The sequence below is a fragment of the Dermacentor silvarum genome, chromosome 4 (genome assembly GCF_013339745.2).
Source record: "Dermacentor silvarum isolate Dsil-2018 chromosome 4, BIME_Dsil_1.4, whole genome shotgun sequence".
NCBI classification, from domain to species: domain Eukaryota; kingdom Metazoa; phylum Arthropoda; class Arachnida; order Ixodida; family Ixodidae; genus Dermacentor; species Dermacentor silvarum.
In genome coordinates this window covers 84,265,365-84,337,453 of record NC_051157.2, presented here as the reverse complement: position 1 = coordinate 84,337,453, position 72,089 = coordinate 84,265,365, and the positions used below count along the sequence as shown (strand labels likewise).

The 72,089-nt window shown below is 45.6% G+C and overlaps 2 protein-coding genes and 1 pseudogene across 2 annotated transcripts in view; all 3 read left to right on the top strand.

Moving 5' to 3' along the window:
* LOC119448732 (uncharacterized) overlaps positions 1–21,238 on the top strand; it is an 82,963-nt gene extending 61,725 nt beyond the window's left edge. The window contains exons 16-22 of the mRNA XM_049666480.1: positions 11,112–11,286; positions 11,413–11,457; positions 11,603–11,721; positions 13,669–13,908; positions 15,052–15,181; positions 15,668–15,795; positions 20,170–21,238. Coding sequence (XP_049522437.1) covers positions 11,112–11,286; positions 11,413–11,457; positions 11,603–11,721; positions 13,669–13,908; positions 15,052–15,181; positions 15,668–15,795; positions 20,170–20,332 — 1,000 coding nt within the window. The 3' untranslated portion in view covers positions 20,333–21,238. The remainder of the gene's footprint in view (positions 1–11,111; positions 11,287–11,412; positions 11,458–11,602; positions 11,722–13,668; positions 13,909–15,051; positions 15,182–15,667; positions 15,796–20,169) is intronic.
* A 9,752-nt stretch (positions 21,239–30,990) lies between these two features.
* On the top strand, positions 30,991–70,783 carry LOC119450338 (putative fatty acyl-CoA reductase CG5065). Its single transcript, XM_037713768.2, has 13 exons — positions 30,991–31,554; positions 41,027–41,184; positions 41,986–42,102; positions 47,172–47,347; positions 47,777–47,849; positions 47,991–48,097; positions 52,333–52,507; positions 52,983–53,027; positions 56,698–56,816; positions 58,091–58,330; positions 60,208–60,337; positions 63,137–63,264; positions 70,491–70,783. Exons 1-13 carry the CDS (start codon positions 31,446–31,448, stop codon positions 70,612–70,614), a joined length of 1,701 nt encoding a protein of 566 aa, XP_037569696.1. The 5' UTR covers positions 30,991–31,445; the 3' UTR covers positions 70,615–70,783.
* On the top strand, positions 44,054–44,231 carry LOC119451140 (U2 spliceosomal RNA; annotated as a pseudogene).
* Positions 70,784–72,089: the final 1,306 nt, after the last annotated feature.

Genomic DNA, 72,089 nt, shown 5'->3' with positions numbered 1-72,089 from the left:
GGCAGGAAAATGTGCGTCATAACAGGCATTGCCAGAAACCATATTCCCTTATTAGGAAAATAAGACTAATTTATCTCAGGAGAATGAAACGACTCTTTACATCTAAAGCTGCATTCACCGAATGCAAGTCAGTCCTTCATATTTTTATATCCCATGAAAAATGTGCAAAAAGGGCGATATTTGTTTAATCTTTATCAAATCTGTTTGTGTCAATGCTTATATTCAGAGTAATCTAAGAACGTCTCAACTATCGTAATATTTGAGGATGTCAGGCATTACTTTACATTATTGTAGCCGTGAGTCATCAGCGATAAATAATTGTACTGCAAGCGTATTACGCTAAACTTTGAGGCGGCCGTTACTGCAGAGCTGGATTCTATGTTCGGTATTCAGGCAGTATTGTCAGAGTAAAGGTGATCGCAAATGAACCCTAAAGGGCGACTCCAAATCAAAAAGGATTTTAAAGAAAATGAAGGTATGTGTCTATCTTGTCAGTCTGCGGCGTACTACGGTAAACGCAGAGGGATCAATAATTATACCGAATACACCGATCGCGAAAGGCAAATTTTGCAACAAAACTATGAAAGACCACGAAAGCACAACCATGACGCAACTATTACCAGAGGAGGCTGTTTCTCCAGCTGGTTTCAAGCTATATAACGTTATCATAACAACATGATAACCCGGGTAATAATGTAGTCAGAATTTCGAAGATAAGCGTTGTGTAGAGCTGTAACATAGAGAGCGCAGGTGGTTCCCATGACTTTCTTGCGGTAAGCTTGAACAGGTGATCAATGCAAATAAGCTTCTTTTCAAGCGAAGCTTGTTATAAGGCACATATTTCGGTGGCGTGTACGCAAAAAACTACCATCATCATCAGCAATGGCTCGAGCGTCGTCATCTTCTTCCACAGTTGGCTCGTTGGCGCCCCTCGGCGCAACCACGCGAACGCGCTCGTGCCACTGCTCCCGCGCTCGTCGTCGTCGTCTCCTTCCACAGCTGGCTGCGTTGCCGCTAATCATTCCAGCGTAGAATTTCACTTTTCTTCGGTCGTCGTAATGGGGAGGCCGCATTTACGACGGTATGAGCCATTGCTTAATGGGGTATGAGCCATTCATTGTCTTACGTAACGGACAGAGTTAATTTTGAAGCAATTTAATTTACAAGAATCACAAGCGGCAATGGCGGCCGAATGCTATACTGACCACGCCGCCGAGTAAACACGACACATCGAACGCAAGCGACAACGGCGAACTGCGGGCATACCGTTAGTGACGTCATTCTCGCTGTTGCAGCCATCGAACCATGGTTAGTTTAGGTGCACCCAGGACACGCTTCGCTTACCCCATTTTCCGGTGGGGGAGGTTTCTTTTTTTTTTTCAGAGAAGTGACTCTCCAGGTCAAATCACGATCGACAATAACGCCCAGAATCTGTGACAGCTGACCACAGGCTAAAGAGACATCGACTTGCGTGTAATTGCTACTACTGTGCATTTTAAAGTGAACCTTTTTTTGCGAAACCTCCCTGCCATCATTGCCATGGGTGGGTGCTGCTGTTTTGCCGAGTAGCTCATAAGCAGGACAACACTACCATCTTAACTACCCTCACAGAGGTCCTGGCTGCTGGTCTTGTTTTCTCAGTGATTACTCAGTGATAAAACAAATTATACATAGCTATCCTCACTGCAACAAATATACGTCATCAAGAGCACAATTTCTTTAGTAAAGCAAACCTTGTATATGACTACTTTCCTGGAGCTCGGAGTTTTGGGGTCGGCCTGCTTGGTCGGTCTTTGGTTGGTCTTTAGCCGAGAAAAGTGCAGTTTAATCTTGCACTATCTCCAGGATCGGCCCGCCCTAGTCGGAGCGCCGATCCTGTTCCGACATGTGCTATGGGAAAGCGCTCCAGTCCCGGAGCCAGTATGATGTGCAGTCACGTGGGTAATGTGGGGGGGGGGTCTCCGAGTCTTGCATTCTTCACTGGCTGGCAGGTAGTCTCTGTGGAATCGCTTCTCAGATTCGAACATGTGGGTTGGATCTACATTATTTTTTTGCCTCTATAGGCATTCAAGCTTTCTCTGCGAATATATGCAGATGTCCACCTACTGAATTCTTGCGTGCGTTCTGGCCGCGTCATGCCGGAAGCTAAGATACACATATCGTTGACGCAGAGTAAGATTTCAGCGGCCTATGGTATTGTTTCGGTGAGTTCGACCTAAACCAGATCTAAAAACTCGAAACATGTTTAGTCAATGGGCATCTACACTAAAACACATTCTCTGGGAATGTGAGGCAAACACTAAAGTCATTAATCCCGATGTTCTCTCGGCGAGGTGGGCCGATGTCCTGCACAGCTCCAAGCTCGCCGACCAAATCTGGGCCGTCCAGCGGGCCCGCGAAGCGGGGACTAATGAAAGCCTGGACGTCCCGACGTGCTAGACCTGAGTCCGGGTCATCAATCTGCAGGACACTCAATAAAAGTTTTTACCCACCAACCAAATCTCCGATAAGCACGTAGCCCCCTAGTTCCACTGCGTGAAGTGCGTCAAAAAAGCTTTAATAGGCCATATTTTTGTACGTACCGTTTATGACTTTAAGAATCGTGCCACCGAAAGACCTTTCACAAATGTTTGCTGCTGTACGTAGGTCACAATATGAATTGCGTTGTCAATCTAGATTGGCTACATAGGAAGCCGGCCATGGCGTTGGTGTAGACATCGTTATGCTGAAGGTACCACTCGAGGCGTGTCATCTTTCCGTGACCTCACTGACGCGACTGGCAAGTGCAACAGCGCCCGTATACGATGCGAGGTCCCACTGAGTTTTTCCAAGCACTGGCACCAGGTACCCGCACTCCTGCTGCTCGGGAACTATGCTGTAAGATATTTCCCAATCAATTCGTCTTGACGTCCCTGCGGAGAGTGAACCATTGAGGACTCCTATAGTCAGATGTAAGGTCCCTTTCGCGAGTTACAACGTAAAAAGGTCATTCGACTTTGGAACTTAGACTCGGTGACGCAAAGCTCACGTCCAACTATTTGCTGTAGACCGTCTCTCTCTTTTTTTTTTTTTCATGGGATACCGCCTTAATACGTAGGCAGTGGCGCCATCCTTGGGCAGTCGGCATGATGACTTGTTCCTGCGCTCCATGTTGCATGCTATGTAGACGCCCGGAGCCGCTTCTGATTGTTTTCGCGTCGTGCGGTCTATGTCTTATGACGTGGCATCTTCTGCAGGACAAATGGTCCTGTGAGACGTACTGACACGATGTAAGTCAGCCTGGCCGAAGTTTCGGCTGCGTTGAGGCGGACAGAGAACCCACCGCGATGAGTGCGCGCGTGTTTGAGCCTACAATCAGCCTCAGCGATGAGTTGTGTATAGCTGAAAATTCGTTTCACTAATGTGACCTTACTGCAGCATTCTGACTGTAGTTCTAAGCTGTGGTTTAGAAGCAAATGAGAAATTACGAAACATATGACGATCCCAAAAGCGTGGGTGCCGTTCCGCTACCGAATACGTTGTGCTGTTTACTTCGACAAGCGTTCTAAATGTTATCTGAAGATGCATTGCGCGACTACCTCGTTTGTTGGGTGACGTTACCGCCCACGAATAAAATACTTTTGATTAGTAATAACAGCACACCGCACAGTGTGATTGCGTTGTAATTACATCAATCATTTGATGTAATTACACATCTGATTGGCACATTGATAGGCCACTGTACAAAAACAATGTAGTAAGAAATCTTGTCTAACGCCCGAGAAAAAAATTATTTGGTGAAGTAATAAAGACTTATTCAGATCGTCTGTTCCAAAGTTAGTAAAATTTTGAGAACGTTTGTACCGTTACAATGCGGTATCTGCAGGGTAATGTTCGCAGGCGCGCTTCCTGATATACAACATTAATCGCCACGAACCAAGGGAGCCCCAGGCTCATACGCAGAGCTTCAAATTCTAAAGGAACCAGAGACTTAGTTTTAAAAGCTTGCTTGGCGGAAAATAACACACCCGAATTCGAATACTCGACGCACATACATTGTGTATATCATTACCAGAGTGTCCCTACGTAACCCATATTGGCCGGTTGCTGAGTCTGCGGAGCAATCCTATGGCGCGCACCGCCTTAGACGTTGCGTGCTGAATGTGTGGACTCCACTTTCCATTATAAGTGACCCCCAGATATTCAAGAGATCCCGCCTGAGGAATGGGTTTTTGTTTGTAGCATACTGAAATGAAAAAGGATCTGCTAGTGGGAACACCAGGATTGCAGTTTTACTCACATTTACTGACATGCAAATCGTCTGAATCCATACCTAAAGCATACTCCTGTACCTCTGCAGTTTCTGATAAAGGTTGTAAATTTCCCTGGCAGATGCATAAAAAGCACTATCATCTGCGTTAACGTATACTTTTACGTCCTGGCAAATTGGGATGGAACTCAAAAATAGGTTGAATAAGTTGGGAGATATAACGGCGCCTTGAGAAACACCCCGAGTCGATTTGAATTTAGGCGATGAGCAACCAGCTTTAAAGCAATAAAATTATCTTGCTCTTCAAATTTCTGTCAACAACTCAATGATATATATTGTAAAATTGTGACAACGTAGATTATTCAATAAAATAGAAAGTTCAACGCTGTCGTATGCTATTGCTATGTTGAATGCCACTGGAGCAGCATATTGCGTGGGTTTTTTTTTTTTTGTTGTTGTTTTTTTTCGAGTGAATTGAATGCGGCTCTCTAGACCAGCATGCCACGTGCCAAAACCACGATCTGATTATGAGGCACGCCGTAGTGGGGGACTCCGGAAATTTGGACCACCTGGGGTTCTTTAACGTGCACCTAAATCTAAGTACACGGGTGTTTGCGCATTTCGCCCCCATCGAAATGCGGCCGCCGTGGCCGGGATTCGATCCCGCAACCTTGTGTTCTGCAGCCCAATGCCACTGATACCAATTTGGCTTCAACTTAATAATAGATAATAGGACATCGAGACAGTATAATTCTGCAATGCAAGACCTTCTCTTTGAACTTGACCATATTAGATCTGAAGAAATTTCTCTGATATTTTCTATGTTATAACCTGATCCTTGTTTTTTAGGTATCATAATCACTTTAGCTATCTTCCAATATAAGGTATACAGGCATTGTTCAGAGAATAGTTTATGGTGTTCAGAAAACCAAAAAGAGACAAGTTGAATAGCATTTTTATCATAATTACCGTAATTACATCAGAACCAGGAGATGACGAATTCAAATGTAGGACTACATGTGCTAGTTCTGGCATTTTACTTCTTTAAATTCTGTCGTTAGAGCTGGGTTTTGCAGGCTCTAAGACAATGACGATGTGAAGCTATACTCCATGTCCTTAACAACGCATTCTAGTGATTCTGACATTTAAGTTGATGACTGAATTACACAGTCAATATTTACTAGTGTAGGAAAGCTTTGCGAGATCTCATATATCTAAAGATCGCATTTTTTGTTCCCATGTTTCGACAGAAAAGTACAGCGTTGGGTACCACGATCGTATTTGGCTTTAGCAACTGCGCATTTGATTACCGCGGAGTGAAATTTAGAATACCGCGGAGCGAAATTTGCTCGCTGGTGATTTCAATGTCCTGTCAGTGGACTGGTCAACTGATTTCCCTGATGCCCTTTGCACGGCAGCAGTGCCTTTAACTGATATCGTTCTTTTCCGTGCTTTGACTCAACTAGTAAAACAACCGACTCGCGCACAAAACACATTAGATCTCTTTCTTGTAAACGACCAAGTCCTCAATCATAATCCGAGTGTCGACATATTCCAGGGAATTTCGGATCACAGATTGGTAGGTCTTACACTAGAGCAGAATTTCAGATTAAACCCCTCTAAAAGCCAGTACTCGATTCCTCAGTTCTCGGGCGCTAGCGATGTCGACATACTTGATGCCTTAGACAATAATTCTTCTGAATTTGTATCTCTTTCAGAATCTCACGATGCGTCCATTGATAGCTTATGGTGTTCCTTTAGAAAACTTGTTCACAACTGTATCGACACTTTTGTGCCCAAGAAACGGAAAGTTGAATGTGAAACGAATCCGTGGATGACAAGAGACCTCGTACGACTTGGGCGAAAACTAAAGCAAGTAAGAAAGCAACATAAAGCACGACCCTCAAAGGCTAACGCCGAAAAGCTAGCCAATCTGCGCCTACAGTTTAAAACTGCTATTTCGAAAGCTAAAGACTGTTATCAAAATGTTGCTTTAAAAACTTTCTTCTGTCACCCCCGGATAATTTCTGGCGATACTTATCACCGAAGAAAAACCCACGTGTCTGATATTTGTGTGGATGGTTTCATACTGACAGATAAACTGAAAATTGTAGATGCACTTGAGAGGTATTTTCGCTCTGCTTTCAAGAATGATGATGGATAGACACCGTGCCGTGCATAGTGGTTTTAAATTATATTCCACCCATCGGTGATCTCGACGTAAACGAAGCAGGCGTACTGCCCTTGCTTCTTGACCTTGATGTAAAGTAGTCGCCAGGCGTCGACGAAATACCCAATGTTTTTTTTTTTTTGTGTGTGTGAGATACACCGAAGGGTGTGCCAAATATATTTGCGTTACTTATAGTAAATCACTTACATATGTAGAAATTCCACGTGATTGGAAACATGCGAAAATTATTCCCATCTTTAAATCAGACGACCATTCACTGCTCTCCTCTTACCGTCCTATCTCCCTACTTTGTTCTTCATCAAAGCTGATAGAACAGACAATATTTAAGCACATCTCAGTCTCCATTGAAAGTAATGGCCTCTGCGACGCGCGACAACACGGCTTCCGTCGTGGTAAACCCACCGTAACGCAACTATTAGAAACAGTGCATGAAATTGCGGCAGCACTAGACGGTCGAGGCCAAATTGACATAGTATTCTTAGATTTTGAGAAAGCCTTTGACCACGTGCCCCACCAAAAGTTGTTATTAAAGTTTAAACTTATTCTCAAAAACCACCAACTATTCAACTACTTCACCGGATTGAGGCGTATCTTACGGTCAGGCGACAGACAGTCGTTGTTGATGATGCGAAATCAGTCTTATCCTATCTGCAATCTGGAATCCCACGGGGATCAGTCTTGGGCCCCCTATTCTTTCTAGTTTTTATCAACGATATAGTGAACAATATACCAGTTCAAATTTGCCTGTTTGCAAACGATTACATACCTTATCATGAAATTCACAGCGAGGCAGATCAGACTACACTAAATTCATCTTTATCAGCAATAACAACATGATGATTAGAGTGGCAAATGAGTATTAACCTAAGAAAAACAGTATCAATGATCATTACATGCAACAAGAAGCCGTTACCTTTTGTATACAGCATTAATGGTCATAATTTATCGTCTGTTACAGATATATTACCTTGGCTTAGTAATCACGTCGGACCTTAGGTGGAAGAGCCATGTAGTTCACATTAAAAAAGAACACCATGAAGAAGCTCGGATACCTGAGGAGGACTTTGGCTAAATCTACAAGTAATATAAAATTACTGGCATGCAAGACTTTCAACAGACCATTTTTAGAATACGCTACTCCTCTCTGGAACCCTTACAATCAATCAAGCATAAATATTATTGAAATGATATAGCGGAAACCAGTCAGGTTTATTTTTAATTCCTTGATTGATTCTGGGGTTTTACGTGCCAAAACCAGTTGTGATTATGAGGCACGCCGTAGTGGAGGGCTCCGAATTTATTTTGACCACCTGGGGTTCTTTAACGTGCACTACAACGCAAGCACACGGGCGTTTTTGCATTTCGCCTCCATCGAAATGCGGCCGCCGCGGCCGGGATTCAATCCCTATTTTTAATTCCTACCGCCGTCATACATCAGTTAGCACTCTTTTACGGGAAGTGAACCTGGAAACTCTAGAGGTCAGGTGATATCGAGAGAGGCTCAAAATGTTATATTTAATTCATCGGGAGCATGTACAACTAGAACCTTGTACAATGCGCCCAACGCGTTCATCACATTGATCCAGGTTAGACCAGTATCCAGACCATACCAATTTATTTAAGCAGTCGTTTTCCCCCCGAACCATTCATGATTGGAACGCCCTGCCTGAGAACGCTCTTCAAAGCTCAACTTTATCATCTTTTGTGCACGCTCTTGTCAATCTATGACCCGCAAACGTTTCCCAAGATCTCTGCCGCATTCCATAAAGTATGTGATATAGATCATATCATGTTAAGGACACTCTTATTTTTGTCTGTATAAGCCATTGTGTAAACATGTGCTGTATTACAGAATCCCTTCACATCTTCCTTTCCTTTTCCATTGTTATTTCTTCCTTTTCTTTTCTGCAATGTAATGAGATGACGCTTTGCTTGTTTCCAGGTGCATTACGATGACGCTTATGTCCAACGCGTTGTTTTTCTTTTCTGCTTACTGTTGTTATTAGGCCTCTGTTGTCACTATTTGCTTTTGTGATTTTTGTATTTCACAGTCAATACGTTTTCTTGCGGTGTCGGATGTCTTTTTTGGATAACATTATTTTTTTTTGTTTCACATGTTGTTAAACCTTTTATGTACATCCCACTCCTGCCTAGGGCATGTAAACATGCTGGCAGTACGAAAATAAATAAAAATAAAAATAATCAGACCCTTTTTCGGGGACTGGTTATACTGAAGCTGTTTCCAAGAGGCCTTACGTGGTCGGTACTCTCGCGCATAGTCATTATTCCGTCATGGATTGAAAAAAACGCTATTGCCAGAGTGAGCCGTAAAGTGAGCTCTTTTGAAAAAAAAAAGATTTTATTACTGCACAAAGTCACATAGCTTTGATATCTTCGTGCTTTTCAGAGTGAAAAGCCAAAAGTTATCTTCAGTCATTTTTATAGTTTATTAGAGTTTACAAATGCCCAGACCAGAGAGCACGAGGATGTCATCGGCTAATCAATCCCAAACATAATTAGGTGGTGGTCTTGTTAGTGGCACAGTCAAGGCAGACCAGGATGAATTGGGAAGTGACGAGCTCACAAAGCTCAAGTCTAAGGAGCGATCGAGTCTGATCGCGAACAAATGTAGGTGTTCTAGAATTTAGGCACGAAAGATTATTATCTAATACTCAATCTCACAAGCGTTTCCCGCATGAGTAAGTTCTAACTCCCCAGCACATACGATGGGAATTAGAGCCCCACCTAAAATTTCGTTTTTCCGCCATGAAGCGATAGCCGAGTTCAATCATCGGGTATGCAGTACACCCACAGGAAAAATATAAGTTTACGGACAAAAAAAAAGGCAAGCAACCTTTTACGCTTATATCTAAGGCAAAGATTTCACTGTTAGAGGACATATACTTATAAAAAATGTTCGCGTTGTGGATAATTTTTATCGATCGTAATAAAGAATGCTAGACCTCCGCAACCGGATGTATGTTTCAAGCGAAATATAGGTAGTTATTTAAATCAAACGATTGATGAGCTGAAAACCAGGTTTCTTATAATGCATTCATATCTGCAGATAATTGCGAAGATAGAGTAAATCTGTTGTTGCAGAGAATATCGACCGGCAGTTCCTATGAAGAACTTTGAGAGACCCTATTGTTGAGAAAGAATTGACTCTGCAACTGCCTTATTAAGATGCTTTCTTTCTGTAAGAAAATCCTTCTTTGAGAGGCTGTCTTTCATATACTTCTTAGTCTTTGACTGCATATGTGAGTAGTGTTCTTGGACAGAGGGAATCTGGATCGCTTAAGGGATCGGAGATCCATGTACATGTCATCCGAGTCTCGTGCGTTATCATGGAGACCTTCCGACTAAATCTTCTTATGCTCAAACGGAGGGTCCTGCAATCTGAACCTCTTGACGTCAACCGACGCTACTTATTCATTTAATGGGTGCGGACACTCAGCATTCTGGGAAATCAGTGTTATCGACGCCTCCTTTCTTTTTTCTATGGAAACACACGTGTTGATCGTCCATGCGATAGGACACTGTTGGGAGAATATGCGTGAGCTCCTTGCTTACACGTACACAGTGACATGAGTGCGTATAACGCAAGTTTAGCAAACAACTGATTCATAACCCAACTGTCGAATTTTCTTCGATAAATCTGGTTCGCAAATCATCCTCATGATGATGAGGAGGAGGAGGAGGAAGTTGTTCACAAAGACAAGGTGTCAAAAATCAGACATATCTGTTACTGAACACATATGGCGTTCCACAGGAGAGGGAATCAGACTCCAGTATTCCTGAAAAGGTAGCAGTAGCTGCGGGTGGAAAGCCATCATCAGCGTCGACTTAGGGGTTGGTGTGTCCCCATTAATACATTGTGTGCGGATAAAATGACCTCAGTGACGCAACGACCACTGCGTGCACTTGGGCTGCCTTTGCTGCGGGCGCCAAGTAGACTACATTCAAATAGCCAGAGAAACATTAAGGTTCAGAGAAGAGCTTCTGATGCTGCTTGCCCTGCACTGCGGTAGGTGCGCTTCTTTGTTAAAGTATCAACTGCCGCAAGCCCTACTTCGACGTCAGCCAAATGATTCGCCTAGCCAAGACTTGGTCGCAGGTTGTTCGAGGTAGCAGGGATGTTCTGCAGGGATGTTGCTGCTTGAGGTCCCTACCTCAGCAGGGACCTCAGCTCGTCGACATTACTCTCCTGTTTGCCTCTTTGTCGTCATGTTCTGGTTGTAGAACGTAACAGGACAACGTTCTTTTTAATTTTGTTACGATATTGTTGGCCGTAACGCATAGATCCATTCGATTGCACGAAACAATATACCATCAACATACGACATGTTGCACACAGCGTACTTTCATTTTCACTGCAAAACGGTGCTACAGCGTGGCACGCGCGGTTACTGCACTGTCTTGCTAGCCACAGAGGAACCGGTTTCGAACTGCATGGGCGCTGAAGGATTGTTTTTTTTTTCTTTTTTTTTTTACTTTTTGTGCTTTGCACTCATTAGGCTTTTCTCGAACAATTTGTGCACACCAGGTCATTCAGAGTCTCCCACCTACCCCAAAACACTGCAATGTTACGGATAGAAGCTAAGAACCTGAATTCATTTTATTTAGGCGGAAATGTCTGCTAGCCATACAGCAAAATGTATTCCTTCATAGGTCCGCTGGCACAGATGCGACAGGCACTAGGGAAGAATGCTTGTTTGGCCATCCGAACACGTACACTCTGACCAAGAGTTTAGCCGAAGCACTGCTGCTCGAAGAACGGGGAGACATTCCCGTCGCCATCGTACGGCCTTCCACCATCACGGCCTCGATGAAGGAGCCACTTCCGGTGAGTCATTCCACTCACCTCAACGTGAAATATGAGGAACATGCTCTCGATCCAATATCGCTTCGCCACTAAAATTTCCATCTCTTGATCTCCGAACCTAAATACTTCCGCTATATTTCTTTTAAGGGCTGGGTAGACAATTATAATGGCTGTACTGGCATCGCCGTGACGGTAAGTACTGATCAAAGGTTTGATTGTTTAATGAGGGTTGTATGTACATTCCTGCGATAGAGCAAAATATTGTGCCTTCCTGAAGGCCTGTGAATGCTTTAATGGCGCAGAACAATGAAACGCATTTGTTTCCGAACTTTAACAGTCAGGTTTGGGCCTGCTACCGTTGCTCCTTACGGAAAAGAAGAACCTAGCCGACATTGTTCCAGTAGACATTGTGGCAAATACTCTTATATGCGTCGCCTGGCACACTGCTAAAACAAGGTAAGCGTCATACACCTTCACGCGATCATTACGGGGACCAGTGCCGCTCGATTGTAGGTGATAGCTGAATGTGAGTGACGATAAAGAAGCAATTAAGAACGTTCGTCTGTATCCACTGCACTACTCTATCGCAAGACAAAGAGAGATGCCAAGTGGAAAACTAAATGAAGAGCAAATTCGGAAATAAATATTAAAACGTTCTGATATGTAAGGGCACGAAGATTGAACCAAGGATAGGCTAGACCGAGATTCTGTGTAATAAAAAAAAAGTGTGGGCAGTTTGCACTAGTGGTGCTAGGCTGGGTCACAGTGGAGCTAGTTCTGGCTTTTGGTAAGTGTTGCTAGGTTTTGCAAAGTTTTGCGAGGTTATACAAGGCTCGGCTAGGTTCATAGTAAGTATTGCTAGGTTTTGTTAAGTTTTGCAATGTTATGCATGGCTTCTTGCGAAGCTTCGCCGAACGGAATCGATTCCCGGTGGCGCCGAGCATTCAGTCGGCAGCGTTCGTTGTCTCTGACCCGAAACTCAGGATCCTCGGCTCGGCGACGGCGTTTATCATCGGCTACCTCGGCGCGATGGGCAGGATCAGCTCTCCTTCGTCGATCGTAGTCCCGCTGAGTCGCGCACCGAGCTTCCTTGTAGGAGGCTTCTTCCTCGGGTGTCTTGCCTTTCTTCGGTCGCCCCATGGTCGCTGTGCACGCTTGTTCACTAGACGAGAGAGACGACACATCTGTCGGAGCGCCGGCTGCTCAGAGCTTTCTAGCATATCAGTGACGTCATGGCTGAGCGAACACTTGCTTCTCCTCCGCTGGGGAGAGGGAAGGCGAAGCCGCGGCGAGACTCCGCCCTACGCACGTGTGTGATGCGAGGAGGTTGCGTGGCTCGGCGAGTCACAGCTGGGCCGAGTTTTTTGTCGGCAGGAAACGGACTTACGAAAGGCTTAACAGCTCCGCTGTAAATCTCACTTTTAGTGCCTTTCGGTAAATGTTTACGTTCTGTGACCCAAACTGGAGGGCGGCCACATATCTTATTTACTGCAGCAAAAATATATTACGCTGAAGATGCCACGATAACGATGTAACGTAAAGCTATTACAATCTCCTTACATCAAAATAACGTAACCGTCAATGCAAGCTTCGGCGGTTACGGCTTTTGCGTGCTTTCAAAGCGAATAGCATTGCCTGCTTTGACAGATTTTTAAAGCGAAGCCTTTATATGGCTAGGCGAAATCGCCTGTACACAGAAAACTATCATCACCAGCATTGGCTCGAGCGTCGTCGTCTTCTTACGCAGCTGGCTCGTTGGCTCGTGCTCGTGCTCGGCACGTGCTCGTGCCAGTGCTCCCGCGCTCGTCGTCATCATCTGCTTCCAGAGCTGGCTGCGTTGCCGCTAATCATTCCAGCGTATAATTTCACTTCCCTTCTGTCGTCGTAAAGGGGAGGCCGCGTTTACGGGGGTATGAGCCATTGCTTAAGGGGGTATTAGCCATTCATTTACTTTTGAAGCAATTTAATTTCGAAGAATCGCAAGCGGCAGTGGCGCGCGAATGTGGCTAACCACGCCACCGAGCAAACTCGAGACGTCGAACGAAAGTGACAACGGCGGACTGCGGGCATACCGTTAGTGACGTCGTTCTCTCCGCCGCAGCCGAACGTGTGTAACCTCATGATTGAGAAATATTTTAATGAACCCTCGAGATTAACCCAGTGATAAACACCGGGGCCGCACGTTTCAGCTCCCCTGGTTAACCATCTTCACGGATTGGAAGGACCGACGATTTTTTTTTTTCTTAGGAGAGAACAACGGTGCCGCGAACAAAAGTGTCGCTAGTTACAGCCCTCGCAATAATTTTCGTGTAACACCGCATCTGACAATGCTGCGCATAAACTGATTATTAACATTTCGCAAGTGAACTGTGTCACTTTAATGGGCAAGGTGTCACGTTGCAGGCCAACGTACATAAAAGTGTACCACTGCACGAGCGGCACCCTGCAGCAACACACGTGGGCTGAGCTGGTTGACGCGATGCAGAGAGCCATCTTGCGACACCCACTGCCAAATGCCATCAGCTATCCAAAAATTGTCGTGACCAACAGCCAGCTGTGGTACGACATCAACCTCTACTGCCTGCGTTATCTGCCCGCACTCGCCGCAGACATGGCTTTGCAGCTAACTAGAAGAGATGCAAGGTTGGTATCGCCTACCGTAATGGCTAGTGCGTTTTTGCTACACTATTAATTCTTGCAAATATGATCTGCCAGACCGATGTCATCCTCATAATTAGTTCCAAGTGTATGTGACTTGCTTAACTCACCTGCTACATTTCGTAAATTGCACTATGTGCTACTTAAGTAAATAGTGTCAAACTTAATTAGCGAAATATCAGTAATTCGTCAATTATGCTTTCAATTTTGGTGAAGATAAGTTCAGGTAATTTCAGTAATCTGGTTCAAGAAGGAAAACTGTGCTACATTGCATGGGCGATATTTTGAAAAAATTACCATAAAAAGAAACACCCTACATGTCCAAAGTCAAGAACTCGCCAAAACTTGTTTACACAGCCGAAGCAGCCACTGTAATTTGGCAAACAGTGAGTCAAATGATAGGAACAAGAAACGTTTAAGAGCCCAGCCGGCTTCCCTGACCACAGTCGGAGTGTCCACAGTTTAAACAAATGTTCAGAACATGTACGAGGACGAAGCCGTATTTGCTTCAGGACCTGTGTGTCTTGCGCCTTTTAACTTGTCATTGATCACAATTTTTAGAGCAAAGCTTTCCTGGCTTACCTGCATGCCTCCATTTGGCGGGAGCTGGCAGCAGAAGTCTTTCCAAGTATACAACTTTGGCCATTTGGTATGTGCAACAGGGCACATGGCGTTGCGTATGTGAACATTTTGTTCATTCACCAGAAAAGGTGGGTACGGCTGATTGAACTCGCTTGTAAATTGTACTGTTGATGAGAAATGTGTGCACTGAGAAGTACGACACCTATGTGAATACATTTAAGGTTTATATACCCATTGTTTCACAGTGGCGCATGCCCATTCTTAGGAATGAGACAAGAATGACCAGATATCCAGTGGGCCAAATTGTATGGTTCGGGAACGTACCACTGCCACCTGCCCAGAGGCACACGCAAAGTAGCCAAATTGTATACTAGACGAGGAAACGAAGAGGAAGTCCAAATCCCGGGCAAAAGACGAGGAAAGCTTCTCTTTAAGAACTTGGTACAAGTGCGACGCACGTACTTGCCAACATTTTTTACAGACAACAGTGGGCTCATTATTATAAGTTTTTTTTGTCTTTTGTCCTTTAACACTGTTACTCTGTAGATTCGTGAAGAGTTACAAGAAAGTTCGCAAAGGCATGGATGCTGCACAATACTTCGTGACCCACGGATGGCTTTTCAGAACGAACAATGTCGTGAGGCTTATGCATGACCTCTCTCCCGAGGATAAGCAGGCAAGTCAAACAAGAGAGAACATGTTCTTAGGGCCGAAGTACGACGCGTATAACGAACAGACCACAATATAGCCTCAGAGATGGGTGCCATAAATATCCTGTCGAATAGAGTTGGGTTACAGCCGCGTTCTCATTCAATTTCCTTGTTCCCATTAGCGAGCAAAGAGTTAGACACAATGGCAAGCAAACTGCTGTTTGCATGCTTGCAGCAACAAATTCCGGCATGCTTTCTTTCTTTTTTTTTAATTCAGCCGAATGTATTAAACTACCATGATTTATTAAAGTTATTATAGGTTCAATCAAGCTCACGACAAAAGCAGGTGGGAACGTTCATATTGAGCTCAATACCCGATGGCTTCGTTACATTGGAGTTTAGCTGCATCATAACATGACGGAAAGGCACAGCAGGTGCACATTGTTGCATGCAATTTCAGATGTCGAGGCAGCTACCGCTATTTTATCTGAGCCGAGGTTTTTGTTTTGCAGATGTTCAATGTTGATATGCGGAGCCTGGACTGGTATGCGTATTGGGAACAATACTTGCTGGGAATTCGCAAATATATATTCAAGGCCGAAGATTCCGAGCTTCCAAACGCACAGAGACATTTGACACGGTGCGCACATTTGTAAATACAAAATGTGGTCCGCGTGTTCGACGACTTGTCCCAAGACATCTTAGATACAATGTGTTAATTAGAGGTGGCCGCTTCTTCTAAAGCCTTAGCTTTTCTTTGCTCGCTGCTCAGTCTCACGCCGAGAGAGATTCTTGTTTGAAAGAGCTGAAGGTTGGGTTAAAGAGCAGCTCAGTAACGGTCTCGCAATAGAGGACATCTGGACGGCGCTGCACAAGTGGATGGGAATTGAAAGGTGGGGGTGAGAGAGAGAAAGAGCAGCAGCAGCCGAACCGCCGCACGCGTGGAAAGGAATAGGCGTTAGAGGCGGTTGGTAAGGCCGACGCCATGGGCGAAGGCCAGGAGAGCGCGATAGGGCACCCTGTGAAGCGAGTTGCAGCCTGAGGGGCAATCAGTTTCACGCCGCTGGCACCGTCCGCAGCCGAGATAGGTGAGGAAAATTATAGAGGTGCCAGAAGGTGCTGACATTAATAGAAGCGCACGCGACGCCGCGAGCACCCCACAAAATGAGAGAGGAGTGTTCGGTGAGAATTGCGCCTGCAGTAGCGTGGAAGTTTTGCCATGCCGCAGTCACGCCTCCCCTTTCACTTCGTTAGTCAGTGGTGGCGCGGGTGTTTGCCGCCGCATTACTTTAACCAGATGGTGTTTAACATTAGGGCGCCGGGAGCACCAGCGGCGGTGCCTCGCTCTTCGCGCTGCGGTGCGCCAGGTGCTAGTGCATGCTTAGAAAGCCAGCAGCACTCGAGCACCGGAGATGAGTGTAGTAGTTTAAACCAGAACGCTATAAAATATTCTTTACGCTCAAATGCCATGGATAAAGCAGGACCTTCAGGCCCCCAAGTGATCCGGGCAGCTGGAGAACGGGAGCGAGAACGCTTTGCCTGCACCGTGGCTAACGCTTAAACATTCGCGTTACACACTCGCAACCATCACGTCATTTTTTCAGTGCTTGTAGGTTTCTCTTCAACATTATGCATGCGAGGGATCAAATGGCACATATGGTCACGTTGTATTGACAGTGAAGAACACAGTATGTCAAAACTGCAAATCACAAACTAACTTTTTATTGGGAGAACCTATGCCCGCAAAGGCACGTGACGCTAGAAGCACAACAACAGCGGCGAGCACAGGCGGCGATCATCGAAATCTGATGTGCGGGTCAAGCGCATCGGCTTTTATGCATGACTCGTCGACGGTTCCAGCGTAATCGGTCGTGCCCGCGTACCTTCCAGAAAACACTACACAATTCGCGTCGCACATACAATGAGATTTCACAAAGTTCGGTGGCAATAGACACAACATATAGAATCAACGATAACCTGGTAGTTTGCGGTCAGCGTTTGGCGGTTATATTGCCTTGTCCACATCTCGAGCGTCTTCTCAATGGTTGTGGCTTCGGAAACAAATTCAGCAACGGTCTTGGGTGCGTTGCGTATCAATCCAACGGAGAGCTCTTCACATCCCGCGTCGAGAAGGGAACTTTTACAGCGAAGCTGTATTTGGCTAGGTCATGTCCGCGAACAAAAACTATCATCACGAGCAATGGCTGGAGCGTAGTCGAGTCGGCTTCTTCCACAGCTCGTTTGCGTTCCTCGGCGCCACCACGCGAACACACTCGTGCCACTGCTCGCGTGTTAGTCGTCTTCCGTCTTCTCCCACAGCTGGCACCGTTCCACATCTGCTCGAACGTACTTCCCCGTATAGCACACGCGCGCATGCACGCAATGTCATACGTTCGAGCAGGTGAAGTTGCGATCTCATTTTAGCTCCGCCTTCGGCATGGGACGGCCGCGAGTGGTTCGCACGCCCGAAGAACAGCGATTTTACGAGGAACGACGCCGAAAGCAGCGGCGTGAATGTGACCGTCCGCGTCGCGCCGCCGACTCGCCGTCCCGAGAAGAAGAACGTGCCCGCGACGCGGCGCGCAAGAGACGGCGCAGAGCCGATGACGCTGGTCGCAACGAAGGCGCACGATGGTTCGACGGTGCCTACGCGAGGTTCAAGAGAGACTTTCTCGACCATAACCTCGGATCGAGTTGCACAGTTTGCGATCGGCTGTGGTTCGACAACGACCAGTCCGAAATCAACGAGATACGGTGGGAAGAGCGACGGCAGAAGGTGGCGGGCATGTTGACTTGGTGCTTTCCCGGCGAGGAGGACGTTGCGAGGTTTCTTCTGTGCAGTGCGTGCGAGGAGGCTCTCGTAAACGTTAACGTGCCTCGTTTCAGCACTACGAACGAGTACTTGTATCCTCCCTTGCCTCCGCACTTTCCCAAGCTTAACACCGTCGAGGAGAGACTGATTGAGCTACGCCTTCCGTTCTTGTGCATACGGTGACTGACGCACGGCTACGGAGAACTTGGCATCAAAGGGCAAGTGGGCAACGTACCAATCGACTTGCAGAAGACTGCGCATAGTTTGCCGCGTGAGGTTACCGACGACGCCGCCACTGACGTCCACATCAAACGTCGCCTCCTGTCGAAGCCGACGTACAAGAGGGGGGACTGGTTAAGAAGTCCAACGGGAAAGCATGGTTGACCTTTCTGCTCGAAACACCCTTATATAGAGACTACCGCGCTAGTGTAGATCGCGCGAAGTTGGACGCGATCTACACTTTTATGCCCGAACGGTTAGGGCTACAGTTCTACACCGATCCCAAAGTGCCAACGACCACGAGGAGCTCATGTTTGGACTTAACTTTTGCCAAGTACCTGTCCATCGTCGTCACCGAACCATTGGCTGTCTACCATAGTGACCACAAAGCAATAGTATCTTGCGTGAAAAAATAAACACCAAAAACTTATGTATCTCGGTGTTGTAAATTTGTATATACCATCTATACAGCTTCACTAGTGGGTCATCCACCTTCACAGAGTGTAATGGCTCATAAATTTTTCTTTCTCTTCTGACATATCGGGGTCGGCGTTTCCGAACAGGTGAGTCACCTCCTCAGTGAAAATCGCGATGTTCTCGTTGGGTAGTTGCACTCAGACTTCAAGCTGAGCTTCGACCCTTTCTTTTCGCACGACGCTCGTGAAGGTGTTCAAGAAGGTGTTGCGAAATAGGTCCCATGTCGTCAGGGTTGACTCTCGGTTCTCAGACGACGTCAGAGGGCGTCCTCCAATCAAAACTAGACACGGTGCAACCTGTCGTCGTAGTTCCATTTGTTGAACGTAGCGACCCTTTCTTACGTTTCCATCCCACTTTCCGGGTCTGCGAATGACGATCCGCGGAAGATAGGTGGCTCCCTAGACTGCTGAAGCACGATGGGGGACGCTGGAGCTGCCGTTGTGGGTGTTGACTTGGCATTACCTTCTATGGTCTTCTCAGGAAGAGGTTCGTACTCCGGTCATCTGCCCTTGCAGATCGCGACTATAGCTCGCTGGTCCTTGGCGACGTCAGTGTTGTCTTCGCAGTTCGGGCTTGAATCACGGCTTTGCGGAGGCGTCCGGTACATGAACGCACAAGCACCTCCCCCAGATGTCACGTTGCAGTGATGGTAAGCAACACGGTATAGCAAAACTGTACATCAAGAAACTAACTTTTTATTGGGCGAATCTGCGCCCACAAAGGCAAGTGACCCTCGAAGCACAACGATAGCAGCGAGTACAGCCGGCGATCATTGAAATTTGGTCTGCGGGTCAAGCGCATCGGCTTTTATATAATGACTCGTCGAAGGTTCCAGCGTAACCACTTTTAGAAAATACACAATGCGCGTCGGGCATAATGAGTTTACACAAGGCTCGGTGACAACAGACACAACAGATATAATCAACGATAACCTTCGAGTAAGCTCCAAATCATGTAGGCGCGTTTTGCGCTGAGCGATAACCTTAAATTGTTAGCGGGTGAAATGCAGTCCCCGAGAAAAGGAGAAATAACTACACGTGCCGATATCATTTAATAAGTGTGTGATTTGGTCAATAATTGAGACCCCTATAAAACAACAAATGTTCAAAGCACCTGAAACAACTTGGATGCATACGTTTTTGCTACATGTTTTTTTATACATTTTTACTATCACAGACCGACGTCAGCACGAAATACACAAGATTATGCAGCGTAAACTCGGAGGTATGTTCTGGCTTTAGTGCAAGTTAAAGTTCTTCTGCACTAGATTATTTTTTGTATTATATATTATGAAAGGGCTTCTTTAGAAAAATTTGCTGCATTTGTCTCTTGACTTCATGTGGAGGTTACATTTTCGTATAATGAGAGGAAGTAATCCAAATGACGTGTGTTGACAGGCACCAGTCGTATATACCCAAATAAATACATATTTCCACGCTTCAGCTTTAAGACCTAAAAAAACATTTTTTCAACTTACAATCACCAATTTCGTTTTATCCATCGCAGGCTCTACGTAGTTCGTTTGTCCTTGCAGGCGCTCCTGCTTGCTTTAGCTTGTCGACTGGTGACGACGCAGACAGCATGGAACTTCGGCTCCACGGCGATGCTGCTTGGTGTAAAGACGTGGAAAACGCTGCTAGTCCTGTTGGGTCTTCCACCAAAACTGTAGCAGGCAATCGAACAACTGCCCCTTGCAAAAGCTTTTGTGCGCTGTCGTAAAACGTCTGTATGCGTCTATGAGCTTTATAGAATCTCTATAAGGAAGCTGTCAACTTGTGCATAATTTTCAAGCTACTAACAAAGACTGTCTAGAAGCAGCCATAAAGAAGTCTATGGACCAGAAACTGAGTAAATGTAGTAGAGTTAATAGATGCTGTCGTTAGACAGTCTCTAGATTTTGTATAAACTAAAGTAAATGTCTGCAGGAATTCAAATCAGTCGGCTAGATGTGCTACACAGATTGTCAAGGGACCATTTAAGGGCATAAAAGATGTAATCACCATAAGCATAACGCTCTTCTGTAATCCGCACCACAAACTTTCAGGCAAGGACATATCTTCCCGAGGCTCTGTGATCAGAACAAACCACAGTGGCAATGGAGCATGTGTAGTCCTAACGCGGAAGTGGAAAGATATCATGAAGTGTCAAGCTGCAGGCATGATGAATACAGGGAAGCCACATGGTCGCATGGAATGAGCGATCAAGCTTCTTCAGTGTCATGTCTTGTGCTAGTTCTGAGCCTTAGGTCCCTTGCTCATACCAGTGAATGGCATGCCGGGGCGTAATCAGTTGTGCCACTGCCTACGCTTTGAGAACGCGACCAAAAATGTTGTTGTTGTTGTTGTTGTTGTTGTTGTTGTTGTTGTTGTTGTTGTTGTTGTTGTTGTTGTTGTTGTTGTTGTTGTTGTTGTTGTTGTTGTTGTTGTTGTTGTTGTTGTTGTTGTTGTTGTTGTTGTTGTTGTTGTTGTTGTTGTTGTTGTTGTTGTTGTTGTTGTTGTTGTTGTTGTTGTTGTTGTTGTTGTTGTTGTTGTTGTTGTTGTTGTTGTTGTTGTTTGAATTTATGCAATTAAATGTGTTTTGCTAGTATATGAATGTATGGAGTATTTGGCCCTCTGTTTTTCCGCCTTCGAACATGTGGAAAAAAAAAAGGTAAGGCTCTCATATTTCGGAAGCGTCAGCAAACAGCGATCAACGTCAGAACCAAGCGCTAACAAACCAGGGACGCGTAAAAGCAGGCAAACGCTGGAGCTACCAGCCACTAACAGCCATTAGGAAGAATTTCATACTTGAGAAGTAATCTTTAGTGCGGTGCGTCGTAGAGTGCTATAACGTAAACTATTCCAATCTGTTTCTATTCATTTTCTGCCATTAGTCTTCCACGATTGGTCAAACATTTTTCGGGACAGGCCCACTTTAACTGTCTGTCACACGACGCCGCGCAACTCATTTGATATGACGTATAAACATTCATTATGCGTGATTAGGCCGACCAAAAGAACAAAAAAGTACTTTGCTATTCTGTCCCTTTTTTCGCTGCTGGCTCACCGCTATTAGTGAATTTTTTTTTCAGGCTGCACACATTTCACCTGTCTATCACGCAACATCAAAAAACCACGAAAATTCACCAGGTCAAAGTGACGTGTACGCTGCACTACGCACTATAGATGCACTAATATGCCGAACAAAACTTAATTTTGGGGAGAATAGCCAGAGACTGTCCCGTCCCAAAACGAATAGAAGGCTACGTGGATGCGCGAACCGCTCACCCAAGAAGGGCGGGAAGGGGGAGGGGGGGGGGGGATGCAAGAATCAAACGATGCAGTACAATCCAGATAATAGTCCATGGGCTTAGAATATAACTTTTGCATAATCTATATGCTAAACGAACAACGGCAGTGACAAACCATATTTCAGGCAAATAGTGAATCCTTCTCTGTCCGTCACCAGTATATGCATGTACCGGAAAGAACGCTTTCGGGACCATTCATTGTTTTCATAAAGTACTCGGAGGAGCATTTCTGGGTGAGTCCAGCAGGTGTAGTCATCAGTAGGTCCTAAAAGTGTCACAAAAAGGGCGATGACGTTTGTACCATTTGATAACGTCCTCAGGGCATTGAGTTTTGTCTTGGATACAGCACGAAACAATGCAAAACTTACTGCGCATAGTATTACACCTCTGCCGATGTTACAGTGTGCAGAGAAGAATAAGGCACCTAGAGACCGTGGTCACATCGTCAGAGCTCTGCTGTGGTTAACTGACGCCACACTGTACTGCTGATCTATAAACTAGCACCAGACTGAGATAATTCAAACGAAGCCAGTGGTAAGAAGTGAAAGGAAAGATAACAAATGAGCCGACATTGAAGGAGGAGGAGGAGGAGGAGCAAACGTTTATTGAAACCAGCAGTTTAGTTGGCTGGGCCTCCCACGTGGGGACGTCGAGGTCTTGCCTCTTCGCCGCCTCGCAGGCTTGCTGGGTAGCCCAGAGTTGGTCGTCGAGGTGGAAGCTGCGCAGGGCGGCGGCCCATCTCGACGAGAGGGTCACAGTATTAATTGCCGGATATTGGTCTTTACATTCCCATAGCATGTGGGGAAGCGATGCTGCCCGAGTCTTACACGGATCTTGCAAGTGTTACTAGGGTAGGTGTCTGGGTAGATCATGTGGTAACGTGTTAGTGAGGGGTACGTGTTTGTCTGTAATAGGCGAAGGGTGGGTGCCTGTGCTCTGTTTAGCTTCTGATGAGGGATGGGTAAGGTTCTTCTTTCGAGATAGAATCATTTCGTAAGGTCGTTGTAGCTGGTGAGGCGATCGCGTTCCGTGGGTGCACCTGCGCTGTCTCCGGCACGGTTGACAAGGCCTCGTGCTACGGAGTGAGCGACCTCGTTGAGGTTGGTGAGGTGCGGATGTACGTCGCCGGCGTGCGCCGGCGTGCGCCGACATTGAAGGAAACTTTCTTTTTTGAGAAAGCCAGCTGTTGCTCGCGCTAATCTCCGAATATTTGCTCCAATCGATACTAGACGAAACAGAGGAAAAGTTACTGCGTAGAATATTGAGCCATTGTTAGTGTTTCTGATTCACAGTTTTAGGTGAGACCGAAAACCTTTATCGTTTTTTAGAGAACTTTTCATTTTTGCCACAGTTGTCATCTGACACATCATGTATGTAAAAACGCGCTTTAGTGTGTATCGTAAAACTTATTTGCACTCAACAAAGTGAGCCACTTAACCATGTCCTTGCCATGTATTTTGCAAATGAAGCTTCCTAGGAACCAAGCGTCGCTTTAACCACGAAAGACAATGCTCAAAGTGCACTCATCATCGATACGCGTAGTCTAATAGCTTCATAATTTCTCAGAAATACACTGAGGTTGACGCGAAGTAATGTTATGTTTTTGAGAAGTAATGTAACACTTCTCATGCTTTCAAAATTATGCTTCTCTCATACAAGCGGCAAGTGCCAACTGTGTAGGACGCAAACGAAAACGCGCTGATTGTTAAAAAGAAGATTCACTTAGAGGGCAATGCACAACCAAGTGTCAGAAGATAAAAAGTGACTTCCGCAATCTCTCCTCAGAGGGGTGACGCAGCAACGCTTTCGACATCCGAACTCGGAAGCGTCAACTTGCATGCGGTCAACTTGCATGCGGTCCTGAGAGATAAATTAAAGCCACTTTTTCTGGCACCGCGCATCGTGCACACTGTGTTCCGGAAGGAGACACGTAAGCTTCTGGCGCCCTATATCGAGCACACGCTGGTATACGGCCACATCTGTAAAGTGCATCGTCTGTACTACACAATCTACACAATTGACTGTACTACACGAACTTTATGTCCAGACGAAATTGGGGCCATTTTAGGTCCAGTGTGTCGCGCAAGTTGAACGTTCCTGGCTCAATTAGGAGTGTTACAGAAGTTTATTGAATCCTTGTTTTGCGGTTTTTCTATGCGTTATATAAGCTTCTCCCAGTATTCTTGGTCAAATAAACGAGACACCTTGTTTAAGATTCATGAATATAAGGATTAGTTAATCGGTAGTGCGTAGGGAAAATGTGAAATGCATGGTTTAATGGCGTCCATATTACAATGCAACATGCTAATAATTGATGTACGGAAAATTGAATGCCTTAGCACACAGCACTCTGGAAATTCATTTCGCACAAGCGAATTACAGCTGTTCGGCTTTTGTTCCATATCGATGTCTTCCTACATCGTAATCCTGCTTTTTCGCTGCAATGTATGGCGCAACCTACCTCTGCCTGCGGATGCGAAAAGAATCCTAGCTCTGCAACTGAATCTGTGTATCATATCTAGACGATCTGTCGCGTCGCAATGTCACCTGCACGCAGAGATCTACTTTAGTTTTAACCACAGTGCGTTGCTTGGAGGGAATGGGAAATAAGACTGCACACTCTCACTGCATTAGCATCTATGGTACCTTGAATTTAGACACACTATATATATATATATATATATATATATATATATATATATATATATATATATATTGTCCACTTTTACTGAACGGTAGACTACCAGAAAGTTCTGAGTAGCCCCTGCTACAGGAATTATGTCGTCAGCTTGACGAAAGTACACTGGGCCAGGGCGTTGCCCTCCGACGGGAATAGAAAAATACGCCTCCCCCTTCTCCGTTGAACACTCGTAACTGCGCCGTCGAAGAAAAAAACAAGACGTGTGGAAAAGTGACGGTGTCTCGCGCCAGCGGCGGTCAACCGATTGAGGAGGCAGCAGAAAAATCTGCGCTCTCGAAATCAAGACGGCGTGCTCAAGTCGAATATGCGCAGGTGCATAATCATGGACGTATTGACGGTAAAATGAAACGAGCACCGCTTCAAACGTGACCAGGTGCCTTCCCCGTATTCTCGCTGAAACTCCATCTCTTTTCATATGTACGACGAGTCGCGGACTTACGTCACCGGCATAATTACGAGGCCGAACACGTCGTTTTGGCGCGCCGTATTATGCCTCCTGCCTGGGCCGGTGAAACCGGTACAACGTCTACAACCTACATGTTTATTAAATTGGCCACGGTTCATGCGATCGTGCCATAAACCTTATGCGCATTACGTAATTCAGAATTTAAGTCGAAGGCATTTTCCCAATTCTCGAGTGCGTGCCTTGTGAGACTGTTCGCTTAAATGTATGAGGGACGTAATACGCCCAATCTACATGGCACTGGTTATATAGAAGTTCTTTCCACGCAATTATTCAACGTCTAAAATCTTGCTGACAATTATAATTCCACTATGAATAATATGATCTACCCTTAAATGACGATACGACAAACTGAGATTTTTTTAATGATTGTTTTAGAATTGAACAAATGCTCATCGTCTTAAATCCCTCTCAGTGCCTTGCTGAGAACTTAAAGCTTATTTGAACGCATTTAAAATTTTGAAGAGCTATCAGAAGTGCGCAAATGGCTATCTAAACTAGTCAGTTGGGTAACCAGAAAAAAATGTAGGCAGATGATCGCTGTTACTACCGGAGTCAATAGTGTTCCAGGAGGAGACAGTAGTAATCGAGCTAGCGAACAAAAGATGTAGGGCGGAGCGTGACTGAGCACAGGACGAATGTATGTAGGAACGGTTAACGGAAATCACTCCCGTAGGCCATGCCTTGCCGCACTGCAGACGGCGGCATTATTATAACCCCACCATGTTTTAAACATCACTCAGTGCGAGGGGCGCAGACGAAGAGAAATTTGGAGTTTCTTCCGGATAAACTAGGCAGAGAACAGTGCCATTATTATTATTATTATTATTATTATTATTATTATTATTATTATTATTATTATTATTATTATTATTATTATTATTATTATTATTATTATTATTATTATTATTATTATTATTATTATTATTATTATTATTATTATTATTATTATTATTATTATTATTTGGTTTGTACACATACACACAGAAGGACATGAAGGAAATAAGGAGGGAGCAAGCTGACAACTGCCACCGAGAGGGACACAACGCCTGCCTACTCTTTCAGAGGAGCGAATAGAGGAAATGAAACTATGAGGAAAGAAAAGGAGGAAATAACGAAATGACGGATACACAGACAGAACAAAACAAAATACAAATAATGTCTATAAACGGGAGACCAAGTCAGTGTCCTTCAGAAAAGTTACCAGGCCTCGATGGGACTGGTCACGTTCTGTCAAGTGATATATTCAACAATTTACACCATAAAATGCAATTTTGCTGTAAAACTTGAGCAAAAAAGAGCAGATGTAAGCGCAAAATTAATCTTATAACAGTTTTATAGGCTGAAAGTGGGCGGGTCATTTATGCTTGCAGTAAAAACGTATTGCGCCACTCGAAAACATTAGGAAAGCGTTACACGCACAAGTTCACGGTCTGCTGAGGGAATGAAATGCAATATCCAGTTTAAATCTGCAGGAAATGTTGGTATTACGGGTACATGCAAACAAAGCTGTGAAGTGTGTGGCTGACTAAAGGTGTTACATGTACTACAACAGAAGACACCCTGAGATAGTTAAATATATATTCTATGGAACAAATTGCTCAGAATTGCAGAAAATGTCCCTAGGGGCCGTATAACGTAAATCTATTCCATTATGACTCTATTCCCCCATCCTGACGTGAAATTACGGAAGCACCGACGCAAGCATCGGGCCGTAACCCGCAGTGTTGTTCAGACTGCTGAATCAAGCGCTGTCCTCGTTTGTAGGTGGTCACCTTTGTTTGCTTTCAAAGCGAATAGCATTGCCTACCTTGACAAGCTTTTATTATCTAGTTAGATGGCAAGAGCCGAGGAACAAGTTGAAGTGGAGGGGGTTTCTGTGGGGCCGAGCCAGCGCAGTGAAAGTAGATAACCGGGTGTGGAGAGTGGTGTCGCGAAGTCCGAGGGTCCGAGTGGCCACGAAGGTTCCATGGGTGGTGTCGTGCCAATTGCCGGGAGAAGGAGATATCCAGGGAGATCGGAAAATGTTTTTTTTTATGTACAAATGTGCACCTTTTTACACGAAGGGCTCCGTGATATTGGAGCCGTCTACATGCTAACACATTTGCATGTTCTAGCGTTTAAGGTCGCGGGATCGAATCCCGGCCACGGCGGCCGCATTTCGATGGGGGCGAAATGCGAAAACACCCGTGTACTTAGATTTAGGTGCACGTTAAAGAACCCCAGGTGGTCCAAATTTCCGGAGTCCCCCACTACGGCGTGCCTCATAATCAAATCGTGGTTTTGGCACGTAAAACCCCATAATTTTTTTTGTTCTAGCGTTTACATCTCCGAGCGTCTCCACAACACTCAAGTCCTGCTTTTTATCACTATCGTTTCCCTCTTTCACTCGACGAGGGAATGCAATTTAGTCCTTCTTATCCAATGACCATCTTCGACCGGTTCGCCATATCCCGCCCATGATGTGTCCCTGTTCCACCGGGCACTGCCTCCATGGAATGGTGCCTGATCGCCCCTGCACACAAGGCAACGGGTGACAACCTGGGTACCAAACGTTGACGTGCTTCCCACGGGAATGCTTGACACTGGCCCCTTGCAAGAATTAGTCACCTCTCCGTGACGTTCATCTCGCGGAAGCCACCGTTTTTAAGGAGGGCGGTGGCTGTTGTCTCGGAAGGGGCTACTGGTTGGCGCGTCATAATCGGCGCCGGGCCTCATCGTAGTTCGGGCGGGCGCTGGTGCTTCACGGAAACACACCAAGAGCGACGTTGCGGTTTTTGCGACGCACGAGTCCGATGACCAACTTCAGCCTGAGGACTAATTGCTCATCCATCAGTCCCTGGTGATGGTGACGCTCCCCGGCCGCGAGAAACTACAAGCGTGAAGAGCACTCCGCTGCTTCACGTCTGTCGGTGAGGCCTCCTTTGTCCCAAAGGACGGCCAGATACAACAGTGGTGCCGGTGTCTGAAGTTGGTGCGCTCCCCTTGTCGAAAATCACAGTGGCGTGCAACGAAAATTTAAAAATGCCGCTAAAACGGGTGCTCAGCGAAGAGTAGGCAGAACGATTCCGTATACGTGCCGAAGGGCTCGACAACGTTATACTGCCTCGACAACTATACACTCCTTGAGAAACCGTTGCACTAGCTACTAGACACGTTCGACGAGTTTATCCGGAAAAAAACTCAAAATTTATCTTCATCTGCGCCCCTCGCACTGCGTGATGTTTAAACATGGCGGCGTTATACTACTGCCGGCGTCTGCAGTGCAGCAAGGCATGGCTTACGAGAGTTATTTCCGTTAACCGTTCCTACATACATTCGTCCGTGCTCAGTCACGCTCCGCCCTACATCTTTTGTTCGCTAGCTCGAGTGCTACTGTCTTCTCCTGGAACACTATTGACTGCAGTACTAACAGCGATCATCTGCCTGCATTTTTTTCATCTGTTTACCCAACTGACTAGTTCAGATAGTCATCTGCGCACTTCTGATAGCACTTCAAAATTTTTAAATGCGTTAAAATCAGCTTTAAGTTCTCAGCAAGGCACCGAGAGGGATTTAAGACGATGAGCATTTGTTCAATTCTAAAACAATCATTAAAAAATTTTTCAGTTTGTGGTATCCTTCTTTAAGGGTGGATCATATTATCCATAGTGGAATTCCGATTGTCAGCGAGGTTTTAGACGTTGAATAATTGCGTGGAAGGAACTTCTCTATAACCAGTGCCATCTAGACTGGGCGTATTACGTCCCTGATACATTTAAGCGAACATTCTCACAAGGTACGCACTCGAGAATTGGAAATTGCCTTCGACTTAAATTCTGAATCACGTGCTGCGCATAAGCTTTATGGCATGATCGCATGAACCGAGGCCAATTTAATGAGCGTGAAGGTTGCAGGCGTTGTACCGGTTTCACCGGCCCAGGCAGGAGGCATAATACGGCGCGCCAAAACGACGTGTTCGGCCTCGTAATTATGCCGGTGACGTACGTCCGCGGCTCGTCGTATATCTGTAGCAGGGGTTACTCAGAACTTCTGGTACTGTATCGTTTAGTAAAAGTGAACAGTATGCGAACAGTATGTTAGACGCTAATGCAGTGAGATTATGCAGTCTTTTTACCTCCAAGCAACGCACTGTGGTTAAAACTAAAGTAGATCTCTGCGTGCAGGTAACATTGCGACGCGACAGATCGTCTACAGATAATACACAGATTCAGTTGCAGAGCCGGATCTTTTCGCATGCGCAGGCAGAGGTAGGTTGTGTCACACATTGCAGCAAAAAGCAGGGTTGCGATGTAGGGAGACATCGATATGGAACAAATTATGAACAGCTGTAATTCATTGTGCGAAATGAATTTCCAGAGTGCTGTGTGCTAAGGCATTCAATTTTACGTACATCAATTATTAGCATGTTGCGTTATATTACGGACGCAATTAAACCACACATTTACCTTTTTTGTACGCATTACCGATTAACTAATCCTTATATTCACGATACTTAAACAAGGTGTCGCTTTATTTGATCGAGAATACCGAGAGAAGATGATATAACGCATAGAAAAACCGAAAAAACAAGGATTCACCCGATTCCCTACAAATACGAAATATATGTCGCTTATGGTGCTCCCAGGAATATAAGGAAACTATTTAAGCATTTCTGTTTCTGTCATGTTTTTAACCTTTTTTTCTTTCTTTTTTTCTTTTCTCTTTCTTTTTCAATAATAACCTTTCACTAATGATATAATTAATCTATAGGTAGAGTTGTTGTCATCATAGTGCTGGCTGCTCCATAATAGAGGTTTTCTGTAATTAGTTTGTCACGGCTAAGCCAAGCTGTTCAAACAAAGACTAAAAAAAACATGGTGCAAGATACGATCGTAAGACCTACGGTGTTTAGTCATCATACTTTGGACGACACAACAAAACACCGTAGGTCTTAAGGTATCATCTTACGCCATGTTCTTTTAATATTCTTTTTTTCGTTGAGCAGGTTAGCTGACGTTAGCTGGACACGCGTTATATGTATATTTCCTGCAAGTCGCTCGTGTCACCCCAATGATCTTGTTTGTTTTTTACAACCAATTTCTATTGACTTGTCTCCTCTTCTACACTTTTCTGTGCCTGGCACCTGCTATACTTCAGGAGAACGGGCAGAACGTATAGACTGCGCATATTACTGCTAATAAATTATTAAGCCTAATTCTCCCTTTCTGTTCCGTTCAAACTCTAACGATTTATCTCTCTTCCGATAATGCTTCTCTACAGCACATGCGGAAAACCCGTTTGAACACAGCCATGTCATTTCCGCATAGAAATTTTGGCCGATTCGGTTCCCTGTGGTCGTACGTCAGAAAACTCTGATGTCCGGGATTTCGCAATCGAAAAAACGAAAAGGGGTAAGTATGCTGCGCACGACCGCGTAACGTCATTACAGAAGCATGGCCGGGACACATGTACAAGGCGATGCAATACATTATCAATAATAAGAAAGCGATTCGCAGAAACCACCAGGCCGCCAACAAGCTGGATGGTAGAAGAAAGAAAAAGAAAGAAAGAAAGAAAGAAAGAAAGAAAGAAAGAAAGAAAGAAAGAAAGAAAGAAAGAAAGAAAGAAAGAAAGAAAGAATAACCTTATGCACTACTAAGAAAGAAAAGAAAGAAAGAAAGAAAGAAAGAAAGAAAGAAAGAAAGAAAGAAAGAAAGAAAGAAAGAAAGAAAGAAAGAAAGAAAGAAAGAAAGAAAGAAAGAAAGAAAGAGCTAACGAGACGAAGTATTGCAAATTCGATGACAGTATGGGGGCGTTCCAGCAATTGCAGACGCGAGCATAAGAAAAATAAACGCACAGGACAACGCTGGCTACGTATATTAGGTGTTTATGCAGGTTGAAGGACATATAGAACAGGCCGAGTGACGATGAAATGCGCTCAGAATATGACGTAACCGTTATCGGTTCACCGCGGCTGTTGATCATGCTCGCTTTTGCGAATTAAATTCTAACAGGCGGGGCTACGCTCGCAGTACTAACGTCACTCCCCACGGGTGATCGGCCAACAATTCTGAGAAAAGCTCGGCACTAGTGGTCGAGTCGGGATTCGAGCTGCCCAGCACGGTACAAGCTAAGCGGCAAATTTCTTGTGGGTACAAAGAAGCAACCTTGCTTCTTTCAAGGTCCGTGGGGCTTACCAGAGAGCGAGAAAGTACCGCTGCGATGATGATCACGACGTGGAAAATAGCAACTAAAATGTAAAGAACGGCGCCAGACACGTAAGAAAACGACTACCGAGGAATATTTACAGCGACGCGGACGGTTACACCGCAGTTGGAGAAATCTGCATGGCCTCTGCCCGAAAAGCGTCCGTTGCCTGTGTAGAGGTTGCAGGTGCGGCGTCTTCTGTTCTTTGCACGACAGCTCTACCCTGCGTTGAGATTTCGCCTGAGAAAGGTATGTATTACTTAGGTGACGAGAAATATGTGACAGGTGTGTTGTTACGCGCCATGTGGTTTGCACAAAGTACGTCGTGTTTACCCCTGCTCCTTGATGAGGTACCGACAGCAATTTTGTAGCAGAATGACTTGTTGTTGGACAAGTTGGTGTTTTCCTAAAGACATATAGTAGCGCGAGGGCACAGTTACAAAGAAGAGACAAGGAAGTGACGTGTGTCTGTGTCTCTTTGTAATTGTGCCTTTGCGCTAAAATATGTCGTTAAGCAATTTTGTAGTTTGCTTCAAAGCTACGGAGATAAGTTCGTTCGCATTCGTCCACAGTTTTATATCGCTTTGAAAGTTGACAATGTCGAAGAACTAATAACTCTGACCTCCTTATTTAGCACGGGCCTGACAAGTCCAGCGATATCTTTTTTATTGTAGGATGGTATTGCTCGATCCGTTCGTGTTTGATTGCTACAATAGCTAAGCGTTTAAAACTGGGTCGCCTTGTGCGTCTGTCCGTCAAATCAGTTACGCGAACAACGACGTCGTCGACGTGTTTTTGTCGTCGTCAGGCCACCTCGTCATCCCCAGCTTAACGATCGCAATAGGTAGAAGGAAAAGGAAACGTGTTCACAGCCGCCACCACTAGAACACGAACCCATCCCACTGCAGCAATGTTAATTCGAAAGTCGGGCGCGCTAACCACTGCGCCATCGCTCAATTTTTTTTTACATGGTATTTATTGCATCAAGTATATGCGTGAGAAATACTATCTGCGGAAAACGTGCAAGCACCAGCCAACACATCTCATACTCATGGCCTAGAAATGGCCTAAAATCTCGTTAAGTACACCCTGCACGCACAAAACTACAAGTAGCTTTGTTCTTAAACGCGTGGCAAGTAACTTTGATCCTAAAAAGGTGGCAACGACAAGCAACGTAACAAGAGATGGTACCAGTCCGGTTGAAACTCTGTCAAGTCATACATGTCCTTCAAGTGACCAATCATTTGAGCGTAGTGAAATTTCGCCGAAACAACAGGTTCAGCGTTTCTGTCTAACATGCGCGTCTTCCATAAGCTGTGTAGTCCAATTAAGAAAAACATATCAAAAGGCACGTCTTCTCCGTGGGGTGCAATCAAGTATCGGATGGTATGGTGATTCAAAATGAAGTCTTTCTTGAGAGTTCTTTGGAGCACATCCCAAAACAATATTGCGTCTTTACAACTTATGAAGCAATACTCTATAGTCTCAGGTACATCACAAAGGTGACAGTTCACAGTGGATACAAAAATTCCTTTTTTGTGCAACCAAGTTTTCACAGGTAATGTTTCACTGTGTAACTTAAAGAAAAACGTTTTTGTACATGGGGATAAAGGCATCTTGCGGACTCGTTTAAGTACGTCTTTCCCTGGGAAACTGGAGAATGTAGAACGGTAAAGTGGAGGTGGGAAAATCATTGATATCAAATCTTTGTATAGTTGTTTTCTGGACACTGTGTAGAGATACTCAGTAGAAAATCGAACCATGAGGAACTGCACAGCGAAATATACTTCATACATAAAACTCCACAAACCAGGTCTTTCAGAATATTGGGATGAAACTACCAGATTGGGTAATGCATTGAATAAGTTCACTTGTATGAATGATGGTAGTATCTGGTGTGAAGTATCTCGAAAAAAGAAGACACGCCAAACAATCTGTCGCACATATAGATGCACTAGGCCAAGTCCGCCAGCACATACGGGTCTAAAGATATTATCTCGTCTCATAGGCTCAAAGGTGGAGGACCACACAAAAGTAGCAAATATTCTATGAAATCGTTGAATATAAGTCCGGGCACAATGAAGTATTTGCAGTACATAAAATATTTTTGTAGCCAGGAACAAGTTACAAGCTGCCGCCCTACCAAATATAGAAAGGCGGTGTGGCGTAAAGGTATCCGCATGGCGTTGAAGTGCCGGTACACGTTCCCGCCAGTAATGTGCACTACGCTTATGTGCATCAAAAGGTACACCAAGGTATTTAGGTGGCACGGTTGTCTATTCTATACCAGCATATTGGGTCGGCGTACATCCCCATAAGCCAAACCAAAGACCTGAGCTTTTTGACCAATTTATCTGGGCACTAGAAGCCATACCAAATTTTTCAGTCAATGATAGCACCTTGTCAATGCTCGGTTTGTCTGAGCAGAAAAAGGCAAGATCATCTGCGTAAGCCAATACTTTGAGTTCATTGCCCAAAATGTTAAAGCCATGAATGTCACTGCATTTTAGATTGCTTATACACAAGGGCTCTAAATATAGGGCAAATAGAAGTGGTGATAACGGACAACCCTGTTCTACAGAGGAAAGAATAGACACCGGCTCGGACAGATTTCCATTAACAATTATATTGGTAGAACAGTTAGTGTAGCACATGCGAACACCGTTGTAAACAACGGATCCAAGATTGGCGTGTTCTAAAAGTTTGAAAAGGAACGTTTGGTTCACTCGGTCAAATGCTTTTGCTAAATCGATCTGAAGCAATGCAAAATGATCACAGTGGGACGAGCAGTACTGAAGAGCTGTTCGGACTAGATGCAAATTTGTTTGTATGGAACGGCCTTTTAATCCGCAAATCTGGTGAGGTCCAATAAGTAATTCCATTGCATAGTGGAGTCGATTAGATAAGGCTTTTGCATAAATTTGTAGTCTACATTCGTCAGTGTAATGGGTCTATAGCATTCTACAAACCGCAATTTTTCTTCCTCACTACTTTTAGGGATTAAGATAATATGACTTTTAGTAAAAGATTGTGGTAGGCAATCTTCATCAAAACTAGCAGTAAATATATTAAGCAAAACAGGGCTTAATATAAATTTAAAGGATTTATAAAATTCCCCAGAACAGCAGCGCACAGCAATATATACTCCAAGTTTTAACATCGTAGCTGTTTAAGCTCGAAGTTCGGCTACAAATCATTCGCAGAAACTCCGCCGAGCTATGACATCACTGCGTTGCCTAGCAACCACTTGGCACAGCTGCGCTTGGCTTTGCGGAGGTTCGCACAGGTGTCGTGACGTCACCGCTCCCACTTCCGCATCGCTTTTCCTAGCCGCGCCGCGCTGCGCCTAGCTCTGACGTCACTATGCGTCGCCTAGCAACCACCTGGCATGACGGCGCCCGGCCGCGCCACGCTGCACCGCCACTTCCCGTTCATCGCAAAGCTTCCACAGCCGTGTAGGCGAGAAAAATAAAGCCATGTTGTCACTGCGCGCGGCCTTCGTATAAAGCTCCGTGATGCCGCAACGGCAGCACATTGCCTAGTGTCTCTGCGCCGAGCACATCGTTTGCGCCGGCTAAAGAAATCTTGGCATAACATAGCATTACATAGCAAAACTCGGTAAAATCTTAGCATAACAGCAATAAATAGCAAAACTCGGTAAAATCTTGGCATAACATAGTAATACATAGCAAAAACTTAGTAAAACTTCGTAAAACTTGGTCGACCCCCAGCTACGCTATTTATTCAGCCTTGCACCACTAGTGCAAGCTGCGCTAATTTTTTTCCCGCTCCACACATGCTCCGAGACCTGTGGCGTCTGTGCATGTGTTTCGAAGGCCAGAACAAGAGCTACTGTGGCGGACGAGGATGACATTACGTGCATCGCATATAAATTGTTCTTGACAAGCCCCTATCACACTGGCCAGTTGCTCAATCTGGAATGCCCCATGTATACTTAGAAAGCCACATACTATTCGCATGACGCGGCAAGCAATACGCTGCTCCATTGACTCTAGATATTGCTAAAGCATCCGATAACGCGGAGCACATTGTATTGATAGGTCGGTTTTCCTGATATATGGTTTTCCTGGATATATAGTTGCGTGAGTTTAGAGGTGATTCCGCAAGGAAATGATAATTTTATTGCTATAAAAGTAGCTTTTCTTCAACATATATATATACAAACATACGATAGGAGCAAAGCAAGGCTCAATCCTTTCCCCGGTACCTATATTTCATATTCTTATCAGCACAATTGCCCATTATAAAAAAATAACTATCATGTTTAGGCGGATGATACCGCATTTTTTTTTTTTGCATCTGCTGACAATATGCGCACTTTATATGAACGACTGCTTACCTCAACGCCCAGAAGAACTGGCTAGATAATATGTTTTTTTAACTGTTTTCCAGTCAATGAATGTGCCGTTCTCGTTTTCCCGTTACATGATCCAGTGCATATCTCCCTGCCTTATCATCTTGAAGACATACCGCAACAGCCATACTAGCCAACAGCCAACAACATACTATACAGCCAGTAACATGAAAGTTTCACCTATATTAAACTAAACATTTACATTAATTTCACTGACTTCGAATTTGGTGTCTTGAACAGTTGTTTTAGGCCTTTGAGAAACATTGCAAATACAACAGCGGTATGACACTCTGGAACGCTTGAATAAGTAACTTTCTGCAAAGGTTGTACTTGACCTACACCTATTCAACATTTATCACTCGTCACTCACAGCGCATTTCCTACTTTAACAAAATATAAACGCTGTGCCTCGCATAGTTTGCCGAGCAGACCAGAGAAAAGCAATTACATGCCTCCCATACCACACAAAAATCGTGAAACAAGAATTCAATTTTATTTTAAAAGCACATATTTAACGTACACACGTCACAATTTCAGTACACGTCATACATAAACTGGCCCTCATTTCCTCTAAATATGAACTTTCTTCCGTTTTCAGACCTTTCAGAAAAATGGTGTAACCTAAACCTTTCTGACACCGCCCCTGCACAGGCCGAAAACGAGGGTTTAGCGACTTTTAATTTAACTCCACTTTGACAAATGCATTTCAAAATTTAACCTTCGGGAGTGATAGAGATTTTTTTTTCAGAACACCGTGTAAACTTGAAGATAACGTTTCTGGGCGCTTCTGATCGCACTAACAGCCTTGGCGTAAAAATTACTCAAGCATGAACGCATCAATCACGCCAAGCAGCGCGCTCACATGGAAGCCTTTACGGGCATTCTTGTGGTGGTGGGAAGACAGAGACAACGAGAGATGCCTAGGCAGACCTCCGAAGAAGCGAAGAGGCCGAAAGAGAATGTCAGCGCTATTCAGCAAAAAAACGTCAGCCATCAGCGTCAGGCAACAGCGTCCGCGGAAACGCTTCAAAAGCATCGAGCTCTCACGATTGCAACACAGGCGTCGGACCTGCAAACATCTTTATTATATCGCATGATGAGTTCCTGATCAATTAATAGTTTTCCCCGTCGTTTAACTCGCCTATAATGAAAAATATTGTCGGGTGGCTGCAACGAGCGAAAGGGCGATAACCTCCTTCCTACATTGTAAAAACCCCCGCAAGAAAAATAAAACAAAATACCGCGCCCATATTTTGCTGTACGCATATGGTAGCGATTTCCTGACGCACGTGTACTCTCCACAGCTCTAAAAGAAAGCAGGATGCTTCAAGCAACAACAAGGAAAAAAAAACTTCTGCAGAACATGTAAGCAGTTGGCACGCGACGTACAGCTCCGGCAAGGTGCCAGAAAGGCACGTGAGCTCATTATCTTGCAGCGCCACATTTGCGGAACTATTTGTGTGAAAGCAATTTGGGCGATAAACTTGCTACAAGGAAGATATCGTGCTATAATGCGGGCAATCTCTTCAGGCGCACAGCTTTTTGTTCGTAAATATTCAAAGGGAAATGTCGCGATTTTCATACTTACTTTTACAAACTCGTAATATTTCTTCTAACGAGCTCACTGCTAGCTTCGTTCCTGTCAAATCCCGCACTAAAAGCATCTCTTATATTCATTTATTTTTCTTCCCCTTGTTTTTTACAAGGGAAATCGGGCCATCTAATCCTCCACGACCTTTCATCATTAAATGCTAAAAAAAAGAAGGTTTTCGTACCTTTAATCGCTGGTGACTCCTTGTTTGCGTGTACAAATCAGGCCCAATAGAAACTCAGTTCGAACGCACATAACACACGTAAAAATATACACTGCCTATACGGCTTCAGCCGCATTCGGAAGGCCCACGGCTGAGCGACGCCATACATTCCCTTACCGGACATTCCCTCAAGATACTTCACGCATATTCCGGTAGCTGTGTCTCTAACCGTTCTTCCGCCAGCATGGGTCACTGTGTAGTCCATGGACTAATGGGGAGAGCATCGGGCTACTCTGCTGAGTGAACCAGGATCAAAACCAACCGTCGGACCAACTTGGGGCCACTGGGTATTGTGCCGCTCTTTAATGACAAAAAAAAATCCTTTCAAATTTCTCCGTTGCTGGGCGGAATCGAACCCGCGTCATATACCGGGTGTTCAAAGTTAAGCTTTACGGCAATTTTTATAAATTGCCTGTGGCAGGTAGCATAGTTCTTATCGTTTAGCTGGGTTATTCGAAGGAAGGAAGCAAGAGAAAGTCAGAAGGCAGAAGGCAGGGAGGTTAACCAGAATAAGGTCCGGTTGGCTACCCTACACCGGGGGAATGGGAAGAGGGAACACAAAGATGACAGGGAGAGAGAGGAGGGAAGGAAAGAAGGGAAATGAGCGGTTAGTTCGCTGACGCGTGTGTAAGTTCACTAATAGTCACAGACGTTGACACAAGCCCGTCGTCCTCAAGAAGCACAAAAGTGCCTTCACCGCTTTATGGGCCGACGAGCGATGGGGGCGGTGTTCCAGCAGCACCTGCACGGAAAGCGTGCAGGCGGACATTAGTAGCATCGAAGAGGCGGACATTAGCAGCATGAGAAATCGAAACGCATATTCAACTAAGTAACAAAAATTCACTAATTAACTTCTTAGTTAATTATTTTACTACACATATTGCAATTTGCGAATCGTAGCCGGTGAGTTCGCAAGACGCTTTCACTTGAAATGAATTTCCAGGATGACAACAGTTCCGAGATATTATTTTCCAAAGTGTGGGACGAAATACGTGGACGTTCCAGTTACTTTGCGGTTCAATGTATAAACAGCATTTTGGTAAAAAAAATCACAGGCCTGCGCGGCACACGCAGCACAGTCACAGCGTAAGCTGGTGGAGCGAGCGGCTTAAGAAATGCCATTTCGGCACCACGCACAACAGGGTCTTCGCGGCAAAGTCTCTTTGCCTTGTTTTGACGAGAGCGATCTACACTGTCCGCCCGGCGTCGACGGCGAGCTGCGGTTTGTAATGCTCTCTGCACAGCAGTCTGCTGAGCCCGATGATGCTTGGTTGTAGCCGCGCACATAGCTCTACGATTCGCTTCTTCAGCAGCGGTTCGTACCTTGCGAGGAGACGCCATAACGTGTACCGAAGAGGTACCGAGAATACGTGGCGCAGATCTCACATCGGGATCGCGTTTATTGCGCGCCTCGTCTGAATCGCATCTCGTCGTCTGCGCCTGTGCATGTGGCTTTTGCATGCGCCTTAACTAGATGGCCCCACCATACTGGCCGAGGCTCGGGTCGTCTGGGCCTGCGCGCCTGCGTAGGGCGCGTTTATAGGGCCTTTTTCTGACGCTGATAGCAAGCGCTTGCGTGGCTCAGTGGTAAAGTATCCGACTCCCACGCAGCGGACCTGGGTTGGATCCCGGCGGAGACCGGGTACTTTTTTTCGCATTTCGGGCGATAGTGGTTACGCGGTGGCGGCGGCGGACAACAACGCAAACCGAAACGGCTATTAGATTGAGCCCATAACAGCTTACGCTGTAAAATTAAGTGGAACAGCAGTGCATTTTTACGGCGAGCTTGAAGGAGCATATCTCCACACTGGTGTCATTCTGGAAATTCATTCCAAGTGGATACGCCTGACAAGCGCCACCATATCAAATTTAGCAAACATGTTGGGAAATATATGCCAAAATAATGTGATGTGAAATGCCTGTGGAATAAATACAACTTTTGTAAAAATTTCCTTTAACATGTGCTCGAAAGCGTTATGTGACCAATTACGCTATGTTTCCCAAGGTCCCGAAGCAACTATAACACAAGGTTTACATTTATCAAAAATAAGGAACAAGTTATGGGTCATGTGTAGGCAAAATTTAAAGTGCTTTAGTTTATCACGCCCTTTACACTAACTTACGTAATCAAGAGCTCCCGAGAATACATGAGGGACTTTTAGGAGGGTCGCAAAATTTTGCACGCAGCCGCGGGAGCACTACAAATGCCACCGAGATCAAACTTAACAAAACCTATAGTGGCGCCATAGATTTGCTATAGTGGTGCAGACCACTATGGCAAATCTGCGTGCGAAGTTAAATGTGTGTGGATCAAGTAGAGCTTTTGCAAAATAAAAAAAATCTAAAACAATTGCCTAGTGTGAACGTCGGCGCGATAAGGTTGACTGCAGTCGCACAATCTGTACTTAGATTTAGGTGCACGTTAAAGAACCCCAGGTGGTCCAAGTTTCCGGAGTCCCCCACTACGGCGTGCCTCATAATCATTTCGTGGTTTTGGTACGTAAAACCCCATAATTTAATTAATTAATCGCACAATCTGGCAGATAATGTGTGGACAAAAAAATTGGCGACTTTATCACTAGGTAGCTTTTCAATTAATTTTAAATAAAAGTTATTTCTTGTTAATCATGCGTAGCCTTTTCTATAGTGTGAGCGATGCGGTGAGTGACCTTTACAACGAAGTAACTCGTATTACGAACAATTTCTGAGGCCCCAAGCACTACGTTATAACGGCGTTCGAGTGTACATATTCAGCAACGGAAATACTTGCACTTGCTGCACTCCGCGTCCTGCTAAGTGCTGAGAAAGAAGTCCCGAACTCGCCTCCACTGATGTCTTGACAAGCTATAAAACGTGATGTCACCCAGAGGTGACGGCGCCGTTCCAGTTGTATACGAGTTTGCAAAAAAAATGACAGCCAATTCTGCGGCATTCAATGCGCGAATGAGCTCAGTGATGTATTTAGTGACTACTGTATTTTGCGTGAGAACTGTAATGACAGGGCACCCAAATCATTTCCTGTCTCTATGACAGGAAACTTTCTAAAGGTACATAATGCGTTCGCTTCGTGCTTATAACTAGCAAACTGGCGACACGCTTTTCCTTGCATTGGTGACCTGCTGGGGTTTATGCTCGCCCTTAATAACTGGATTTACAAGAAAATAAAGGCATATAAAACGTTCCACAACGATAAACCGAGCAAGCTGCACTATCACATATATGCACTCTACAGGAAGTTCGCGGCCACTCGATCTCCACACGAGGCATGCGCGACGCCTATAGTTATTTTCCTGCACCCGAGCTCAGCTTCGGAAATGACTGTAAGCGATAATAGAGGCAATACGAGCGGCACGATTTAATGTGAATTGTTTCCCGTGTAATAAAAAAGAGCGATTAACGAAAGGTTAATGTCAGCCAACACCGACAGGCAACCATACCGTGGACTTAATCGCTTCGCAAGTAACTGAGCCTTGTCCTTGCAGCTGAAAACCGTTATTTTTCCTCCTCATTGTTGTTCTTTGTGTGATCTCAGTGTGCCGAGAAGCATCCGCCATGCCACCCGAAGCCTACCTTGAACAGCAGAGTCCAACACCGATGGGAGTCCACGGAGATAACGATGGCTCCCAGGTAGCGCAGTTCTACAAGGATCGGGAGGTGCTCATCACAGGAGGGACAGGGTTTATCGGAAAGGTGAGCTTTAGCTCCTTGCGTTTATCACGCTTAGGTTGATTCGGGAGTTCCGGAAATACTGGAGCACGTTAGCGTACGGTGTTGACCGTGTGTACAAATGAAAGCCACGCAGAGTCTGGATTCTGCGATGACGTTGTAGCACTGACAGTATTTCTTGAGGTGCCCCTAAGATCCCTTTAGCGCATGCAATTCTCTTACCTGCTGTTGATTTTTTTTTAAGTTCTCCTTCACAGCAGGCAGGTAGCTATAGAAAAGAAGCCCCAAATCAGCGCATGATTAGCTCTCTGGGTCAGCCAGTTTAGTAACCACCGCCACATTTAGTGCCCCCCTCTGTGCTACCTTAGCAGCCCAGTCATATGTCGTACAGTCGGGGTACTTGCAGTGCCTCATGTCGACTACCAGCATAGTGTAACTACGAGCTCTTGTGATGGTCTGACGGAAAAATAAAAAATAAATTTGTATGTGACATTTGCACTTCTTTAAAGCTTTCACAGACACCCTGGATAATGCTTCACGCTATTCTATGTTTAGAGCCATTTTCTGCTTCCATCCACACGCACGCTTTACAAGCGGACACAACTTCAACTCGAGTTGTCATTTAATAAATCTCCCTTCTTCTTTTCATTCACGCTCCAGTTAACCTTCCATCAAACGTGTCCACATCGGCCAATTAGGATGCAAGTATATAGAGCATCACATGCTCAAAGCTTATAAAGTTGATAGCAACATGCAGAAACACCGGTCACGCCTTTCCAGAGCGCTACTCGAAGTGCCTTTGATTCGTGTACGCACATATTCCAGGTTCTCTTGGAAAAACTCCTGAGATCTTGCTCTGGACTGAAGCGAGTTTACCTCCTCGTGCGTAGCAAGCGCGGCGACGAACCACAGGCGAGGCTCAAGAAAATGTTCAACTCACAGGTGTGTATACATCCCCGTCCATATGTAAACATATGTATTCGACGGGCCGCCATAACTCACAATATTTGCAGAATTGGAAAGGGGAAAGTGATGCGAATCCCACGCACTGTGGTAATTGGTGGACGCGAAGCTTCTTTGATGTAGATGATTGTATTAATGGTTAATTTGTTGCCATTATGTGATATGATATGCTACGTTACGTTATGTAGACGCCGTTTGTGCGTAATGTAGATGCTAGGCTGATGTAATACATGTGATGACATTGCTTTTGTTGAAGCGGTACCCAATAATAAGTTGACTTCTTTATTCCTTGAACGAATGAATGGTCGTCAGTGTTTCACGTTCGATAATCAATAGCACCTCCCGATTGAAGCTTTGCTAAATGTCCTTTGAAGTCGCATTGAACTATACAAACGCGATTTGTGAGATTTGTTACGTATACATCTCCGCCACTGCCCAAGTCCTCCCTCTCCAAACTCCCTTCATGCTAACGTCACAGTTGTTCGTGCTTTCCCTTTCCGTGCCCCAACTATGTGGAATACCCCTATTGAGAGACAGTTATCGCGCTGCACTTTAACCCAACTTTTCACCATTTCCAACTATAATCTCTCTCCCCTGCTACGTCTACACGACTAGGGAGATTTAGATTTGCCGTACGCAAAGTTGGGGTACGCAAACCACCGGACTCACAAAAGAACCCCAAATAAGTACAAAAGAACGCAAGCCGGGAGTGGCGACTTGCGCACGCAAAGGTCATTTTGGGTACCGGAACCCGCTTGCGTACGCAAAAGCCAAAACTACCGAATGGACACCAAACACGATGAGAGAGGCAATGAACTTAGGTCAACATGCTGCACCTGAGCAATTGTAACGCGATGGAATTATAAGGATCGACCCACCGATGCCCCTGATTGCACTGTCTCCAGGGTTGGCTCGCGTTACAATCCCCATTAAGGAATTGTGAGGACGCATATCTTGCGCTAGTATCACAATCGGCCCACCAAGTTACCACCTTTAATTGCACAGTATTCGGGATTGGCCCAGTTTTGAATACATCGTCTCTGTGATCACCCCAGTTTACTCGGCCAAATACACAGTCATGGCGACGACGATGTGTCAGACCCAGGAGGCTTGAAACTTGAACTTTGCCTTGAAAAAAAAAACGAAAAGCAGAGTTAAGGACAGGTCACAAAGTTTTACAACTGACCCTATTCTCACCTTTTCGCCGTGTTTGAAGAAAATTACTTAGTATCCGTTTCAAGAAAGCTGGCATTTTGTCCCCTTTGAGATATATGGTCGGAAATGTGTTTTCATTTTGTTATTCGCGAGATGGAAAAAGAGAGAAAAAGCAAGAAGATGAAAGGTAGGAAGGTCAACCAGGCGAACGTCTGGTTTGCTACCTTATCAGGTAGGTAAACATATGGGAGTAGAAAGAGGAAGCGAAGGAAAGACTTATCTCTGCGATTACAGAACGGATGCACAACATACAAGTGATCACTCAGATCCATGCCCTTCAAAAAATTCAGTGCCATTCCACTCTGTGAAGGTGGATGACCAGCGAAGCTGTGTATGTGGTGATTTACCGTTGCTCCGGTGAAACGTTCCAAGTTTGCGGGATCGAGGCCACATGGACGGTTCGCATTTCTTTCCGCCTCGCGGTCCTAATGGGCAGCACGCTTACGCTTGGCGTCCGCGGCCCGCTCATCGTCGGTGGTCTCCTTCCGCTACCCCCGCCGCGCCCATTCCCCTTTCTGTTCACGTCGTCGTTCTTGGTAGGCAAGCCGTTCTTCTTCAGACCGTACAACACGCGGCCTACCCATTTTACAGTCAGAGAGAACTGAGCAAAGGAGCCTACGCAGAGCATGACGTCATGAGACAGAAGACACTCAGATTGGTAGGCACTAGTTTGAATACGCGAGATGGCGTACACGTGTATGGTGCGAACTTAGACATGGCCGACGCGGGTCAAAGTGTAGTATCTGTTCTTATCAGCTTGTTATCTGATACAGGTTGTGTTTGGACCCAAGATATGAAACTTATTTCTGCAAGTTGGCGGAGTGCTTGAAGCCTGATTCAGCTCCGCCATGGGTCGACCCGTTATTGCACTATCTTCGGGATTCTTATTCTACGGACATCAATCTGCTGGAAACTAGCCATATACAGCTTCGCTGTAAAGCTTCCCTAGTGCGCCAATAGTAGTTCTTTTTTTTTTTTGCACCAGCGATGAATGTGGCCACTATACTAGTATTTTTATACTATTAAACTATTCTGGATTTAAGCCGGTTTGCTGGCGGTCTTCTATTTTAATATTTGCGAAGTACACGTTTCCATCTGCTCCTGTCTCCCGCAATGGCCGTCTCCTTCCATGTGGTGGTGAAACCTGACGCAGGATCATAGGCTGTTTCCTTATAGAAACAGGTATTTTTAGAATACTGCTTTGTGTTTCTCAATGCTGTTAGCGGATAGTGTGACTGGCCGGCAAAGAGCAACCATTTGCGTGGACGTTTGCTCTACGCATGCGGCAGTAAGTTCAGCAATGTGGCATGCCACTTACTGTACAGTAATGCAACAGTACATTCGGGAAGGTAGCAGTATCGTCAGCCATAACTAAATAATCGGTAACACTGGGTATAAATTGAACAAGACATATTTGATTCGCCCTCTGCATTTCGTAGGACATCTAATGACGAATTCTGAGGAAACCCAAGCAGGTTATTCCCCAAAATAAGGAACATTACGGAATGAAACTACAGATACTACATTGTAATTTTGTTTTAGTGTTGTTTTTGTTTTATTGCGATAGCAATTATATGGACACTCCAAAGCGGATTTATGCCGTCGGCGTCGCCGTCGCCGTGAGGTTCCGTATGACGTCAACGGCGATGAAATCATCGCCGCGCTCCGGACGCTGTATGTGCGAGTGAAAGGGTGCGAGGGACGTGCGCTTTCACGGGGAGCGAACGCACGTCGGAGAGCAAACGCGCGTTCTGCGCCGTGCTCCCTGAAGGGCTGCAGAATTAAGCGTCTCTTTCCTCTTTTCCATATATAGAGAGCAAACGCCACTTCCGTCGCGCGAAAGGCCGTGGGGGGACGGGAGGGAGGGAGGGGAGGCGACGTTTAGCTGCGGCACCAAATGCGTATTTATAGAAAAACGTTGCGAGGTGAGAAGGTGGTAAAGACTTCCGACGGTGCTCGAAGAGTTTCCCGTTCTGATCTCGTCGAAAACCTGCGAGCCGCCCCCAAGGGCCCTGGCAACAGTCACCAACGCCACGCGCGTTCGGTGCGAACGCAGGCAAAACGCCGACGGCGTCTACAACAGTTCTGCGTGGTGCTGGTGCTGCGGCATGTCCAAGTTTATACGGCTGATATAACTACTATCCTTACTCCGTATAGATCTCTACTAATTTGCTATCGCAATTGATGCTTCGCCTTTCGGGTGAAACTGCGACAATTTTTTAAAGCGAAAGGCTTTACTAATTAAGGACGTCGAGCCGAGTTTCGCCGTCGCCAGCAATTTGACCTTCGTTTGACCGCAGCTGCGCCGAGCTCCGCCGATGGCCGCCGGCTTGGGGCATGCGCTCTCCGCAGCTGGGATGGCGCCTGACCACGTGACGTGACTCGCCACGCGCCTGGATAAAGCCCTTCCCCCTCCACATACACATACACATATTCAGAGTTTTTACCAGCGTCTCTTGCCGTTGCGTCTCTCGGCGTCGTCGGGGACGGCGGCGAAATCAGGGGGGGGGGGGGGGGGGGGGAGAGGGGAGGTATTCTGTAAGAGTCCACCTAGTAGACTGTCCACTGTGGCTGTCACCATTGGCTGCCACTTCACGAGCGCTAAGGAGACTGGCTGGTACCTTCGCGCTCGTGAAGCGGCTGCCAATGGCGACAGCCGCAGTGGACAGTCCACTAGGTGGACTCTTACAGAATAACCCCCCCCCCCCCTTTGGTATGTCTTGAGTACGGCGGTTTGCCTTGGCGCCTCCCTCAGCGTCGACGCTGAGCGACGACGGGTGACAAAACGCCAGAAAACGCCGGGAAAGCGCTGAATGTGGAGTGGCTTTAAGAGGAACGCCGCGCTCACCTAGTCAGTGCGAGGTTGGCCATGGCTGATAGCGAGGCCGGGCCGTCTTCTGTGAGCGTTGCGCGGGAGCGGGAGGCTTTGAGCCGTCGTCGGCAAGCGGCGTCTGACCACCCCGCGGATATCCCCGCCGAGCTGCTTCACTGGATAGGGTTCGGAATGCCAAGCGCGCGTCGGAGACTCAAGAAGAGCGAGCCGTTTGGATCGCAAAACGCTGGAAGCGGCACCACAACGTTAGTTAAGCTAATCAAAGGTTAACGAAGTGAAACCAAGACTTAACCAGGCTAAATTAAGCTTTCGCTTCGCATATCCAGGGTTAGCTCAGCCACGGCCGCTTGATAAAAAAAAAGCTTTTTTTTTATCCAGCGGCCGTGGCTCAGCTAAGCCGCAGCCATTTTTGTTGTTTTAACTGGCGATCTATGACGACAGAATTCATTTCTATGCATCATGAAATCATCTGAGAAAATTAGCTTATATTTTATAAGTGCGATCTCTGCTGTGACTCCATCGCTACTTTTACGTCTCACAACTGACAAAGCCGCACAGCATAGATATTGCGAAAACATATTTGCAAATTCATGCGCGTAATCAGAAACCCCAAAGTGGTACCTTAATGTTTGTTATAAGTTATGGCAATCTTTTGAAGGATTTTTTTCTCGTTTAGAGCCCACACTGTCACTGTGCTCTAGACTTCCGACCACAACATACGACCGCATTGGATAGTCTGGATCACGGTTTGCAGAGTATGAGTCGCGAAAAATCGAAGTGAATCGAGTGTTCTCGAAAAGGATCGTGTAGTTCCGTGTAGCCAACGTGTAGTCAGTTCGATCAGCGTCGACCCAACAACGATCAAAGTTTACTGCGCGACATACGTAATGACCTTCCAGCCTTGGCTCCGGTTAGGCACAAACTAGATTCAAGCGTAGCAATGTAGGATGTAACCATCCACGTTCTCATCTGGTCTGCTTTCTTTTTATTTTGTTTGTAGATGTTCGAACGCCTAAAGAAAGAACAGCCAGGGGCTCTTGAAAAAGTGATGGCACTGGCCGGAGATCTGGCTCAGCCAGATTTGGGCCTCAGTGCGTCTGATCGGGCCACCTTAGTCGACAATGTGTCTGTCGTCTTTCACGCCGGTGCCACGGTCAAGTTTGAAGAACCTCTCAGGTAAGTGAAATAAGCGCTTCCGGCTGTTTGGAAAACAGTACAATGGAGTCACACAACAGAAAAGTTTAGTGTTTATGTCACACAAACTTGACGTTCGTAACACAAATTGCGAAACAAAGGTCGACAGGTTTAATTTTTCTCGGAATCTAAGTGCATCTCGAAATGACAGTGCAAGTTATCGTCAAAGATTTCACATGCCACACATGGTATATTCATGAGTAGGCCTGTGCGGTTGACAAAACGCTTAGCAAAACCTTTTCAAGTGAGGGTTCTTCAAAAACAAGATGTAATGCAAAAAATTTCACTTACGTGCACATTATAGGTGAAAATACAATGCTTTACAGCTTTGTGAACGCTACAGTGATATAGGCGTGCAGAAACAACAGATGTGTTACAAAGCTCTAAAATTGTGACATGTTTGTATTTCAGGGACGCATTTGAACTCAATGTTTTCGGTACAAAGAGAGTTCTGGACCTCTGCAAGCAAATGCCAAATATATGCGTAAGATGCAGCGCATCTTTCTTCATTTTATCATAGCTGTTCGAATATCTTGTACAATGTATTTCATACCTTACATTCATACCATAGTACACGCCTGCTTAGTCTTAAGTATTGAGTTCAAGCCTGCGGGTTTCCTTCTAGGCCCTTGTTCATGTATCAACAGCATACTGCAACTGTGACAAGCCGGATGTCCACGAGGTGATAAATCTGCCATGCGAAAATGCCAAACAATTTTTTGAAGCTTTTGAGTAAGTATTCTCACCACATCTCTGCCTTTTTTTTTCCTCTTTCCCCAGAACAGGATCGCCAACCGTCTACGCTCACCTCTCTGCCTTTCATTTATCCTTCTCTCTCTCTCTCTCTCTCTCTCTCTCTCTCTCTCTCTTTAAGTTATGTTCCGGTTTTCTAAGTTTAATGTAAGGCCATCTCGGGTAACACATCTGTAAATGAAAAATACTGGGCCGTCTTATCAAGACGTAGCACCAGCGAAAGTGTCCTTCTAATAAGCACGTACAATGTTTCCGATTAATAAATAGCAATGAATTGTGCGTCCCCTTGGCATCTCGATGTCACTTAATGTGGCACGTATCGAGCTCTCCATCGCGGCACACTACGAGCTCGGGGTCGACAAGAATTTCATTTTCAGCCATGCTTACGTTGATAGTATGTATTAAGTATCGTAATCTTTGAAGACGTATCCCATTCTTTAACCGCTGCAACCACACATCAACATAGAGAATTCTAATGCGATCGTATTTTTAAGCATGCATATATCGCAGAGCAGCTAGATTTTATGTTTGATGTTGCAAGCAGTGTCATAGTGTTATATGTGATCGCAAGGAGGCAGTAATAAGCGATTTCGAGATAATGCGACCCAAAAGTATTGTTAACGGAAGCTCACGCACTCGTACATTGTGTAAACAATGCAGTCACACTACAGTAATTTAGAACACAGCAATTATACCGTGTACACAGGCTGTTTAGGACTGGCATGGTAAAAAATGATAAAGGACTAGAGCACTGCACGGGCAGTGTTTAAAGGCCCAGCCAGAGCCCAGCCCAATGGTACAAAACGTGGCTCATACGCTGCCCGGGCCTAACCCTTGGGCAATAAACGTAGCATGGTCGAGTTCTCGGTTATTGTGAAAACACTAGGCCGAACATACACAGATTGATATTGGTTTATTCGAGTTGAAAACACACATATACAATAGACAGAGAGGGAAATGGGAAGGGAGCAGGCTCGCAGCTGCTACCGAGAGGGGCACAACGCCTACCTACTAACATTTAAGAACGAGATAATAGGGGAAAGAAAAGTTGAAGAACAATTGCAAAAGTTAGATTTCACTGTGTCAGGTTTCCCGCTGGATTTTGCTGCTCAAAAAAAGGTAAAAAAAAACAAAAAAATACATCTAATGCTCACCATGCTCGTGCGTTAAATTGTGCTAAGAACGACCGTACTACACTTTATAAATACTTCCAGTTGAGCGGCAATATATAGCGAAGGCATAGGGTAACACCCCAACGCCCCCCGCTAGCCATTTCATCTGACTTTTGAATCTCCAACAATATTATCAAGGAATGTTGTAACTCGAGCCATGTCTCTTATGTGCGCTAATGTAAATCACGTAATGTAGCATAAATGAAGGCCATGGCGCTAATGAAAATTTTAAAACGCTGGTCTATTGCTTTCATGATTCTCATAATACATCGTCTCTAGAATCTTTCTTGGTCCATTAAATAGAAACTGGTCACACTCTGGGGCGACGCTCATGTACAATCATACTGTCACGCTGAATATGCAACTTTTTATTTATTTCATTATTTCAAAATACCTTGCAGTCTACATGCGGAGCATTGAGTAAGGGGAGCAGCAAGTAGAAATAAACACAACTGAAAGATAATCAAGACTGAGAATAAGTAAAGCACATTGCTCGCGCAGATAATCAAACATAGCTAACAAAAGTTGCAGTTTAAAAAGCATGGAAAAAGTCATGTTGCTTTAAATTGGCTTCAATTTAATAGATTCAGTTCCTCACTCGACAATTTAGGCATCGGTTTTCGTAATGTGAGCAAAATTTAGACTGTCTACTTTTGTTTCAACACGTAGGGTGTTAAGAGTACTGGAGAGCTCAGCGATTGAAACGCAATACTAGGACAGCATGGTGGCGGGCACTATTGTTGCTCCACTGGTGGGCGCTGGGGACACTGAGCTGACGCATTTTTGGGTCACATGAAAGAGACAGTCTTTTATTGCGATAGAAATTATATGGACATCCAAGCGCATTCCTGCCGTCACCGTCGTCGTCGTCGCTGTGAGGTTCCGTATAAAGTCCAACGGCGATAAACTCGTCGCCGCGCGCCGTATGCGGTATGTGCGAGTGAAAGCGCACGAAGGACGCGTTCTTTCACGGAAAGCCAGCGCACGGTGGAGAGCAAACACGACGTTTCCGGTCGTGCGAAAGGCCATGGGGGGGGGGGGGGGGGGGGGGGGGCGACGTTTAGCTGCGGCACCAAATGCGTATCTTGCGACCGGACGCAAGGGGAACTGGCGACTCAATCTCCTACGCGAAAGGAGGAAAGCGGGAAGGCAGCGTGGGAGGGAGCGGATGCGGCTTCTACTCTGCCAACAACCGCGTACTTGAACTTTGCGCGCACCGTATCTTGAAAGCGATCTCCACACGGTTTTGACCTTTGTATGCGCTGTGCTTTCGCCGCTCACTTTCCGTTGAAGGGATAGACCGCACGAACCTTCGCTCGCTGTGCTTGTTCACACCAGCAATTTGACAGTGCTTGCCTGCGGTCATCGAGTGTGATCTATGCGCGCTGACACCATGCTTGTTAATTCAGTTAGTCAGCAAATTGTCCAAGTTTATGTAGCCGATAAAACTACTATCCTTACTCCGTATAGCTCTCTACTAATTTGCTATCGCAATTGATGCTTCGCCTTTCGGGCGAAACTGTGACATTTAGGTACGAAGCACCTTATGCGCCCGGGCTTCTCCTGTCGTAGTCACGGTAAGCAAACGGCTCGTGCTCGCACTCGGCACGCGCTCGTGCCACTGCTTCCGCGTTCGTCGTTGTCGTCGTCTTCCAAAGCAAGCGGCTCGTGCTCACGCTCGGCACGCGCTCGTGCCACTGCTCCCGCGTTCATCGTCGTCGTCGTCTTCCACAGCTGGCTGCGTTGCCGCTCATCATTCTAGCGTAGAATTTCACTTCTGTCGTCGTAATGGGGAGGCCGCGTATAAAGGGGCATGAGCCATTGCTTAAGTAAGAATGAGCCCATTAGCCGTGCATCACTGCGTGCTTCGCACCTCCCCAGGTATCACGTTAGTGGAGCTGCATTTCGCTCAATGGGTGATTTGACACTTACGCATAAAATGTAACTCACCGCTCAAACCGAGCCTACGACTTAACTCGTGCTAACTGTAATAACTAATAAAAACTAAAACAGTAAGAAAGGCGTCCATAATGGCCAAATTGCTGAGGGAGTTAAAGAAAACAATGATGGTTTCGCGAATACTTCATGGTAAAAGACATCATCAAGGTTGTCCTAAAATAATACTAGTGACGGCTTGGCCACACGTCAAGCTTTTTTTTTATATTATTGAGTTTTGCGGAGTTCTTGAAGCATGCTCAGGCCCATTACGGGCCCGACTGGGGCCCGAGCCCAACCCGAGCCCGAACCTCCTAGGCCCGAGCCCAGCTCAAGGGCAGAGCCAGGCCTGGGCTTTCGGGCCAGCACGATCTTGTGCGGTGCTCTAAGGATCAAAGAAACAGAGCCGCAGAGCAGCCGTTATCGGCTGAAGCTGTTTCCATTGCTAGATTCGAGCTACGCATAAGGTTTTCATAGAAACATGGTAAGTTGCATAAGCCAAGCGGAATAACGGCAGCCGCCAGCTATTAACGGTGGCACCACTCTTTTTGCTTCGGTGGCCTTATAACAGTATAATACTTTTACCACTTTCTTAATGCATCGATTGGTGTGGTTTGGTTTTGCTTTACTGATAGCGGGCATTAGCTTTTCTGCTTGCCTTAGTCGTCGTCCAGTTAAATTGCATCGGTTAAGCTCTCCTTTTCCTTTTTTTTTTTTTTTTTTTTTTGCGAGCGCATTGGTGACATACATTGGGGTGCATGAATCACTGCCTTCAACTTGCGATATATATGGCATACGCAGCGACAACATTTTTTGTTTTCGCCGCGAAACTCTGTTGATGCCGTGTTCGCATGTTAAAGAACTAACTTAAAGCTACAGAAATGCCAGATTCGAACTTTGGAAATACCACGTGTTGTTTTTCTTTTTCATTTTCTGCGTTATTGTCACAGGCACCAACTTTTTCCGCCCACCACGTCATCTGGAGTCTCACACCCATTCCCGATCACTATAATGTTACGTAATTAAAAGCCCAAAAAAACAGTACATTCTGTTTAAGCGTAATGAAACTCCTCCGAGTCCTATATAACAAATATTATTCTTCGACAGGGCCGCAGGCAACGAGGCAACGGGTAATACGAAAGAGTGCTTGTTTGGCCATCCAAACACGTACACTCTGACCAAGAGGTTAGCTGAATCACTGCTGCTGGAAGAACGAGGAAACATTCCCGTCGCCATCGTACGGCCTTCCATCGTCACTGCCTCGTTGACTGAGCCGGTTCCGGTGAGCCATGACCCTCACTTCATTGTAAAATATAAAATCAGGCACTGTGCTGGCCAATCTTTTTTCCTTTCTAACCAACACAACTTTCATGTCTTCATCCCCGGCTGTTTAGCAGGTAAAACAACACGGAAGTGCGTTGTTCGAAGTGGTGGCGTTCCGAGATCGAACCTCTTCTCCAAGTTGTATTACCTGTGGTGCGTGTTTATATGTATCGGATGTAGCAGGCGTCCTGGAATTATCTCCAAGGTTCTGAGTTACGCCAATATTTATCACTGTGCTTATCTTCGTGGTTCGTCACATTTATAACTGTTTCGCAATATTATAATTATCTGGCTGCTTTCGTTCTCCCTTTGAATACGGTGCTTGACGGGTATGTGTCGGTAAATCGTAAGGACACTATACCTGCAGTATGAACGAGAATGTTTTAGGAACGCATACTCATAGTATCCGAATAACCGTTTGCATTATTTTTTAGGGTTGGGTCGACAGTTATAACGGCTGCACTGGCATCGTTGTAGCGGTAAGTAATGATCAAATATTTGAACAGTTCTAATAGCGTGGATTAAATACCAGGTGTTCTTGCGAAGACTAAGTAATTTATCAAAATTGTCTCTGGCAGATAGCAATATTCTAGTCCTTAGGATGGTCTACTCAAAGAGGCGGACCATAATCGCACAAGAAAGAAGAGAAATTCATAATCGACTAATTAAGTAAAAGTACTAATTACGTTTTTAACTATTAACGTTGCGGCACATATTGCAATTTGCCAATTGTAGCCGGCGGCAAGGCATATCCACTTGAAATGCATTCTGTGGATGACTCTATTTTCGAGATATGCGCCACCAAACATGAAGGTAAATCGCAATGTTCCACGGATTTTTTAACAAAACGTTCTTTAATGCATTGAATTGCAAAAATAACTGGACCACCAATGTATTTGTATGCAAAGTCCGGGAATTTATATCTCGAAATTGGTTCATCCTGAGAATTCGTTCCGAGTCGATCCGCCTTGCGAACACCCCTATTACAATTTGTAAATTGCAATATGGGCCGTAAGGTAATTAGTTTTCATTTCATTTCATTTATTCATACTGTGAGCCTTTTACTAGCTATTACAGGAGTGGATAGCGTACTTAAACAAAAGAAGTGCATTTGCAAGAAAAAAAGAAGAAAAGTGGTTTCAAATACATCGAAAGCGAGGGATTAAGCAAAAAAGAACAGGCGAAGGGGCGAAGGAGCAAACCAAACAAAAAAAACAAACAAGCACACAAAACACACTCAACATGATAACAGATTTATGATAGAGCATCAGGGTACACAAGGCGATTTAGTGTTTTTTAAATTTTATTGGCACCATTTGATGTTACAAGAGAGTCCGATAATGAATTCCAATGTTTATGGCACTAGGGAAGAAACTTCCGGGTGTTCAAAATTAATGTTTACGGAATTTTTAAAAATCGCCTCTGGCAGGTAGCATAATTCTTATCATTGGGATGGGTCATTCGAAGACGCGGACATTAGTTGCACGCGAAAAAGAAACACATATTCAACTAACTAACAAAATTGACTAATGAGCTTCTTAGTTAATTACTTTACGACACATTATTAACAGCGCAGCTGTTTACGCCGGCCGTAATGTGTGCCGCGAACCGCAAAACCTCGCCGAGCTATGACGTCACTGCGTTGCCTAGCAACCCCATGCCAGCGGTGCGATAGCTTCTCAAGACTCCGCGCCTAGGCACTGCGCTCAGCGCGTCTGCTCCACTTGCCATAAACGTTCCGTGTAGCAGGTGTGAAGGCGGGGTTGCTAGTGTGCGGGTGGTAGTAGCAGCCATGGGGAGAACGAGGAAGAACAGCACTCCCGAGGAAGAGGCCGCTTTCCGGGAATCACGCCGCTCGGCCAAACAAGAATACAATCGCCCGCGTCGAGCTGATCCTGCACAGAGGACCGAGGAAGCCTTAGCCAAGCAACGGCGCAGAGTCGAAGATCCCGAATACGCCGACCGAGAAAGGGGACGAAGGCGGATCGGTATGCGGAACATGCGCGAAAACCCAGACTCCGGAGAAGCCGAGGCGTCACGACGCCGAGCTTGTAAGTCCATGGGAGGAGCGTACGATCGTTTCGAGCACGAAAAACCTAGCAAAACCTCGCAAAAACTCAGTAAAACTACAAGAACTACATGATCGTCACTCCGCTGTTCTTAAGCCTTGCGCGTCGTAGCGCAAGCTTCTTCAATTTTTGTAATTTACGACTCGTAGCCGGTGAGCTTGCAAGGCACATCCACTTGAAATGAATTTACAGGATGACGCCAGTTTCGAGATATTATTTCCCAAAGTGTGGGACGAAATACATGGGCGTTCCGGTTACTTTTGTGCTTCAATGTATAAAACAGCATTTTGGTTAAAGAGTAAGTGGAACAACAGTGCATTTTTACGGCCAGTTTGATAGCGCATATCTCTAAACTGGTGTCATTCTGGCAATTAAATCCAAGTGGATACGGCTGACAAGCTCACCGGCTACAATTCATAAATTGCAATATGTGTCGTTCAGTAATTAACTAAGAAGTTAAGTAGTGAATTTTTGTTAATTAGTTGAATATGTGTTTCGATTTCTCGGGGTAATAATGTCCGCCTCATCGAATAATCCAGCTCAATGATAAGAATTATGCTAGCTGCCACAGGCGATTTTTAAAATTCTGTAAAACTTAAAAATGAACACCCTCTATATTTAAAGCAGTCGTTACGCGCTATGGCAGGTGGCACGTACATACTGTGTCGGTGTCTGAATGTTTCGCCAGTTTTTATTAACAAATATTTATCATAGCTTATGTTTATTTGATAGTGGATCACTAAGAAGAAAAATTTTAGTCTCATATTCGGTTCGCTTTTCTAGCTCTGGAAGCTCAGCAAGTTTACACACTTCAGTCGGAGAGTAACAGCGACATTTATTAAATATGAACCTGGAAGTAAGACGCTGGATCTTCTCAAGATTTAAGCGGTTTGTTTGGGTACAGGGATCCCATACAATTATAGCATATTCAATTATAGGTCTCACCAAAGCTATATGGATAAATTTTCTGGGGAGGCGCAATGCAAGTTTCATCTGAGTCCCCAGAAGAATGATGTCTAAGCATTTATCTTTTTAATACGAGTAAGTGCATGGCCGTTTATACTCTATGAGGACTCAAGAATATTTTTCTTTCTAGAAATTAATTTTTCGTTTTGAGATTTAGTTCACCCTGATAGTTCGGTGATTTTATTCCTTTGTATATTATGCAGGCGTCTGCGAGCATTTCTACTTGATTAGTAATATCTCCAGGCAAATCATTCATGAAGATCATGAAAAAGAGGGGCCCTAAAACGCTTCCCTGGTGTACCCCAAAGGCTACAAAAGATAAACTAGATTGTTCACGTCCCAGTTGTACATACTGCTCCTTTGCGTAAGATGGGAACCAAACCACCTTTATGAGCGGGGTTTTTGAAAGTAACATTGATTTTAAGTAATAACTTAGCATGAGATACCTTATCGAAAGCTTTTGCCAAGTCCAAGCAATTATATTGGTTTGGCCACGGAAATTAATAGTGCTGGAAAGTTCCTGTACTAGTTCAATAGGCTAGGTAACCGTAGATAGACCTTTCCTTAAACCATGGTCTGAAAAATTAAATTATTTTCATTAAATTATGTCATTAAGTGCTCTGATACAATATTCTCAAGGAGTTTAGGACAAGTGCTTGTCAGTGATACAAGTCGGTAGTAGCTAGCATCGATAGTGGGGCCACCATTATGAATGGGCCCGATCTATGCGCGCTTCCAAGCAGAGGGAAACGATCCCCTACTAATTCATGATTGAAAAATTAAGATCAAATACTTGGATGCCCACTCGGCGTATCTATGCAGGAATTCATTGGGAATTTGGTCAGGTCTTGGGTTATCACAGCTTAAATTTAAAAATTAAACAGTGAAATTTTGTTAATTAGTCGATCATGAATTTCGTTTTGTCGTGCAAGTAATGTCCGCCTCTTCGATTAGACTAGCTCGAGACTATACTTGTGCTATCTGCCACAAGCAATATTAAAAATTAAGTCTTCACACAAACACCCGTTATATTATACTTCGGCATTTGAGCAAAACTTTGAGTACTGTTCCAGGCTTGTGAAACCGTGTCGTGTTTGTTTCCAAACCTTCCCAGCTGAGTTTGGGCCTGCTACCGTCTCTCATTACGGAAAAGAAGTGCCTAGCTGACATCGTTCCTGTAGACATTCTGGCAAATACACTCATATGCGTTGCCTGGCGCACTTTTAAAGCAAGGTAAGCGCGCCATACATGGTCGCACGATGTGCGTGCGTGCGTGCGTGCTGTGTGTGTGCGTGCGTGCTGTGTGTGTGTGTGCGTGTGTGTGTGTGTGTGTGTGTGTGTGTGTGTGTGTGTGTGTGTGTGTGTGTGTGTGTGTGTGTGTGTGTGTGTGTGTGTGTGTGTGTGTGTGTGTGTGTGTGTGTGCGTGCGTGCGTGCGTGCGTGCGTGCGTGCGTGCGTGCTTGCGTGCTGTGTGTGTGTGTGTGTGTGTGTGTGGTGTGTGTGTGTGGTGCGTGCGTGCGTGCGTGTGTGTGTGCGTGCGTGCGTGCGTGTGTGCGTGCGTGTGTGCGTGCGGTGTGTGCGTGCGTGCGTGTGTGTGTGCGTGCGTGCTTGCGTGTGTGTGTGCGTGCGTGTGTGCGCACGTGTGCGTGGTGTGGTGTGGTGTGGTGTGGGTGTGTGTGGTGTTGTGTGTGTGTGTGTGTGGTGGTGGTGTGTGTTGTGGTGTGTGTGTGTGTGTGGTGGGTGTTGTGTGTGTGTGTGTGTGTGTGTGTGTGTGTTGTGTGTGGTGTGTGTGTGTGCGTGCGTGCGTGCGTGCGTGCGTGTGGTGTGTGTGTGTGGTGTGTGGGGTGTGTGTGTGTGTGGTGGTGTGGTGTGTGGGGTGGTGGGTGTGTGGGTTGTGTGTGTGTGTGTGTGTGTGTGTGTGTGTGTGTGTGTGTGTGTGTGTGTGTGTGTGTGTGTGTGTGTGTGTGTGTGTGTGTGTGTGTGTGTGTGTGTGTGTGTGTGTGTGTGTGTGTGTGTGTGTGTGTGTGTGTGTGTGTGTGTGTGTGTGTGTGTGTGTGTGTGTGTGTGCGTGTGTGTGCGTTCTGAGTCAGCTGCGCAAGTATTTCTCTTGCCAGTATACCTTTATTTCACTTATCATTTTAATCAACCCTACGGTGATTGCTCATTCATATACTCTGCCGCAATATATCGGTGCGTCGACATAATACAGAATGGTACAACTTTGCCGACTGAGCAGTCACATCTAACTGTCATTAACAAAGAAACTGCCGAAGTGGTTGTCATTTCAAGACAACTAACAACATTTCATGACACTCTCTGCTGCACAGGGTCTTATATATTCCACACCCATTTTCATCGGGAGAGGACAGGCGCAGTCGCTAGTCCCAGCTCTCGCTATGTTGTTTCATAAAAACATCTTTGTCCCCCACATTGTTGCTCATTTCACTTATCATGACCATTTTACAAGTGGACTGTTTCACATCTGAAGGGCAAAGTCTCCCGTTGCAGGCCAACGTACATGAAAGTGTACCACTGCACGAGTGGCACCCTACAGCAACACACGTGGGCAGAACTGGTTGAAACGATGCAGCGAGCCATCTTCAAACATCCACTGCCAGATGCCACCTTCTACCCTAAGGTCTCCGTGACCAACAGCCAGGTGTGGCACAACATCCACCTCTATTGCCTGCGTTATCTGCCTGCGAGCGCCGCAGACTTGGCCTTGAAGCTAATGAGAAGGAAGCAAAGGTCAGTATCATCTACCGTAGAGGCCTGCGCGTTTTGCTACGCTAATTTGCTACGCTAATCATTCTCGACAGTATGGTCTGTGAGACGAAGTAACCAGTACTACGTTAGAATGACCTTGATAATATATACGCAATGTCTGCCGTTCCAGCTTTCTTTTTTTAGGGGCGAAGCACCTTAGGGCCGAGCCTTGTCCCTCGTCGTCCTCCGGTGTCCGTAGCTCTGGTTTGCATGGAGACCGCTAGGGGCGCTGCGGTGCACAAGGGCGTTCGTTCCCGATGCGCGCTCTCTTTCTCTCTCGTTCCCGACGCGAAACTGAGGGCTCGCGAATCTCGCGCTTGAACCGAGCATCGGAGCCACCAACCTCAGGTAGAGAACGCTTCCGGCGTTTTGCCGCCACTTCCCGCGCTCTCGCCGCCTCTGGGTCCGCTTGCCGGCGTCGGGGGATTCACGGTTACCCGAATGATCCCCTGGTGCTTCGCCCACTCATAATCATTCACTTCGTGGATATGCGGTGATTTTTTTTCCTTTACTTACGGCGTAGGAAGAGAAACTGTATACAAAAAATGATCTCTTTACACTCAAACTCGAATGAGCGCCATCAAAGCTGTTGTTTCCACTGCCGCACATATTGCTGAAAAATATGCTTGGTCCCACTAAGACTTTATGAATGATGAAGATTTTATCTTCTGCTAGTTAAGCGAGTCCGACGTCAGCTTTATGAGGCCTTCGTATCAAACCTAAGAGTGGTTGTGAAAAAAATCCACCTCCGCTCCTATTTGGCTACAGTGTCGCAGTATGCAAGATTCCATACGCTGCCCCTTTGATCCTGCTGCCAGACAGTCGTGACAGCTCATGCCTGCTGAGTTTAATGACTGTAACGTAAATGAATTCGTCTGATAAATAACCGCCCAGTGAGTGCAGAAACGCACCTTCATTGCGAACACACACCCGTTCTGGTTAACTTCAGCAATATTGATAATGGCAACACAGAGGCCCTTTTTATTACATTTATGCTACAGTTCGCGCCTGATCGTAAGGAAGGAAGGAGAGAGTGGAGGAGCAAAGGTAGGGAGGTTAACCAGTTTAGCTCAACTGGTTTGCTAGGCGACAGAAAAGCAAATGACCATGGCGTTTCATCACGTTCCTTCATTTCAGAGCCACAGTTTGCAATGGGAAAACAGCTGTCGCGTGACAACTGGAGTGGTACAAACATATAAAAGTCGGATTGCAATACATATGGGGTAAAAAATAGGTTTAAACTGATATACACATTTAAACTACGTTATACTGTATACAGGTCTAGCTGAGAACTCTTAAACAACAGATAAAGGCAGCATTATTCACATAGTGAAGGGTTCGGCAGTCACTGTCCGATACAAAAGATATAAATAAGAAATGTCTCAAAGCCCAGTCAGCTTCCTATGCGACAGTCCAAGAGCCTTTAATGCGATCAAGTATTCACAGTATACACATGGAAGCCGTATCGGCTTGAAGACCTCTCTTCTTTGCGCATTTCCGCAGTCACTGACCACAACTGCCTCTTGTGATACTTGATCAATTATTATCATCGCTAAGAAGTAAGGCTCGTAAGTAGGGCGCAAGAAACTCAACCAAATGCCTAATGGCTGATATGGTAATTAATTATTGTTTAAACTATAACTTATCCAGGTGTTTAGGAACAGTGTAGGAATAGCCGCGATCTGCTCAACAGGACTCCAAACGATTAGCTTAAATCTAATTCGTATGACCATTGTCATAAAAGCTTGGCGCATTGCGATGGTATATGGCCAACAGTATATTTGGTTGACAACGACGAGCTCACGGTTGTAATTGCTCGGTCTTTTTTGTTTGTAACTTCATTCTTCTTTATTCTGCAGTTTCGTGCCACTTTACAAGAAGGTTCGCAAATCCATGGACGTTGTACAGTACTTCACGACTCACGGATGGCTTTTCAGAACGAACAACGTCGTGGGGCTTACACGTGAACTCTCTCCCAAGGATAAGCAGGCAAGTCAAAATATGAAGAAAGCATGCTTAGCGCTGAAATGTAAACTGTAGAACGAACAGATAACGAACAGAGCTTCAGAAGTTTGGTGCAAATCTGGTTCCTTCAGATAGGTGCTGGGTGTCCATCCACATTCTCACACGATTTCCTAGTGCCCTCGAAGAAGCCTCGACAGCCTTAAACACACTCACACATGCAAGCTGCTGTCAGCACCCTTGCGACAGAAAACAACGGAATTTTCCTTAATCCGCAGCAATTTTTTTTCTTACCGTGGTTAGAGTTTTATCGGTCTGGCGCAATGCATCTGGTTTTCTACTCAAGCTCACTGACAAGCGTCTTACCTTTTAACACAGCCCCCATACTTATGATTGTATTATTGGCAATTTTTATTGCACCAGTTTCTTTAGTTCTATAATGCTGGCTGATATGTTCAGACAGTGAATAAACATACCTACTCTGCCAACCCAATAGAAAATACCGAAGGTGGTGTTGTGCCGTAAGTCTGGTAACAGAAAATCACCACTGAATTACCGTCCGATTTCGCTTACCAGCACCAGTTGGGTGCTGGGCGCTGGGTGCGGTTGGGTGCAGTTGGGTGCTGGGTGCGGACCCACTGGGCATACGCTACTTCACCTGCGCTGCCGCCACTATAGAGAATGCGCTCCGCGCGTACCACGCGTTCCCGTGTTCACGCTTTCTTTCTGAACAATGAGCGACGTCACCGGCGGAAATGCTTCGTCTGCCGCTGCTGCTAAACGAGCTGCCCGAGCAGAGACTCAGCGCCGCCTCCAAGAGGACCGTCTTTCAGAATCAAATTCTTTGGCATAACATATCGCGAATTCAAAACACCTAAACAGCTGCGCTCAAAATTCGCATTAGGTAGTATTGTAATCGTCGGAGTTTTTTTTTTTCGCTCAACCTTGTTCACAATAATTCAGTACGATTTAAATCTTCAGATTGTAACCGTACCGCTAGATACAACCCAAGTTAATCACGCCCTTCCATCACTTGCATCACGTAGAACGATACCACGACAGAAATCATGGTTTGTACATGGATTTGTCGGATCTTCGTGCTTTTGGCTTCAAACGTTCTTGCGGTAGAGCCTGCTTCACAAAGATTATGATCGTTCTTAAATTCACAGTGACCTTATTGTTCGATCTCACTACGTGTCGCGCCGCACGGATCATTGCCGTAAAGACGGAATTGGATCAGCCAATACTAACATTTCAATCAGAATTTTTTAGAATATCGCAGGATTGAAACCACCTTCCATGAGACATTGGCTCCATCGTTGATTACAAACTGATTCGCACGGCGCTATAGTTAACATTGTATAGACCTTTTACAGCGAGCAGTCTGCGCATTGCGCACCAGTGGCCGCCACAGGCCCGTTGCCATTGAACGCCTTCTGAATCGACTGCAAACAGACATCGGCCGCCGCGCGCCGCTTCAGCAATGTTCAGCCTGGAGGCCCGAAATCGCTCGAGCAATTTATTTAAAATGTGAGACAGCAGAGGTAAGACGGGCTTTGTCGTGAACTAAAGGTACTGCGACAGACACTGGAACATGTGGGATGAGACTGCGTGCGAGCTTGATCTGCCTCAGCTGCGCAAGGATCGAGTGCCCGCATTTACGACCATTCGCCATGCACACCTTTCCACAAGGCGAGCACAACGAACTATACATACCCCCAGCGCTGAACAGCTCACGGCAGACAATGACCGGCAACAGATTTCCGGCAATGACTGACAGGGTAACACTATACCTGCAGCATCAACATAGCGTTACCACCCCCGCTGATAAAAAATATCACGGCACGTTGAACTTCGATAAGCGTGCAAGTCACCGCTATGTATTCCCCACAAAAGTGTGACTGACATACTCGAGCAACTTTACTTTCCATAGCAGCGAATTCAAACGGCGGCCATGCACCACGAGGCAGGCGAAATCGCTCCGCCATTTGCGACATTCTTTACCGCGCGTACGCTAATGCATTTCAATCTCCGCTGTAAGTAATCAAAAAACTATTCCCCAATTATCTGATCAGCGCTAACGACAAGAATTCAACGGTCGGAACCAGCTACTGTGGTCGAGGCGGCAGGTCACAAACAAAACATTTTCTGCGTGCGCACACACACGCCTATTCCCAATTGTTGTTGCACGTACAGTTAACGAACACAGCCGTAACAACCAAAGTATACCGCTGCAAAGGCTAGAATATACAGGGTAAAAGCTAACATCAGGCTGCTACATTCGTAGCCTTCAGCCGGTAAGCTTGCACACTATTAAGATTGAAGCGCAGGCAAATGAATAAATGAAAGGCATACTTACACTGCATCTGCAGCTTTGGCCAAAGTCTTGTGTCGTGTACGCACTCACTGCTCAGCGTGGTGGCCGAAAGGCCGAAATAGAAGCTGTCTGAACCGTGCCTGCGGCCGGCGGGGCCATTGTCAACAAGCGAGCAAAAATAATAATTAATAAACTAAGCTACCGACAGAAGCAGCTAGAAACATTCGTTTGGAAGCTCAGCGCCTTTCCACTTCGCTACGTGAAGTTCAAATGCACTAAAATGATGCAGTGCAAATGCCGACGCTCTTTGTTGCGTACAGTTTTAGAAGTTACGGCCGCGTCTGATTATTTCGAGATCTGGTTGCGAGATCTTTATTGCAGCCAGTGGTCTGGGAACGCGACATCTAGCGGGTGCCCTGCTAACCCCACCCGTCATTCCCCTCCACAATCAGCTACCTCTGGTCCTCCCTCTCTCAATGAAGGATTTCTTTTTTTTTTTCTTTTTTCAGTTGTTCAACATTGACATGCGGAGCCTGGACTACCAGTCATATTGGGATAAATACTTGTTGGGAATCCGCAAGTATCTTTTCAAGGCCAAAGATTTGGAGGTTCCAAAGGCACGAAGCCAATTGAGACGGTGAGCACATTTGTAAATTCAAACTGTGGCTTGTGTGCTGCTCGAGTCGTCTCAAGGCGACCTTTAGACGTAACCTGTTAAGGAGGAGTGGCCCTTCCTCTCTCTTTCTCTCTCTCTCAAGATACACGTGATGTATTCTTTGAAAAAACCTACAGCTTTCTTTATATTTAATATCGCAGGGGCTGAAAAAGTTGTATTTTATTTCCGTTAAACGTTATGTTGGCTCTTGTAATGTTAACCTAAGGAAATATAACTGTACCAAATAAAAAGTACCTTATCCCAGCTGCGGAGACATTCTATTCTAAGTCCCAGTTCGCGATAAATTCGTAATATTGTTATTGTTATTGTTGCCTATCACGTATGTGGCTCCTACCCACGATGGGGGATTGGCCAAGAAATGGGTGGATTATTCCAAATTAATATGGAGCATATATCTCTAAATATCTATGGAATTAGCATTGAGTAGCGTAGAATTATCTGTTAAAATAAAATCCGGAAAGTCATATCGAATTAGTAATAATTAAATTAAATGTAGAAAAAACGATAGAATTTAGCAGAGCATTCTTTTGGATTCTGTAAGAAAATGTTTGGACAGCAAAGCAAGCATTCCTGCGGCTGAATCCCAAAGTGGACGCCCCGAACGAAAGAATATTAGGTTCTGTTAAGTCCAGGCCAAGTCTTCGAAAAGGTATTTCCAACAATCTTTTTCTTGCCGCAGTAAAGCGGCGACAAGATAGAAGAAAGTGATGTGTCGTCCCTTCCTCATTACAAAACGAGCAGAGGGGTGAGGGAACCAAATCCGACCTGTGTAGAAAAAAATGAGGGAATGCGGCAACGTAATTTGGTGAGAGAAACCTCAAGCATCTTTGTGTTACAGGATTCGCTACGCCAGGGAAATGCCAGGTGCTTATAATCTGGAGAAGCAGTCAGAACTTGGTTTGATAAGGCTCTTCTAATTGATCGCATCCGAAATCTAGCTGCCGTGATGTGTGCTATCACTGGTAGAATAGGAAGAACAGGGCCAGAAAGTGATGTCTTTGCCAGCGAATCGGCAGTTTCATTTTAAAAAATTTGTCGCAGTTTCACCCGAAAGGCGAAGCACCAATTGCGATAGCAAATTAGTAGAGAGCTATACGGAGTAAGGATAGTAGTTTTATCAGCTGTATAAACTTGGACATGCAGCAGCACCAGCAACGCGCACAACTGTTGTCGACGCCATCGGCGTTTTGCCCGCGTTCGCACCGAACGCGCGCGGCGTTTTTATATAAATACGTATTTGGTGCCGCAGCTAAACGTCGCGTCCCCTCCCTCCCTCCCGTTCCCCCACAGCCTTTCGCACGACGGAAAAAGTTGCGTTTGCTCTCTATAAATGGAAAGGAGGAAAGAGACGCTTAATTCTGCAGCTCTTCAGGGAGCACGGCGCAGAACGCGCGTTTGCTCTCCGACGTGCTTCCGCTCCCCGTGAAAGCGCGTGTCTCTCGCGCCCTTTCACTCGCACATACAGCGTCCGGAGCGCGGCGACGATTTCATCGCCGTTGACGTCATACGGAACCTCACGGCAACGACGACGGCAGAAATCTCCTTTGGAGTGTCCATATGATTGCTATCGCAATAAAACAAACCTTTATGACCAGGCACCCGAATCAAATGAACACATTGCACATGGGCAGGAACTAGCAAGTGAAAGAGTTTTAGCATGGGTGAATTCGCAGGCCAAGCTCCTCGAAGTTTCTTTTGTAGCGTTAGCTACACTGGCCTAGCCAAGCCCGTTTCGCGTGGCACATCAAGAGCCGTGCTGCGCATGCGCAAGGATCAGTGATGTCACACGGCTTGCGCACCGGAGCCACCGCAGCCGGCACCTCTCGCGAACTCCGCCGCCGCCGCGCGCGACTCACCGCCGCCGGTCTGCGCATTCCAGAGGAGTGACGTCGTAGCCGTGGTAGACGCACTGGCGCCGGCGCGCGCTCGCTGTGCAGTCGCCGTCTGACACTGCGCTGGAGCCGCTGCGCTTCTGACTGGCGTTTGCCAGTGTGGTATAGCCATGGAGAAGGAGAGCGCAAATGCTGCTCAACAGCGCAGAAGAACGGAGAAGCTTGACTCATCGGATCCCGAAGTAGTTGCCTGGCAATTCGCGGTTGAGCGTAGGAGGAATGAACAGAAGAAGGCTAAACGTGCTGCGGAGACACTGGAGCAAAGGGACGAACGTCTAGCAAAGCGGCGTCGCCAGGAGGCTGAGCGACGTGCCCGACCACCCCTGCAGCAACAACAAAACGCCGTCGATGACGTCAAGGCTCGCCGATCGACTGAATATACTGTGAAACTCAGCGAAAGCGCCAGTGCGACTCGGACCTTCAGCTGAACTTTTGCTAACGCTATTTCCTCGAAGTTTCAGTTTCTTTTTCATCTAGCGAACAGGTTGGGAGAAGTTCAATGAGTCTTCCTTGCTTTTATTGCGATAGCAATTATATGGACATTCCAAAGCGGATTTCTGCCGTCGTCGTCGCCGTCGCCGTGAGGTTCCGTATGGAATCAACGGCGATGAAATCGTCGCCGCGCTCTGGACGCTGTATGTGCGAGTGAAAGGGCACGAGGGACGCGCGCTTTCACGGGGAGCGAACGCACGTCGGAGAGCAAACGCGCGTTCTGCGCCGTGCTGCCTGAAGGGCTGCAGAATTAAGCGTCTGTTTCCTCCTTTCTATATATAGAGAGCAAACGCAACTTTTTCCGTCGCGCGAAAGGCTGTGGGGGAACGGGAGGGAGGGAGAGAGGGAGGGAGAGAGGGAGGGAGAGAGGGAGGGAGGGAGGGAGGGAGGGAGGGAGGGAGGGAGGGAGGGGAGGCGATGTTTAGCTGCGGCACCAAATGTGTATTTATATAAAAACGCCGCGCGCGTTAGGTGCGAACGCGGGCAAAACGCCGTCGGCGTCGACAACAGTTCAGCGCACTGCTGGTGCTGCTGCATGTCCAAGTTTATACAGCTGATAAAACTACTATCCTTACTCCGTATAGCTCTCTACTACTTTGCTATCGCAATTGATGCTTCAGCTTTCGGGTGAAACTGCGACAATTTTTATTGATGGACTATCTACATGCACCTGAATGACCTAAAGGGTTTTATTACATCACATTTTCCAGTAAATCACCTCCCCCTCCCCTCTCTCGCCAGCGTAGGGTAGCAAACCGGATCTTCCCATCTGGTTACCCTCCCTGCCCTTCCCCTTTCTTCTGTCTCTCTCTCCAGTAAATAACAGTCCCGAACAAATAAATATGCCGAAAAACAACAAAATTCCCACTATGCTTCTAGAAAACGCTTCGGGAAACATATGAAAGAAAACAAAATGACTACTCTCAATCTCAATTTCACAACCACTGAGCCCTAGTGGTATCGAATGCGCCTACAGCACAATTAGCTGTTATATTAGTCGCGAAAATCACTTTTTTTTCTTGCGCTACTTTCAAACATCATTTTGTATGAACAATAAAATTATGAAGCCGGGGGGCAAGTTATTTGGCGCTGACGACGTCCTAGCGTGAAATGAACAGTGTGACCTACTATTGATTTTCTTAGTTTGAATTTTCCTCAGTAAAATTGTTTTCTTGCGCCATTGGACAGAAACTTCTGGCAACTGCTGCAAGGCTATGCTGGCTTCACGTCGGACGCTTAACTTATTAGCACCAGAGCGTTAACGGCTCCGTGTCACAGAAAATCCGGTGTCGGCGTCCGGCGTCGACGTCCCGTGAACGGAAATTTTGTATATATTTAGGCATATGTATATGTCCCGCCTTGCTATATGACATGTGGTAGATGCGGGTTATATTGCCGCACCATTCTATCACCAAAGTTTCTCATACCTTTATTTACATTCTTGACAAAGTTATTCCTCGGAATTTTGAGAATGACAGTCCACAAACAAATGCCATAAAACAAAACGCCGACAGCGCATGCCTTTCATGTTAAATCCGCTCAGACTGAAATATTAAAAGTGCGAAACAATAAGAGAAACATGAAAATTATGTAATTATTTGGCGCGGCTGTGTACTACCTCCGGAATCGGCCCACGCAAGAGGCCGCGTTTCTACCATAAAGCTCGCCTTCGTGCATGGCGTTCGCCGCCAGCATTTCCTGTTAAACATTCCGGTTGCATAAGCTGCAGTTTCCGGGAAGCGGGAGAAGCAGTCATGGATCTTTGAATGCTATCGCGTTCCACTCTTAAAGGAGAAGTTTAGGCGCCCTCCAACTTTTCTATTAAATTTGTTTCTTAATTTGCGTGGGACGTTTTCTGTAATGTCGTCAATCAGTTAATGTATATTAATATACTGTCTTGTGCTTATAGTACAGTTTCTTTTACATTGCATTTCTTTAATTCCATTATTTGTTGCTTTTTTTGTTTACTGTCGACATAATTTGCGTATTTATTTTTTTAAGCGTTCCGGTACATTTCAGAACTACGGGGCATCCTTCTGAGAGAGAGCTAGAGAGATTCATTATGAGAGAAAAGGTGCGAGGTCGGCCTGAGCCTACTGCGTTCTAGCCTGCTACTCAGCGGTTAAGTATGGGGAAAGGCGAATAAAAAGAGAGGGAGAAGTTGAAGATGACGATGAAAAGAAGAGGCATGAATAAAATAAATTTACCGGAAAACCTTACTACAGTCGCATAACCAGTTCACTATTTCTCAAAAAAAAAAAACCACAATGACTGTCATGGCCTGACCCGCGGAGTACTTTGGCCATCGACCTAAAAGAAGCTTTTCAGAAAGTGGCCGGTTGTCGATGAGTGCGAAAGAGTTGCAGCGGCACACACACAAAGAGCGTGGTCTACATAGTCTCCGGCACACCGCAATTCTCACAGACCGGGCTGCCCGCACAGCCTGCAGGATTGCCATATAGTATTGTGTAAAAGCCACACAAAGTCTCAGTCAGTGCAGAAGGATCGCCTGGCTTCTTTAGGTGTTACGTGAAGGTATCCTGGATCGATGCTCGGGATAAAGTGAACGAAGGCTTCGATGGCGGTGTTCTGGCTGAGACCAGTAACTTGCTTCAGCGACGGTGGGTGATGTCGAATAGCCTACCGTCGGCAAGCGCCCTTGTAAATGGGACTGAAATGCGGAGGTCCAACTTTGCTTCTGCGTCGGCGAGCTCATTTTCATCAACAACGCAGTGTCTCGGAACCTACTGAAATACTATACGGTGCCCATTTAGACAACAAGTAATCAGGGGTTTTACGTAATAAAGTCACCATCTGATAAGGAGGCACGCCGTAGTGGGGTACTCCGAGATAATTGTAGACAAATGGGGTTTGCACCCAACGCACGACACACGGGCGTTTTTGCATTTCGTCACCACCGAAATGCGGCCGGGATTTGATATTGCGTACTATTGTGCTTAGCAGTGCCATAGCCGCTAAGCCACCATGGCGGTTGATGCCCATTTCGCAAGACGGGCTCTAGAAAGAAAGAACTTATTTGAAAGGAGGCAAAGAGTTCGGCCTGACGCTCTAAAATTCAGTCACTTCGTGAGCAAGTTGCATTTTATTTCTGCTATACACCTTAATGTGCGATAAAGTTTCTTATTCGTGTCAAAAAACTTCTCGCATTGTGTCGAAAGCGTTAAAGGGTGTATTCTTGATCAGGTATTTTTCACAAAAAGTTAAATCTGTAACCTGAAAAACATTTTGTATAGGAGAAAAAAAAGTGTGATTTCTATGCTCCATCATCTATCGAGGCAATTATCACTTGGCAGGGCCTCGTTGCCCTGAGTGAAGTGGATCAGAGAGCATACGGGGGTGGCCGATAATCTAGTTGACATTAAGAGGAAGCTTTAGCCCGGGTGCTCCTATCTAAATACTTGTAAAAGGACAATTTGTTTTCTCTCGCAACCGCTGCACCAAATTTGACGAGGTTTGATGCATTTAAATGAAAAACTGATATCTGTTCTTGATGCAGAGCTATTCATTTGTAAACTTCGTGCTTGTATTCTTTTTGCGAACTTTCAAATTTTTCCAATTTTTTACAAAATTCAGGCCCTAAATCGAATGTCCGCTTCCAACAGTCACTAGAATTAACCTTTCTCTCTCAAATGCAACAAATTTCATTAAAATCGGTCCAGGGGTTATCTCAGAAAAGCGTTTCTGCGTTTTACATGTATTTGAATCGGCCACGTCGGACTTGGGCCCGAGCTAAAGCTTCCTGGACAGGCCATGCAATGCGTAGGGTAGATAACCGGTGGCCTACTAGAATTACAGAATGAGTACCAAGGGAAGGTAAGCGCAGCCGAGGACGCCAGATAATTAGGTAGTGTCATGAAATTAGCAAATTTGCGGGCATAACTCGGAATCAGCTAGCGCATTTAGGGGTAATTGGAGATCGCTTGGAGAGCCCTTCGTCTTGCAGTGTACATAAAAATACATGATATGGTAGAAGTGGGTATGGCAAATTAAGATTCCTCCGTCACCTAATTTGAAATTTATACAGCTTTACGAATACATGCCAGGTATTTTCACTAAACAAATATGGGGGAAATAAGCTTGTGTGCTTCCTTTATTTTTAGTTTAGCAGAAGAAGCTTACTCGACAGATAGTGTATTAATTGTTGTGGTGGCTTGAAAAAGAGCTGGCAAAATAAATATCAACACATAGCAGAAAAGTAAGAGAAACAATACAGTCGGTGTATCCGTTCCGTCCTATTGATCAATATGTAATATAAAGGAAAAAGAATATTCACCGAAAATCAGAAACATGGTCACCCAAAAATGTTTGCACGTTTCACAGGTAAGGCTCAGTGAAGTTGCCCTGGAGTGTGACCGATATGTCCCACTGACTTCGAAAGGTTTATAATCTCTGCAACGGCTGTTCAGCGTAGCCAGTGCACACGTACGCCCGTAGGTAGCAACTTGGCTACATACATTCTTGACAAACTATAGGTCAATACCTTTTTACAAGCCTCGACCGACTGCTGCCCGCAACGTTACGTGATAGAAACGCATATTACCATTGTTTTACTCCAGGTTTTACATATCTGGCAGATTTTTTTTTCTGTGTGTAGTATATATTCCAGAGGCTTCTTAGGAGGATATAGTACATTTGAGTACAATAAAAAAATAATAATACAAATTACGTGTACAGAGAGACACCAGTCGAATTAATATGAGAATAAAAATGTCCTCGCGCCAGCGTAAGAAATGAAGAAACGAAGGAACGACAGGCAACGGCGATTTTCTTTATCCTTCGCAGGCTCTACGTCGCACGGTTGTCCTTGCAGGCGATCCTGCTTGCCTTAGCGTGTCGACTGCTGACGACGGGGACAGCGTGGAACCTCGCCACCACAGCGATGTCGCTTTGGTCGAAAGACGTGTGACACGCTACTTGTCCCATTAGGTCTGCCGCCGAAACTGTAGCAGGCAATAGAGCTATTATCCCTTATAAAAAAAATTCAGAGCCCTTCCACTATGCGAAGACCAGCGAACCTGTACTTGAATTATAGGTGGTTAATTGCTACATTGATTGAATAAAGACACATAACTTCGTTGCTGTGTTGCTGTTATTACAGTCTTTCATTTTCTCTTTACTTTGTCACCGTGGTAACCATTGCTTTGTGGTCACTGTGATGTACTGCAATTGGTTACCGATGCTTTCGCGCCCACTCCCGCTTCTGTTCGCAGAAGGCGGTCCTCACGTGCACGCTGTTGTTCTTCGTCGGTCACAGAGCGGCTATCCGACGTTACGGATCCTTCGGACGACACGCGTTCGGCTACAGCAGCTTCCGGTCACCTTCGCGCCCATTCACGCTATTGCTCACGCCGGCGCCGTTTCCATGCACGTTCTTCTTCTTCAGAACGGACTACGCTAGTCCTAGCCGTAGCAAGACCAAAGTACAACTGTTGATAACGTTGCTAGAGCGATGCCTACGTCACAAGAAAACGAGGCACACACATTGGTGGGTACACAATGACGTTTTGTTATTCCGCCATCCACTCCCGAACCACGGATCACCGCCGGCGCGCAGCAGGCTACTGTGGATTCAATTTTGTCGACGCGACATTTTTCTACATATCCTGTCCACGCAGACACTTTTCGTCAGAACCTAGCCATATAGAGCTTCGCTGTGAAACTAATGCACGCTGTCGTGTAAAGTCTGCACACCTGTTCCCATAAGTACCGAGAACATTATGAACAAGCTCTCTATTTACAACCTTGTAATTTATGTGAGCTGGCTACTATCTAGGGCTGCTTAAAAGGATCCATTATAAATCAGAAATTGACAGAATGAAATAAAGTTGGCTGCTCTCAGTAGTTTTCTATACGCTAACGCGCAAGCCTACAGAAGTATATACAGCCTTGAGACCTTCTAAATCCACTTCTATAAGGGATACCTTTGTCAGTAAGGAACTGATCTGGGCTCGGCCCAATTAACTTTCATGCCTGGTTGCAGAAATGGGAGAATAAGTTGTCTACACAATCCATAGCCGCAGCGGAGCATATCGCTGCAGGAGCTGGACACTATGAGTCCAATGCTTGCGGCTCTAGGGTAAAGCAATGGCTCGTAATTTAGCCCTTGCTACGAAAGAATAAAATGATAAGAAGCGTCAAACTACAGGCGTGACTAACAAAAGGAAGCTGTGTAATCGCATATGATCCATGTAGCTTCTTCATTGTGATGTCTTGCGCTAGTTCCGAAGCCCCTACATGTTTTGCCAAGATAGCTGAATGATATGTAGGGGCATAGCCAGTGGGGAAGATGTTCTTGATTTGAGAACACGGTCAACAAATTTCAACGCGACAGCGTTAAGAGCCCCATGCCGCTGAAAATCCGGCGTCGGCGTCGGTCTCGGC

Coding starts and splice junctions, on each gene's coding strand:
- LOC119450338 (XM_037713768.2), top strand. CDS start 31,446: ATGGCCTCTGCCCGAAAAGCGTCCGTTGCCTGTGTAGAGGTTGCAGGT. Junction 48,098..52,332: donor CAATTTTTTGAAGCTTTTGA/GTAAGTATTCTC, acceptor ATTCTTCGACAG/GGCCGCAGGCAACGAGGCAA. Junction 58,331..60,207: donor CTAATGAGAAGGAAGCAAAG/GTCAGTATCATC, acceptor TTTATTCTGCAG/TTTCGTGCCACTTTACAAGA.